This window comes from Lactuca serriola, chromosome 8 (assembly GCF_051521515.1).
Source record: "Lactuca serriola cultivar US96UC23 chromosome 8, Lser_US96UC23_V15, whole genome shotgun sequence".
Taxonomy (NCBI): Eukaryota; Viridiplantae; Streptophyta; class Magnoliopsida; order Asterales; family Asteraceae; genus Lactuca; species Lactuca serriola.
Window position 1 is genome coordinate 58,924,112 of NC_136415.1, and position 72,089 is coordinate 58,996,200.

At 35.3% G+C, this 72,089-nt stretch overlaps 3 protein-coding genes across 4 annotated transcripts; all 3 read left to right on the top strand.

Moving 5' to 3' along the window:
* The first annotated feature begins 2,704 nt into the window (after nt 1-2,704).
* On the top strand, nt 2,705-6,239 carry LOC145068737 (nicotinamide adenine dinucleotide transporter 1, chloroplastic-like). The gene is made up of 9 exons (XM_079015741.1): nt 2,705-3,207; nt 3,653-3,742; nt 3,902-4,008; nt 4,641-4,689; nt 4,798-4,910; nt 5,046-5,140; nt 5,225-5,313; nt 5,429-5,523; nt 5,620-6,239. Exons 1-9 carry the CDS (start codon nt 3,141-3,143, stop codon nt 6,001-6,003), a joined length of 1,089 nt encoding a protein of 362 aa, XP_078871867.1. The 5' UTR covers nt 2,705-3,140; the 3' UTR covers nt 6,004-6,239.
* Nucleotides 6,240-35,343: 29,104 nt separating this feature from the next.
* LOC145066931 (uncharacterized) lies at nt 35,344-36,278 on the top strand. Its single transcript, XM_079014168.1, has 2 exons — nt 35,344-35,562; nt 35,679-36,278. Exons 1-2 carry the CDS (start codon nt 35,344-35,346, stop codon nt 36,276-36,278), a joined length of 819 nt encoding a protein of 272 aa, XP_078870294.1.
* Nucleotides 36,279-39,264: 2,986 nt separating this feature from the next.
* LOC145069724 (LEAF RUST 10 DISEASE-RESISTANCE LOCUS RECEPTOR-LIKE PROTEIN KINASE-like 1.2) lies at nt 39,265-47,040 on the top strand. Of its 2 annotated transcripts, none has more exons than XM_079016672.1 (4): nt 39,265-40,191; nt 44,890-44,922; nt 45,598-45,819; nt 45,904-47,040. In XM_079016672.1, the coding sequence occupies exons 1-4, from the start codon at nt 39,444-39,446 to the stop codon at nt 46,866-46,868; spliced, it is 1,968 nt and encodes a 655-aa protein (XP_078872798.1). In that variant the 5' UTR covers nt 39,265-39,443; the 3' UTR covers nt 46,869-47,040. The 2 variants fall into 2 exon arrangements, with proteins under 2 accessions (XP_078872798.1, XP_078872799.1); XM_079016673.1 differs by lacking the exon at nt 39,265-40,191 and adding an exon at nt 43,807-44,571.
* The last annotated feature ends 25,049 nt before the right edge of the window (nt 47,041-72,089 follow it).

Consider the following 72,089-nt stretch of genomic DNA (forward strand, 5'->3'; position numbering starts at 1 on the left):
TTGAGGTGTTACAACACTAATGGTCCGATATCCATCATGGTGTATTCCTTAAGCATCACCAACTTCTAAGCATCATATAGGACTTCATAGAATACATGGCTCATCAAAGATATCATGGCTCGTCAATGAACCAAGACGGCGCAACATGAATGATGTTGGCCCATCCAAAAACAAGGATGACGCAACATCCTTCCTAATAGCGCAACATCTCCCAAGAGGTGGAGCAACTTCTCCTTGATGGCGTAACTTCTCCATGTTGGCTCAACATCTTCACTTGGTCCAACATCTTTAGAACGGTGCAAGTTCAATTCTCATGGCGCAACATCCTTCATGATGGCTCAACTTCTATCCTCATGGCGCAACATGTTGGACCGTGTTGCTCCAAACCCCTTTTTAGATAATTCGTTCCTTTGGCACTTGATCCGTTCCTTTGTCAGATGATCCATTCCATTTTCAGATGATTCGTTCCTTTGTAACATGCTCCATGAACCCCAAGTGATCCATTGAGTTTTAAGTGCTCCACCGAACTCAATTGCCCCAAATACTCAAGTCACATTTAACAGTTACCTCTAATAATAATCCAGTGCAATTGATAGTAATTCTAAAAAAAAATCGAAAATAGGTTACAACTTAAAAGGGGAAGAATTCTAGTAACTTAAGGTCGTACAGACGATAATAAGATCATAAAGGGTGTATGAAAGGATGTCACGTGACAAAGGTGTATAGAAAGGGGACATGTGACATATTTATGTTTGTTTTATTAGAATAGATAGATTAATGGCGAAGAAGTAGACTAAAACAACCAACAAATGACTTAGCCTTCTCCCACGAATTCTTTCTGTACTACATAATCACAGGTGTCAACGCTCCCAAAAACGTATAAAATATTTTGAAGGTCAACCCAACAATGGTTTAATTAAGCTTCGTAAAGCTTTGAGTTTATGTTATTGTTTTAAACTTACGATCAATTTTCACATTCAATCTAATGTTTTGTTAAGTTTTGGTTTATCCCCATCTATGGTGTCATAATTTTCCGTTCAAACCCGACCAAGATAGTAGGCAAAATAGAAGACCACCCAGGGCCCATCTCTCATGTGGGCCCAAAAAATTTAGTATATGTTACATATGGTATTATCTAATCAACTTTATTGGTTTAGAAAATAGCTTCATGGACCCTAAAATATCATATGTTGTATTGTATGACCTGGATTTTTCCACTTTGGAGAATTGGATCATCAACATAAAGATCAATAACTCAAGAAAAAAAATGTCTCGCATAGGAGTTAAAAATTGAAAAATAATATGGGAGCGATTAAAAAAGGAAATTATATAAAATGGGAAATTAGATTGTTTTCTTAACATTCTATGGAAGCAACAATCCTTAAGGTCCCAACAAAAAGAAATGAATGACTTTTGTTTCTAAGGGTTGAATCATTTGCAAAATCCTCACTTATCGGCTTCATTTTGGAACCTGACTCGTATTGTCCATCCCAAAAATATGAATGGTTTTTTGTTTCTAGGGGTTGTCCATCCCAAAAATATGAGTGATTTTTTTTTCTAAGGGTTGTTCATCCCTATGATTGTAACAGGAAGAAATTTAAATTTTGTAATCGGACTCAATTTGAGTTTTGGAATTAGAATATACCTTTATTTAGGATTACAAAATCTACACATTTAATTAACTTTATCTTTAACGTGAATGGAAACTAGACCTGACAATTTCAGACACGAAGACACGAATCTGTGAGAGACACGACACGACACGAATACATCTTAAAAATTGAGATAAAACTTATTTTTTCATTGTGTAATCGTATCGTGTCAAATTCATAGTTGACACGTTTTCATGACACGAATACACGAATTGTCAGGTCTAATGGAAACCTAATACGTGTTGGGTTATAAATTGTTTTTTTAACTGAAAATGTAATTTGGTTTTAATGTTTATTTAGAATTGGTCTTATTTTTAGTGACCGAATTGTCAAATAACTCATCACATAACTGAAAAATGACTAATTGTCAAATAACTCATCACATAAATGAAAATGTAATATTATGAATTGTGAAATGGCTTCGTTAATGTCTAAATTAGGCAAATGGACAACCAACTCTACAAAGAGTGCACTTTCTATTGTATTTGTTTGTATTATATCATAGCTTGTGAATAGGTGATACGCCAATATCATTTTATTCCTCATTTTGTTAGCTACGACAATAAATAACAATTTTGTTATGTAGTTTTCATTTGCATGTATTTTTAACTGGATTTAGCTTGTTGTAATAATGATACTAGTGATTTTGCATATAAAACTATTAGAAGTTCTTTTTTATAGAGTAATGGATTTTTATGAAAATTATATTTTTGACAGGCCTTATTTTTTCTCTCGTCCCGGCCCAAAATAGTATTGTATGAGAAAGAACAACATCAAGGTTTTCGTATTGTTAAAATTAAATTCATTTTCTTTTTCGCAACTAATCATGTTATTTATTTATTTTTACAATAATAGCCATTTAAAAAAATGACCAAAACAAACGTGATACTTTTTATGAGTATCATAAAGAAAATGTTGATACATGGTAAAGATTTTTTTTTTTTTCACAAATATCTTGTTTTTATCACTAAAAACGAAATAATTAATTTCAAGTAACATCTTTCATATCAATCTTTGTTTGAAAGGAGAGAACTCGACCATACAAATTCAGATGTGGTAGAACAAGTATTAAATAACCCCAAAAGGGCAAGCAATTTTAGGTTATAGTTTTTTCAGGAGGCTTACAAACGCAATTCGATGCGTTTGGACAAAATAAAAGTCGCCACTTTCCAATTTGAGATGTAAAGAAAGTGAGAGTAATGGCATTACGCATCAATTTTTACTAATTCTTTGCATCAAGATCCCTCCAAACACGGCCACAAGAGTCCTCGTTCGCCTCTTCTTCTTCAACAAAAAGTGTCAAATACGTCCCCGTTAATGTTCCTTTTACTCTTCCACAAGATCGAACTCATATAAATACTGGGTTTTGTTCCAGATTTGGATTCAATTCCAGTTGGGTGTTCGTGATTTTCGAAAAAACCCAAGTAAAATCAAGTTTGTTCTTGTGGGTTTTAGAAGAAACTTCATTTTGATCTTCCTTGTTGGAGTATGACGGTCGGGGAGCCACGGAACGGTAAGGATATCATCTACGATGCCGTTTCCGGTGCCTCTGCAGGTATAGATTCATTCAATTTGAGATCTAAATGTTCAATTCCCAATTTGAGTTCTTCGTGTGAAAAAAATCTAGGGTTTTTCTAATTGCTTGGTTTCACACTTCCATTTACTATTTCCAACAAGGAAACAAAATTTAGAACTTCAATTTCAGCATTGTTGAATCAAATCCATCTTTATACACCTCATCTTCAAATCCAATCGAAAAGGGTTTTAAAATTTAGAAAGTATTCATCAAACTCTACAAATGTCATTTTCCCATGTCGCAATCTTTACAAACCACTGTTCTTCCTCCATGTCATTGTATTTGATAAATTTAGTAATAGAATTCACTTTTCAGTAATATTGGAATGAAATTTACATGTGAAAAAGATTTTTCTTCCATTAATCGCTTTAAATATCATGGTGTGTTAGGTATAATGGTTACATCATATATTTTTATAATACAGGTGCTATCGCTGCCACTCTCATGAGTCCATTAGATGTGATCAAGACAAGACTGCAAGTTTATGGCCTCCCTGATGTGCCTCGAAATAAAGGTAATTTCATCTCTTTTAATAATTTTGTTAACATATTGTTTATACTTTATTAAACTCTTAATATATCGCATTCTTGTTGAGTTGTTTCCCCAATTTAAGTTACAAATTTTCTATTGAATTGCTTCTTTTAATATCTCTTCTTTTTGTAATTGATATTAGGGAGTGTTATTGTGACAAGTTTCCAAAACATTATAAGAAATGAAGGATTGAGGGGATTATATAGGGGACTTTCTCCAACATTGGCTGCATTACTTCCAAATTGGGCTGTGAGTATTACTATTACTTAACCAAAATCACCTTTTTTTATTGTGTTTTTATAATTTTATATATGAAAAAGTAGTAATCAAGTTTTAGAATTGTGTAATTACTGTGAAGTTTTGTTCCATTATTGTGAGTTTTAGTATAAAGTTCTTTCGTTTGTTTTAGAATTGTTTAATTGCTGTGAAATTTTGGTACGTTGTGTATGTATTTAAAGTTTGGTAAATGTATGTTAAATAGCATATGTTAATTAAGAAGGCTAATCTGTAACGATTATTATAATATTTTAAATTTAGAAAAGATTTCGGGTAATCTAATATATTTTATATATGAGATAATGAAATTGATCTAAATTACTAAATCCAAAAAAAAAAACTATTTTGTCCTGGAAAGTATTTTCGTTTTTCCAAAAATTTCGACATTTGTAACTACAAACTGACATAGAAAATATTTTATAGTTAGTGATCTATTTGTCAAATTTTTAAATAAATAAAATATAAATAAAACGTATTGATTATAATCAAAGCTAATTCACTTTAGTTAAGAATTAATTAATGTTAGACAATGCAAATTAGAAAAATACAATGCTTCTTTTTTCATTATATGTTGACATGAACATTTTTTTCTTTTTTTCATATAGGTCTATTTCGCCGTATATGGGCAACTCAAAGAGCTTCTCGATTCACATGGTTGGTTACTATATAAAATATCTTATACATTTCAATAAATAAATAAATCTTTTATTTTATTTTATTGTTTTCTATTTTATATTTAATTTTCAAATCATCTATTTTAAGGAGACGGCATGGGCCACCTTACTTTCGGGGCAAACATGATAGCCGCTTCTGGTGCTGGAGCCGCCACTGCAATCACCACAAACCCTTTGTGGGTCGTAAAGACACGCCTCCAAGTATTTTCCTTTTTTACTTTTATTTTTGTAAACGATATTAAATTAATAAAATCATACTTTTATTATAAATAAAAAATAAAGTACATTGCTATTATCAGTAAAAAAAATAATCGTTCTTTGTGTATTCTAATTTAGACACAAGGGATGAGAGTGGGTGTAGTTCCTTATACAAGCATATCTTCAGCCTTGAGGCGAATCGTTCATGAGGAAGGCTTTAGAGGGTTGTACAGGTATGCTTTCAAAGTTGTACTCTCATTAAAAAATATTATTTCCACCATTTTTTTTTTAAACCAATTTATGATTATTTGTGACAGTGGACTTCTACCCTCTCTTGCTGGCATAAGTCATGTCGCTATACAGTTTCCAGCCTATGAAAAGATAAAATTGTACTTGGCAGATAGGGGTAATTAAGACTTTATCTCTCTCATTATAGCTTTATGAGTTGTGTGTACATCATGCATTAAAAGTTGTACATGTTCTTTAAGTAATTCTGATCTTGTGTTTTTTCAAGTTGTCAGATCATACAACTACTAACGAACTTAGCCCTGGGAAACTCGCAATCGCCTCATCAATGTCGAAAGTACTCGCCTCTTTAATGACCTACCCACATGAGGTGACTTCACTTCACTTCCACTTATCTCATTAATCTTGAAATGACTAAATTGCCCCTATAATGTGGTTGTTAAAATTACAATTATGGGTCGTGTAGGTGATTCGATCAAGACTACAAGAGCAAGGGCAAGTTCGGAATACGGAAAATCATTACGCGGGTGTGGTGGATTGTGTGAAGAAAGTTTTCCGAAAAGATGGTGTGGCTGGGTTTTATAGGGGATGTGCTACAAATCTATTAAGAACAACTCCATCAGCTGTGATTACGTTTACAAGTTATGAAATGATTAATCGATTCTTGCAACATGTTCTTCCCCCTCATAAAACTAAAACCCCTTCAAAACCAGGCGATGGAAAGATGAAACCCCCTCAAAAAGTTGCAGGAAATGATGTGAATGATTTACAGATATCAAAAATGAGATCGAATAATCATCATAGCACGAGAACTTTTATACCTTTGGGGAATCAAGATCCTATCGAGTGACTCAATTTTTGATGGATGAAATTTGATGATGATGATGATGAATAATTGTAGGCGACACCATTTTGTTTGTTATATTTTTGTTTTTCTTTAAATAAAGGAATCGTATTATGGATTTTTGGAGTTTAGTTTAGTTTTTTGGGGTATGTTTCAGAGGAGAAGTGAAGTGGTTAAAGGGTATTTGTACAAACGTTGTAGCATGGTGTACAAGCTAATACAGCGTAATTATTCTGGATTTAGTAGTTTCTGTTTTGGAAAAATGTTTGTTGAATTTATATTTATAATTATTTTTGTAAATCTTATAGAAGGGAACGTTAATTAAAAGACCCAGACAACATTATAATTGAAAAAAAAAAAAAAAAAAAAAGAATGGGTAGGGTTAATAAACTAAAGAGTCTAAATGTGTACAAAATAATCTCATTCCTTTCATCCTCCTTCATTTACAAGGCCTAGGCCAACTCACACCTCTCTTCCATTTCGACAACCGCCTACATCTCTCTCTCGCGACTACCTCCATCGAAGGACACCACAACTAAAACTTTGTCTCCACTCATTCTTCAGCCGCCTCCGTTTCTTCTCCCACCACCACTACTAACCTCCTGCATCTCCATCTTCAAACATATATTCAACGACTGCTTTCTTTCTCTGCCACCATTACCACTGCACCCTCCAATGAAACTTTCTCCGCCTTTCCTTCTCATCTCACCATCATTAAACTCTCGCACCTTCTCATTCTCCGACATAAGAGATGAAGAGGGTGAAAAGAAGGGAGGAGATGTGAGTTTCTTGCTCTTTGTTGTGGTTCACCCCACTCCTAAATTTATTCACCACACTGCCAATTGCTCTTTCATGAACTATAGCAGAGTTGGTGGCTTGATAAAGACGAAGATAATGGTTGCGGTTGGCGGCTATGTTGGTGCAATGGTTTTCATAGGGAGAGTTAGGTGGTTGGGGTGAGATAGATAGATGGTGTATATATTTTTATTAACTAAAATCTACTCTAATAAATAAAGATCTTTTTTGTTACATGTCATACTTTTATTCATTTTATCACATGTCATTTTGTGGTTATTTTAAATTTTAAATTTTCTTTTAAAGATGACATTTTATGGTTTTTTTTTCCATTTTAATAAATTCCACACTTGAAACATGTCACCTCATCGCCACATTTTCCAAAGTGTTTATTCTTGCACTTATCGCACCATCGTGCTTCACCTCCTCCTTCTCCAAACTTCTTCGAACCAGACTTCGAGAATTTTCTCTTCTTGTTGGACCTTGAAGATCCTTCAAACTTTCTCTTCTCGCCAACTTCGACCTTGTTGGCGGATCTACTCTTGATCATCTCCTCAACAGGCTTAGCACCCCAGATAGCTGCCTCAAGAGTAGGTGTCTGGCGTACTGGCACAACATATTCCCATGGTAGTCCCTTCGTACACTTATCGACTTTCGTTAGTTCGTCAGGGACGATGCACAAAGAAAACTCCATCTTATCCATGAAAGCATCGGTATACTCGTCAATGGACATGTTTCCATTATTCAATGTCAGAAACTGGTTTTCTAGTTCTAGCATGTTTTGGGCTGAGCAGAACTTGCGTTTAAAGTGGACCAAGAACTCTGCCCATGTCACTTGTAGTGGCTCATTGGGGATTATGTTCTATCCCAAGGTGTTCCCCCAGCGGACAGTGCCACCCCTAAACTGACGTACTGTAAAGTTGGTTAGTAGCTTGCCCTTGCAACCACACGTTATAAAAGCTAGCTCCATTTCAGAGATCCCGTCCATAACTCCGATTGGATCTTCTTTCCCAGTAAAAGTTGATGGTTTTCAAGTCATCAAGTCTTTGTACTTGCATCCATTTCTTTCAATCCCTTCGTCTTGGTTATTTCTCCTAACCACTGGCGGTTCATCTTGGCCAACGGTTCTACTATAGTTTCCTTCTTCTGACTGACCTTCATCCAGTTCAGGCTATTCAACAGGCACAATAGGTTCATCCCTATTTTGTTGAAGTAGACACCATGACTTCCTTCTTACGATCCAACATCATTTGAATCATTATTTGTACTCCTGCCATAGTGATTGGCTCGGGTGCAACTGCTACTTCTGGTGCACGCTCAATTACAGGCCTTTGATTAGCGTTAGCATTTCCATTAGCATATCCAAATCCTCTTCGAGTTCCCACCATGTCGATCTATTCACCAAATCAGATGTTCAGTTTGCAGTGACGAGAATTTAGATAGGAAAGCTCTATTTACGATAGACATATAAATCTCCTTATCTTTTCGAAAAGTTACATATTAGTTCTAATACCATAATTAATCGTTTAGAAATTTGAACACATAAAATTTCCATATCCGGTTGGCAATAGACCATAGATCCGATCAAATAATAACATATAAATCATTTAGCACATAAAAAGCAATCTAGGCATCATCCGAAAATAAGCTAGTGCTTGTGTCTAAAATATAGAAGACACTCATCTCACAATCATCGCTTAACATTCTAAGTTTAAGTCTAGAATTCCCTACAATTCCTAGTTCGCTTAAACTAATGCTCTAATACCATCTGTGACATCCCCAAACTCACAGTCATTTTAAAAATTTTATTTATGCTTATTTGAAAATCAGAGTATTCATTTTAAAGAATAATATTGCGGGCATGGTAGCATATCGTTTGGGCCCCAGTACATTGGACCGTTTATGGTGACCGCGAGGGTGGGCATGATAGCATATCGTTTGGAGCTACCTGCCGAGCTGAGCCAGATCCATGATACCTTCCACGTGTCTCAGCTGAGGAAGTGTATAGCCGATGAGACGGCAGTGGTGCCCTTTGGAGGATATCCAAGTGGACGCGAGTCTAAATTATGCTGAGAGACCGATCGCGATCTTGGACCGAAAGGTCAAGGTTCTGAGAAGCAAGGAGATGCCTCTGGTGCAGGTCCAGTGGTAGCATTGGAGGGGTCCGAGCTGGCTTGGGAGCCGGAGTCGGAGATGCGGGAGCAGCATCCGGAGTTGTTTTCAGCATGAGACTTCGAGGGCGAAGTCTGGTTCTAGTGGGGGAGAATTGTAACATCCCGAGATTCAGGTAAAGCTATTAAACCCTTCCCTTTTGTCAAGTTGTCAAGATTGGTCCCTTGAGTGGGTTCTTGTAGCAAATGAGTACGCTGGGCGTACTGGGGAGTACGCTGCACGTACTCATGCACTTAATTTGGATGCAGACTCGCCTGGGTACGCTGGGCGTAGCGAGCCCAGATGCAAACCCTAATATTTGGCTTGTGCACTATATAAGGGATGCTAAGGCTCATTTCTCAGCCTCCATATCAGAGAGTGAAACCCTAAGAAAGCCTTCCATCGTCCTTAGCTTGAGTATGAGGGTTTTGGAGCTAAAAGTGCCTTGATGTGTTAGTGAAAAAGAAGGAGAGGAGCTTGTGGAGGCTAGAGCTTGAAGTGCAAGTTTGGATCTGAGATCTTCAGAGGAAGGAGCTGCATCTAGAGGTATAAAGTTCAATAATTTCCTCTTTATTTGGTTTGATGTTGCATGGACCATTTCTAGGGTTAAAAGTCCCAAAGGTGGAGACTTTATGAGTGTAATGGACTCCATGGACCTAGATCTGTCCCATTTCAGTGATATTTGAGTTATAGATCCATAAAAATCCCAACTTGGTCGTTGTTATGAGATCATGCTTGAGTTATGAGCTTTCTAAGGTTGGAAGTAGTATATTATGAGTGTTAGTGACTTTTACAGCCATGCAAAGGCTTAAAGTTACCAACTTTATGGATTAGGAGGCTTAGAAATGGTCAAATCTAGAAGTTGGACATGTGTCTTAACTGTTTAAGACCTCAAGAGCTTAGGAGTCTGAAACTGGGAGTTACGCGGGGCGTAATCCCAGTACGCGCGGCATAAGGGGTCGCGTACCGCGTTTCTGTGAAGATGTCGGGTACGCCCAACGTGCATGTTTAGTAGGCGCAGCGTAACCCGGAGAGTTGACTTTTAGGGTTTGGTAAACTTTAGGGTATTTGAGCCATGAAAGGGGTAAAATGGTCTTTTACCCTTCTGAGAGTGCTAAGAGAGGGTATAGTCTAGCCTTGAGACTTGTGTTGATTAGAGTGCTTATTCCATGTGATTAGGCGGAGGCTAGACCAGATTTTACCGAGTTCGAGATTACCGAGTTACCTGAGGTGATCTTCTCACTATACTTTACCTAGAGTGGTAATTTGAGTTATGTGACAGAGTATTTTGTATGCTATTTATCTGATGTGATACACTGCATTATTTCTATGTGATTTATGCAATGTATGTTTCAGAGTTACAGAGTTAGGACCGGAAGGTCCACGGAGTTAGGACCAGAGGGTCCACAGAGTTATGGGACTGGAGGGTCCCACTGAGACACACTGACCAGAGGGTCAAACAGAGTTATAGCCTCGAGTGGCTATTATGTGTTGTATGTGATATTTTGGGGAACTCACTAAGCTTCGTGCTTACCGTGTTATGTGTTATGTGTTTCAGGTTTCTTCTCAGGATCGCGGGACGACGCCGACTTGATTGTACACACACTAGAGAAAGAGTTAGGAGGATCCTGGATTACCATTTAATTAAACATGGAGTTATGTTTTGTGATTTTAATAAATGATGTTTTTGTGAAATATGTATTGTGAATTATACGTTTTCAAAAGAAAAATTATTTTGAAATTTACGGTGTTACAAGTTGGTATCAGAGCCTTGGTTTGAGGGATTCGGATGCACCTTCGGGTGTATCTGGACTCAAATTGAGGAATGGAGGAAAATTTTCAAAGTAAATGATTTTTCTAAAAACGAGCAAGAGTTTTTAAGAGAAAACGAGAAAGAGCAGTGTGTACAATCAGCCAGAGCCCGAACGGTGATTTTCCAAAATACCCTTACTTTATGTTTTTTGAGATATTATGCATGCTAGAGATATGCTAGGTATTTTATATATTAGGACTAGAGTGGCCTGATTTGTGATGCCTTAGCCTAGGAGTTGTTGTTATCTGTGATGCGCTTTCGAGTATGTGTTGAGTAGGAGTATCCTACGGGAATCCTTGTAGAGAGGGATTTAAGTAGGGTGGAAGTAATCTAGGAGAGATACCTAGATGAGCATTGGTGGAGCTTACCGAGAGAGTAGCCAGATACCCACGGGGGTAGAGTTACAGAGTTTGGTGATATCTTTTGAGTACGAGTAGAGCTAGGGAGTTATCATCTAGAGCGGGCTATATATGTTATTCGACGCCCGAATGTTGCTTGCTTCGTGCTTTGTGGAACTTCCAATGATGGGAGTCAGCTACCGAGTGAATGTGACGATATTCAGGAGGTAGATGACTGGCATCATGATGAGTTTCTCAGTAGCTGATGGCGGTGAACTGTAAGAACCTAGGAAGAGCCTAGGAAGTGGCCTTAGTCAGATGAGTACGCTGACAGAGTAGAGCATTTTGCTGGGGAGCGAGCACGCGTGTTGAGATTGGTGATGGGAAGGTTGAGCAGCTACTTAGGGAATCTGGGGTGGTCTGTGTAGAGAGTATGGGTAGATGTGGCAGGTAGTATGGGCCCGTACTACTGAAAGCAAAGGACCCATACTCGATGCAGGGAGTATTCCAGAGGTTCTAAGTAGCAGATCGAGAGGTGATGTCATGGTTCGAGTACCATGATTGGTAGCAGATCGAGAGGTGATGTCATGGTTCGAGTACCATGATTGGTAGCAGATCGAGAGGTGATGTCATGGTTCGAGTACCATGATTGGTAGCAGATCGAGAGATGATGTCATGTTTCGGGTACCATGATTGGTAGCAGATCGAGAGGTGATGTCATGGTTCGGGTACCATGATTGGTAGCAGATCGAGAGGTGATGTCATGGTTCGAGTACCGTGATTGGTAGCAGATTGAGAAGAGATATTGTGGTTCGAGTACCATGATTGGTGGCAGATAATAGATAATGACATTTAATAGCTCTCCAATAATACTTTGGAGAAGATAATAGATAATATCCATTGTTTTAATCCTCATGCAGTTTATTAAAAATCCACTTCATGTTTTCTATAAAATTCTTTCAAGAGAAGAGAATATGCCTACCATATACAAATTTAATATATACAAAGATATATAGAAATTCAAGAATAAAAATGCACAATTTTTTCATTTGTAGATATATGGAAAATCATGAATAAAAAGAATGTTTAGTCATGATAGAAACAATTAATATAAAATCAATGATATAGAGACCAATCATTATGTGATAATTTCACCACTAAGACCAAAAACACCCTTCAAAATCTACAAGAAATCCTTCCTACGAAGCATCGATTTCAAAGATGAATAAAAAAAGAAAAATAAACTAAAAGATTAAAACCGAAGTTGAAATATGTTAAAAGAACGTGGAATCGTGAAGTGTGGTGAATCAAGTGACAAGAATGTGAAACGATAACATATCTTAGCTTTTTTTACTTTTTGGTCCACTTCTACAATTTTGATGGTTGACTTTTTAATACAATTTTATATATATGTTAAAAAGAAACAAAATTTAATTGATGTTTCCTTCCTTAAATATTTTCGTTGATTATTCTTTACCATAATTATTTTTGTTCATAAAAAGATGAGTGATTTGTGCATAAAAAATTTGTATATTAAGTTATCAAACATGTACCTCTTAAATTTCTAGAAAAGTTCAATATGCTTTATAATATAGTTAAAATTTTAACAGGATTGGACATGTAAAGTCCGTTAAAAATTCATAACTTTGTCATCTAACATCCTTTTTCATCCGCTTTTTTTATCGTTGAGATCCTATTAACGAGATCTTCGATTCTTGTTTAGGTTGTGTCGGCTAAAAATTGGCTGATCTAAGATTTGAATTCCGGGCTGCATACTGCTATGCTAAATCTTAGAAAAATCATAACTTACTCATACGAAGTCAGATTTGGATGTTATTTTTATACACACTATCAATTACTAAGACTTTGATTTAGATCGCTAAGGATAAAACGTAATTTATCAAAAATCCACTTTTTACATTACGCGAAGCCGTGCCGGTTTTGTCGCAAAAACTTCGACGAGTCATAACTTCTTCGTTATAACTCGAATTTCAGCGTTCTTTATATGTACGGAACCCTTGTGACATATAATATAACTTGGTTGATATTATTTATTCTAAATAATCTTCTATAAAAAAAAGTCATTTTTGACGTTTATTGTCTCTAAATTTACTAGCCTGAATCTACGGGTGTTACACTGTTTCTTCCACTCAAACATACAACCTTCTTCATCATTCCCGAAAATGTAATCCATGTTTGAAAGTAACGAACCATATGATGGTAATCCTAACATCTCATAAACATAATTACTATCAACACTAACTTGACAATTCTAAAACTCAACCTTCAAAGTTTCAAAATTAAAATGAGCAAGAACATAGTAAACAATCTTTAACGGTAACTCAATCATCTTCATCCGTAACAAACTCCCAAATCCCATAGCCCTAACACACTCCTTATATTCTCTACTTAAACCTTGAATAACACCCAATAATGACCTGGGTGAGCATCTGTTCTTCAATGAGGTAAATTCTTTTATAACAACAACTTTTTTTTATCTTTCTTCACAACTTTAGCTTCTCTCTTTGGTTTCTTAGAAGATCCAGGACGAATCTGAAAATCAGAATCATCTTCACTAGATAGTTCACATTTCTTACTTACGGTTTTGACCTTCTCCAAAACTATTTTTTTCCCTTAACGGTATGATTCACTTTCGGTTGTTCAATAACTGGTTTTTTGGATTTCTTTGATCGTGTTTGCACCACTTCCTTGGCCTTTTATTTTTTGGAATATGATCGTGTCTGCCTTTAGCTTTCTATTGATACATTCTTTGTAAAATTACCTTTTTTTAACTACAATTTATTAGAAAAATAATGTTAGTAACAAAGAAAACAAAATACATATAATCAATTACAAATGAAGAAACATAATCACTTATGATTGCGAAAACATACTTTTATCATTTTTAACCTTGGACCTTTTCTCTAAAACATCCTCACTCCGCTTTTCAGAAACATAAACATTTACCACAAAAAAATTAACATAATTAGTTAGTAATACAGAACAAAAATGCATAAGACTAATAAACGATGATTTTAACTCACACAATCACTAATGACTATAAAAACATAACTTTATCATTACTACTAGGCGAATGCTCGCGCATTGCGCAGAAACACCTATATAATTGTAATCTTTATAAATATATGTTTTTTTAAATATAACAATAACGTTGTTTTTAAATTTGATATAATAATCCGTATACTAAATTGATATAATATGTTGATTATTTTGAATTATATGATAATATATATATATATATATATATATATATATATATATATATATATATATATATATATAACTATATAATCTCAACTGTTTGAATTCTTCTACCAGCGAGGTATTCATGAATAAAAGTAAATATAATATATGGCTTAATGTTATTTATAGTTTTTATTATTGTTAATTAATTTTTAAAAATATATTTCTTAACGTTTTAATTTCTACAATTATAATTATTTAAAACATCAAACATTGTTTTTTATTTTAAAGGTAACAATATAATCATTTATCTAGAGTTATTTTTAACTATTGTTATTGTAAGTTATTTTAAGCTACTTATTTGAAAACTTTTAACGATTATACAAATATCTTTAGGAAATATTTTAGTTAAATTGAGATTATAATTTAGTTTTTGCATTTAGCACTACAATTTATCACTTTTAACTATTCACAAAATATTCATTGGGTTTTTTAAGTGGAAATGAAATTTATATTTAATTTAACACTGCATTGTTATATTTAAATTAACAGTTTAAGTATTTTGTCAAAATTGTTGAAAAGTTTTAGCTTTAAATTGATAATGGTTTACATACATAAACATCTTAATCTTATAAATTAAGTATAATATGTTAAAAATTAAAGACCTAACTTTATAAGTAGAAGTAAAGATGTTATTTTAATATTGAAATTTAGTTTATTTATTATTACAATTTAGGTTTGATATTTATTTAACCTTATTAACAAATTTATAATCATTATTAGAAAGACACAACAATTTATCACTTTTAATGTAACAGCCCGGAATTCCAGATATTGCTATAATTATGATCTTGGGTGTTTTAAGAGGGGACTCAGCGAGTTGGAGCTCAGACTCGCCGAGTAGGATCGCAGATCTGGTCGCGGGTTCGCGACTGGACTCGACGAGCCCGGATATGGACTCGGCGAGTCCACGCTGTTTAGCGAAACCCTAACCGTCCAGGTTTGGGGACATATATAAGGGGCCTTATGGCCGTCATTGTTCACCCTAGTCCTGTGAGTGAAGCCCTAATCCGATTGTGAGCATCTGGAGCAAGGTAGAAGACCATTGTTGATTTTGGAAGTGTTGTTTTGCAAGGAAGAGGAGGCTTGATTAAGGGAACAACAAGAGAAGCCACATTCTGAGGATTGGGGACACAGAGAGCACGTTATTCAGGTAATATTTCGAGTTGTATTCTTCTATGTTGATGTGTAGATGGATTTAGGGTTTATTGAACCCTTTTGTGGCTAGATTGAGTGTTTCCTTGGTCCTCCCCATGCGATTGGAACCCTATATTGGGACCCTCGGAAGTCCAGAATGTCCCATGCCTGAGCATTTCGGGAATCAATGGAGGTTTTGGAGTGGAATCCTTATGCCTTAAGTCAAAATGTAAATTATGAGCCATGAAGTGTATTATGAGCGCCGAAATGAGGACCTTACGTGATGAATCAGTCTAGGAAGGCCAGACCTATGCATGGTCGGAGCAGTTCTGACCTTAGGAAGCAGTTTGAGCGGTTGCATGACATGGACTCGCCGAGTCCGATGAACAGACTCGGCGAGTAGCTTGAAGATTAACTGGGACTCGTCGAGTTGTTCTTCAGACTCGACGAGTTGAGTCGGGGTGGCCCCGCAATTCTTCCAGGAGGAACTCGTCGAGTCAAGGGGGATACTCGACGTGTAGAAAGGGAATCTTAAAGAATCGGTGAGTTGAGGGGAGTGGACTCAGAGTTGTTGAACTCGGCGAGTCTCGGGGTGACTCGGCGAGTTAGATTGCGGATTGAGTGAAGTTCTGAGTATGGGGACTCGGCGAGTCATAGGGTTGACTCGGCGAGTAGGGTCAGTCAGGGGTTGACTTTGACCTTGTCCTTGACCAAGGATTGACCAGTGATTCCAGGGGTATTTTGGTAATTGTTGTTTATTGTTTGAGTTCAGTGCATTGGTGGCTGTCCAGAGGTGGAGATCGTATCAGTGATCGGAGCAGCTTGAGCTATCTGTTCAGTCGGCAGTTTCGAGGTGAGTTATCCTCACTATATCGCTAGGGTTTATGGCACCAAGGCCGACCCTTTTATCGGATGGAAATCCGGGTAGTTGTCATTGTTATGATATGGGCCGGAAGGCATTACATGTTACGGGCCGGAAGGCATTGCTATGTGGACCGGAAGGTCATGGCCTGGAAAGGCGTATGTGTGCATTTAGTATCTTGAATAGAGTAATGCTATGTTATGTGGTCTATTGATCAATTGCTGACTGTGAATTGTTATATGATTATGTGTTATGCGTATGATTGCTAGACCTTGGGTGTGACCCGGTATGCAGGGTCGTTCTATGTTCTGTTATGTTATGTATGCTTTTATGCGGATATGTATGCTTATTATGCTGTGGGCCGGAAGACAATATGTTATGGGCCGGAAGGCGATTATGTTATGGGCCGGAAGGCGTTGTGTTGTGGACCGGAAGGTCGGCGTGGGTAGGACCGGAAGGTTTACCCAGCAGGGACGGAAGTCCCCTGAGACACATGGACCGGAAGGTCAGGGCCTGGAAAGGCGTATATGTGGTTGGTATTTTGGGGGTATCTCACTAAGCTTTCGGGCTTACAGTTGTGGTTTTTATGTTTTCAGGTTCTCAGGAGTCTGTGACAAGGCAAAGGCGTGATCGTACCGTTCCTCGCGTTGATGTTTATGATATGAACATGGGAAAATACTCTGTTAAATAATGTATTGAAAACCTTTTGTAACAACATTAATAAAATGAGTGGTTTTTGAAAAGTTTTAATTGTTTTGAAATTTTGGATGTTACAAGTTGGTATCAGAGCCTTGGTTTGAGTGAATTGGGGGAAACATTCGTGTGACTCCAGTCTCAAATCGAGGAGGATTTTAAAAAGAGAAATTAAAATGGTTTTCAAATTTAGTAAAAGGAGGACGTGGAGGTACGATCAGCCGGAGCCAGTAAGTAACCCCAAGATACCATACATGATATTTGTTTTATTGAGTTTGATAGAACAGCATGCTAGATTTAGGCTAGGGATCTTCAGGAATTCATGATAATGTTGCCTGATTTGTGATGCCTGTAGCCTAGGGTCCCTTATGGGATATTCTCAGTGTTCCTCTAGTGGTAAGGGTTGATAGATGTTATGCATGTTCTCTAGGGTATTGTGGTAGTACTTCATACAAAAAACATTGATTTTTTGAACTGTAACTTTGGAAATAACACAACTTCTACTGCCTTCGAGTTTTTTTTTTTGAACTTTTTTCAAACATATTTTGTTTTGAAATCCTTATTTGTGAAAATATAAGCAACTACTTAGATTAAAAACCACCACAAACAAACATAATAAAAAACATATGAACTGTAAACGAAAAAAAATCATCAAAATCAAGTAAAAATGACGAAAAAACTACAGTTAACTAATTAAAACAAAAATCATCATTATCAACATAAAACTACAATTAACTAGTTAAAACAAACATGCATTATCAATAAAATGAAAAATTAATCGTATTTTAACTTTTCATTTCGATTAACGAAGATGCGACTTTGTTTAGATTTTACTTCTGAAAACATTTACTGATTTTTCAAACTTATTTTGCACAACTAACAAATGAAACCAGAGCCCCATGCGATAAAGACAGAAAAAGAGGGTTTTCATGAGAGTTTCTAAGTAAGATTTTGATCGAGAAAGCAAAGAAGAGTATAGATAGTTACAATATCGTAGCCTTTGAAAATTGATATAATTGTTTGTAAAATTACAATACTAACCCTAAAATTGTTACATACGGCGTTAATTTGAATAGTTAACTATGTATTTACAATTATGCCAACGACAAATTTTACAAATAAATATCAGAAAATCAAAGGGCTATGCAACTATCTTACAATCTCTAATTTTTTATTAATCTCAAAGGAACCAATCTATCTATCTATCTGTATATATATATATATATATATATATATATATATATATATATATATATATATATATATATATATATATATATATCTTATAGTATATATAAAACATATTAGTCATATCTTGAATTTTAAGAGGTACAAGATACAAAGTTTTTTTTGTACAAATCAATTATCTATAATAAAATCGTTGATACTTACCAAAATTTTGAATACTTGAATTAAGGAAGGTTATTAAAAAAATAATTTGAAGCAAAATAACAATTTTAAAATATTAAATTCATCAATATATGTTAATTTACATTTCTTAAATTAGATACAGATAATATTTAATTTACATCAAATGTATAGACATACAATATAAATATAAGTTGTAAACATAAATATTTTAATTATAATTGATAATTTTTCTTATTACATAATAACTAATTACATAATGTAATAATTATTTTCCTGTAAGAAAACTATTCGCCGAAAAAACTATTTATCGTCGGTGCTTTACGCGGGCACACATCTAGTATATATATATATATATATATATATATATATATATATATATATATATATATATATATATATATATATATAAGTAGGTTCATGCAAAAATATAAATATCTTGTGAAAACGCGAAAACAGATTTTATCTTATGAAAATCAAACACATGTACTATAAAAAAATAAATTTATTAGCAATAAATTAAATATAGTAAGTTTATATTGGATGGTATTATGATAATATAGATTTAAAGACGGTTTTGATAATTATATTTTTTTCACGTCCTTAATCATTTTTAAATTCATGTTTTCATAATAAAAATGTTAAAAATCATACTTTGTTAATATGAAACAATTTCTCATCTATAATCGATTATCATCATGTATTTCAAAGTTTAGATAAATAAAAAATAGGAGTCGTTGAGAGGAATTACGGGTTCCCCCACCCGTGTTGCAAGCCAAATGTCCAACTATTAGATAATTATGTCATTTATTATTTAAATGTATATTTGTATATTACAGATCCTACTTTATAGGATCTCTTTATTGTAATCTTCAATATAAATACAATATCATAAGACACGATAAGAGGTGTGGTTAATTTATCAATATTTTACATGGTATCAGCCTAACAATCACGCTACCCTCCTCTCATTCTTTTCTTCTCTAAACCTTATTCTTCTCCTGCAACCTGATCATGTCTACCTCCGCCGATAATACTTTTTCAATGAATACCATACTTCATATGATCCCCATCAAATTAAGCTCTACTAATTACCTACTGTGGAGAAATCAAATGCTTCCTTTACTCTCTTATCAGAAGCTCATGCCCCATATTGACGACACCTCTCTTCAACCTCCAGCACTTTTGGCTGCCTTGTTTACACCAACCAGTGACAAAACAATTCCCCTGACAGTGTTGCCGGTACCGCCGTCCATTTTTCTTTCTTCCTGAGTTCCGACGTCCCTTATAGTAGTATGATAGTGATGGAGTTCCAAAGATTTTAGTTTTCTTGAGCTCATTGACAACCAAATGTTTGGTCGGTAGCAACATTTGGATTAAAAAAAAATTCATCTAAAACTCACAACGGGTTTGTTCCATGAAACGTTTAATCGGCTTTTTTTTTATTATTTGTTTGGATAAAATTTTTGTAGATAATTATTATTTGGTAACTAGTTTGATTTTTTTATTAAAAAAGTAAATAAAATACATCAAAATACTTAAAATGATATAATAAAAATAGTAAAGAAATTATTAAATAATAATAAGAAAATATGTAGTTTGTATAATATAATAAAAATTAATCAAATATAATATAAAAGTTTGATTTAGGTTTAGCCGTTTAGAGTAAAATAAAATATGTTTAGTTGGTTTTGTAGATGGAAAAAAGATAAATTAGTTTTTTAATTAACAGTTGGGTTGGGTTTAATGGGAAAATACCGGTAATAGTAAATAAAAAAATGGTGGTATTTTCAAAATTTAGACATGAAACTAGACATTTATGGGTATAGACATGCATTCCGCGGAGGTAGTTCCGCGGAATCTACTGTAGCTCCGCGGAATTGTAAAATCATAAATAAACTAGTGTATTAAAAAAAAAACTCAAGATCCATTCTGTAGAGCTACAGTGGATTACGCGGAGCTCCGCGGATGTAGCTCCGAGGAATGAATCTTCAGTTTTTTTTTTTTTTTTTCAAATCGATTCGTCGGAGTTTATATTCATCCCCCCAACTAATTATTTTCAATAAAAGATTATGATAGTATGAATTTTTCTTAACAATATTTAGAATGAATGTGAGGTAGAAAAAATTGGTCTTTTAATTAGAGATCATTACATAAAAAAATCATGAGTAAATTACACGAATGGTCCCTATGGTTTGGGATAATTTGCATGTTTGGTCCCTAACTTATTTTTTTAGCTCGGAAGGTCCCTACTGTTTGTTATTGCTACACGCTTGGTCTCTATTGTTTGTTTTTGTTACACGTTTGGTCTCTATCTTACGTAAAAAGACAATTATTTAAATAGGGAAAAAATGGTAGGGTAGGTAAGGTAAGGTGAAGGGATTGGGTTTAGGGTGTGTTTATTTAAATAAATTAAAAAATCAAGGGAAAATAGACTTTTTATGTAACACAGGGACCAAGCGTGTAACAAAAACAAACAGTATGGACCTTCCGAGTTAGCAAAATAAGTTAGGGACCAAAATTGCAAGTTACCCTAAACCATAGGGACCATGCGTGTAATTCACCCAAGAATCATTGGAGGAGTTTTTTTCGTTTTTTTTTCTGAAGATCTATTTCTCGGAGCTCCGTGGAATCAACTATAGCCCCGCGGAATGGATATTGAGTTTTTTTTAATACACTAATTTATTTACGATTTTGCCATTCCGCGGAAGTACAGTAGATTCCGAGGAGCTACCTCCGCGGAATGCATGTATATACCCGGAGATGTCCATTTTCATGTCTAATTTTTGAAAATACCCCCCATTTTTTGTTTACTATTGCCGGTATTTTCCAGTGTTTAATTGGCTAGTTGCTAATAGGAGTAGTCTTTAAATAAGATAAAGTTAAGAGAGATATCAAGAATAGGATCTATTTTATTTTTTTTAAACTATAAACATTTATTAATAATAAAAAATTATATATATATATATATATATATATATATATATATATATATATATATATATATATATAGGTAAGGGATAGGGTCTATTTTATTATTTTTGAAATTATAAACAATTATCGATAATAAAAAACTAAAAAAGTATATAAGTAAGGATAATATGGTCTTATCATGTCGACAAAAGACCTAAAAGATCAAACTATTAAAACAGTGTGATTACAAGAACAAAATATAGATTAAATGTATAATTCCATCCAAATCTTAGTGTCTATTTCAGTAGGGAGCTGATAAATCCACATAATATTTTGATTTTTCCACTGAAAATATTATAGAATGACAATTATATCCTATGAGAGAGAAATCCCAATCTTTGTTTCAAAAAATATACATAGGGGTTTCCAAATTTATATATCGACAATTATACCAACCTCATTTTATTTAATGAATGCATATAGGCTACCGCTATCCAACTTGTAAGGATCCAACACGGCAAGACCTATAAAAACCATTAAAGCTTAGTCTTCATGATTAAAGAAGCCTTTTCCACTGTTAAAGTATGAGTGGAGAATACTAGAAAAGAGAAAACAAGAAGACTTAACCGACTCCATGTATTATAAGAAAACTAGACTTCTTATGTTAATGCATAATTAAACTAGTATCAAATATCAACATGACTCAATATATGAGATTAATGACCTGTCAATTACAATGTAGAATCGTAATCATAACCCATAGGTACAATAGGATGTTTGTCCCATGTGTTCAAATCTAAAAACAAGGAATGCTAATTAGTGTTCATCCTGGTTATAATTAGATTGTGATCTATAAGAATTTCTTGTAGTGAAGTTTCTAGAGTTAAATGCATGGCATTCAAAGGCTAATTAAATACATAAGAGTGGTACTGAAACATTTGATATTTTATGAATGTGAAATTATAGAAATACTCTCTTAGAACTAGTAATGAGCACATAGGACCAATACCTGATCCCGATCCGGTCTCAACCTTGGATGCTAACCGGTACCAATTAAGCATATATGGCCTGGTACCGGTTCTATGATTTTGGAGAAACATACATCTGTTTTACGTGAAATCTACTAATGTAGTTGATGAATGCATGGTGCTTTAGTTTTACTCATTTAAATTGTAAGAAATTAATTTGTAGTTTACATATTTTAGTCCAAATCATTTAACATGTTTACATATACATACTTTACAAAGTTTTAGTTTTTAAATTGTTTAACTTGTAAATTTTAAAGTTCAAAAAGCGTTACATATACATCGTTTAACATGTTTACACTTTACATATACATAGTTTATGATTGCAAACACATGAGTTTAAATTTTACGATTGCATGTCTGTTATTATGGACTTTGTAATAATGTCGGTTTTTATTTAAATGAGGGGCATAACTGTCATTAGGTTAAATATTCAGTGGATGAATTAAAAAGGAGCTGTGGAAAAACCAGCTCCCATTTCAGTAATTTACTATATTAACAATTTAAAGAAAGAAAAAAAACAAAATGCAAATGTCATCGACTTCAGCCTACTACTATCCAAACTCAGAATGGGTAAGATGTTCCCCTTTTAAAGGCGCAAGGGCCACTTTTTTGTTTGTTTCGTTTGGACCAAGCATTTTCAAGTTGCCGGACCAATTCCAAATACAAAGGTCAATATGGGATTATAATGGCTAAGTACCAAAAAATAAGATTCATTATTAGTTGGTTGACAATATACAAACTAATAGCTATGGTTGATAAGCATTTTAAAATTAATTGGAAAAAAATTACATTTCATTATCAGATTTTTAGGAAAAATATCACAAAAGTCACTAAGTTTACACAAATTCTAATCCGATATTTTTTGCCTTAAATTTGATACTCTGTTTTACAATTTATTACAAATCTGATTACTTGATCTGTCAACCCGATTGACTTCTGACGTAGTATTATGACATATCAGTTTTGATGGCGTGACATGCTGACATGACATTTTGACGTGTCAAAATTGAAACATTTTTTTTCACAAAATACACTAAATTTTTATTTTTTTCAACTTTGACACCGAGTTTTATTTTATTTTTTTCAATTTTGACACTCCACTTTTTTTTATTCCAAATTAAACATCATTTTTTTTCAATTTGGTTCAATATTTGACCAGTTTTACATTTGAAACCATATATACACTTTTTTTTTAACTTAAATTTTTTTATCAATACAATGGTCTTTTTACATTCAAATCATAATTTTATGTATAAATACAAGGGCGGACCTAGCTAGGTGCCCGGTGTGGCACCGACAACACTTAGCTTCCGCGCACGTAGTAGAAAAAATTTCGTTTTTTTTTTTTTTTTTTTTTTTTAATTTTTTATTTTTACCTATTGTGTCACTACGTAAAAAAATCGTGCAACTACTAAAAAAAATTTGTGCAACTACATAAAAAAAATATTATCACTTTATCGGGAATTACCAAACGAAAAAAAAATAATAATAATAACGAGCCTAAATGTCCAGCGTTTTAATCAATTATTGTCTAATAGTCCAATTGCCCAAAGCCCAAAATAAAACTTGATTGGATAAATTAGCAATTGGGGTAATTGCTTGTAAAAAAGATAGTCCAATCCTAATTAATTTAGTGTGTAATTATCTATTATCGGTACAAGTAAAAAAACACGATTACAACAATTCGACTACTTGACTTATGTTCCTCTGCATCCAAAATTACGTCTGATACTTCATACTTCGATGTTCGATCGTTAGGCCTACTGTCGGACTCGTTCTCACAATCCTTCATAGTTGATCGATTTCATTGTTGGATCGATCACAATCCTTGATCGATTTCAACAATACTCAATCACTCAATCGATAGACTTATTTCAATTTCTACTGTTTTGGTTTATTGGTTAACAAAATCCACTTCAAACTTCAAACTTCAAAGCCCTACAATACAATGAAACAAGTAAGTTTTACAACCAATTCATTTAGATATTTGAAATTGATATGTTTTTTTGAAGTTATTGATTGACTTGGGTGTAGTTGATTTGTTTTATTGAAGTTATATTGTTTGCTTAGGTTATATTGCTATGTTTTTTATTGAATTGATTGTTTGATTAAGTGTAATTGTTATGTTTTTATTGAATTTATTGTTTGATTAGGTCAAAACAACTTGTTTTTATTGAAATCATTGTTTGATTAGGTGTAATTGTTATGTTTTTATAGGTTAAACTAAGTTGTTTTTTTCCAAAAGACAAAGACCTAATCCTAATGAAAGTGGTGAAGAATGTTCCCAAATACCAATCACCAATCAATCAATCCCTTCCGTTTCTAATCCTAATGCAACTCCACAAACACTAATCACCAATCAATCAATCCATTCGGTTTCTAATGCAGCTCCACAAACACCATGCTCTAACCAACCTAATGATAATGTTGACTTGAAAGATCTTCCAAAGGACCCGGCGGATAGGCCATTGATTACAAGTTGCAAACCAATTATAAGAGATGATGTAAGAAGAGCATATTTGCTTCAAGGACCGTGTCAAGTAAGGGCACATAAGTTTCCTAAAAAAATAGGTGATAGATTTAGAAGATTCGTTCCTACATGATTTGATGACTTTGATTGGTTGGAATATAGTGTGAAAAAGAATAGTGCATATTACTTATATTGTTATTTGTGTGGGGACCTCATAGGACAAAAAGGAGGGAGAGATGCATTTGTTTCCCAAGGTTTTGATACTTGGAATAAAAAAGATGCATTTCGGACTCATGTGGGTGGTGTTGATAGTTTTCACAACAAAGCAAAAGAAAAGTGTGAGTTTTTAATGAGGGAAAAACAAGTTATTATGTAGTCTTGAGGAGGCAAACTGAAGCAGAGGACCATAAATATAAAGCTTGATTATATGTTTCTATTATTGTTGTAGACTTTTATTGAAAACCAGTTTACCGTTTCGTGGTCATGACGAGTCGGTTAACTCGGAAAATAGAGGGCTTCACATTGAAGTGTTAAAAGCCATTCGAGAGACTTGTGAAGATATTTTCAACAATACTTTAGAAAATGTTTCTAAAAACAATCAACTAATTTCCCCTAAAATTCAAAAAGAACTCGTGCAATGTTTTGCACAAGAAGTGCTTTTGAGTACTGCTAGCAAAGTCGAGAATTCACCAATGCGAGTTGGGCTAAGGGCCCTTCGCATTCACTATAGCCTTGAACGACGTAGGGAATTACCGGGGGCTTCGCACCCTCTTTTTTCCCCTCGGTCGTGGGGCTACATGAGTCCGGGGGGGGGGGGGGGGGGGGTTGGGTTAAGTGAATAAGTGCAAGCAACGCCTAAGGGATCGTTTGTACGGTTGTCAACTGGTCGTTTTCAATAATGTACGTTACAACAATTCATAATCCACTATTAATTCAACGTCTCCGGAGCTCAACGAATACACCTGTCGTAACGAAATAACAACACATAAACTAATTAAAGTAAAGTGATAGGAAAACGTCGGGTTTTCCTAGGGTTTTCAATTAATACACCTTCGAACTACATACCGAGTTTTACAAATCGTACTCTTACATTTATAGAAACAAACAAGCATACTTATGGATCTTCACACCTTTTAGACTATACTATTTTTAGAAAATATCGGATTTTCTGGTGGTTTTCAAAACAATACAAAACATTGGATTTCAAACATTACTTATGAACTCACCAACATTTCATATGTTGACGTTTTTCAAAATACTTGTATTCTCAGGTAACAGATAAAGTGAAGGAAGAATAGTACTTTATGATGTTTTGCTGTTGTTTAATTAGTATCGAACAATCTACTTTTGGGCATGTAATATTATGGAACAATGTGATGGATGTAAACACTATCAGTTATAATATTCAAATGCTTGGTGATGAATGATGTTATGTTTCATGTATATTCATTGTGATGGTATTCAATTGAGTCACAACAGCCCCCGGACGTTTCCGCCGTCTGGTTCGGGGGTGTGACAGGTTGGTATCAGAGCTCTGTTTATAGTGAACTAGAATATCGAACCATACATTGATATGCAACTATAAACCAAAAGAGGGACTAACATAACTCTGAACAAAACAAGTAAAATACAATGATAAAACACCTTTGCTTGCATTAGGAACAAAGAACATAACGGCGAACCAAACAAAATAATGCTAGTATCTTGGTTAATTCAGGACTGTTCTTAGTGGTACCAAGGAGTGGATGTAGCCTGATCAACTACATTCTCTCCAAAGTATAACTAACACACGTTCTGATGAGATCGGGATAGCTAGGGAACCTAAAACTATACCCCTTTATCACCAAAAAGAGAGCGTCTAGTTAGCATAAATCATAGTCAGGAGAGTGACGATAGTTTATATTTTCCCCCAGTTGTCATGGAGGAAGATCAGCAAGGTATCCAGTTCCATCAAGTCCTAGTGGCTCACGGGATGCTTGAGGATGAACCAGAAGCGAATCCGGAGGAAGCACACGACGTCGAACATGACGAATACATAGACACCGACTACGAGTTTGGAGATACCGACGATAATGTCGAGAAAGGGCAAGACCGGGACAAGGATCACGTCACGTCGTGTGTGGATGAGGCGCAACCAGACCACCCCGCTCCACCAATGAACCCCCCAAGGGAGAACCGTTCTCCCGAAGCTGAGATCGCCGCACTGAGACAACAGTTGTACACCATAGAGGCCCGGGCAGTGCGAGTTGAGCATGAGAGGGATGAAGTTATTGGAGACATGACGGAGATGGCTCAGTTACTGGCGCAACATTTCGGCATATGACCCCGCCACTACGTAGGACGCAGATCGTCGTGGTTAGGGATAGACTTATCTTAGTAGGTCGTTAGGAACTATGATATGTACCTCCGACTCTATGTTTAAGTGACTACACTACTCATAGAGCCGTTATGCTGTCGAACTAGTGTCACTTATGTATGCTCTTACGAGCAAATTTTTCATATATCAAATGCGGATAATATTAGTAAACTTTTACGTGTTTTGTTATAATATTACAAATTGCTATATGTTGAGAATCTATGATTGTATGTTGAATCGTAGGAGTGTTTTAGTACGTACATTGCACCTAGTCAGTAGGGTCACAACCTTCCAGAAACCCCAAACACTCAACATCTTTCCGTTTCATGACAGAAAGATGCCTCGCCGACCTACTCGCGGAAACCCTGGACCAACCCCACCCGAAGTTGACTCAACTGCATTTCAGGCAGCCGTGTCTGCTGCGGTCACCGCAGCTATGACACAACTCCACCAAGGGAATAACGGAGGAGGCAACGGGCAAGGGGCAGGGAGTTTGAACAACGGGATGAATCAAGGACCTACTAAAACATGTACCTACAAGGACTTTACAAATGCCAAACCACGAACTTTTAACGACACTGGAGGAGTGATCACTCTGAAGCGATGGATCGAGAAGGTGGAATCGGTATTCGAGATATGCCATTGTCCTGAGCAGATGAAAGTGAAGTTCGCAGCCTGCACTTTTGTCGATCAAGCGCTCACCTGGTGGAACGGACATGTGGAAGCCATGACACTTCCTGTAGCCAACTCTATGTCGTGGGCAGAGATGAAAGAAATGTTGATGGCTGAATACTGCCCACGAGGTGAGATTCAGAAAATGGAGCAAGAGTTGTGGAACCTCACTATGCAGAATGCGAATATCGATGCCTACATATCGAGATTTAGTGAACTATCTCTGTTGTGCCCGGGTATGATCACCTCGGAAGGAAAGAAGATTGAGCGATTCATCTGGGGACTAACATCACCAATTCAAGGAAATGTGATAGCTGCAAACCCTGAAACATATGACAGTGCCAAAAGATTGGCAAAAAAGCTGTATGACCATAACAACAAGAAGGGTGAGAAGCCAACGGAGGCTGAAGGAAAGAAGGAAGGTGATGGCAAGAAGGGGAAGAACAATAAGAGGAAGGGGCGTCAGGGCCCCGAGACCTCTAAAAAGCAGCAGACAGTGGCGGTTAACGTTGTCACCGCACCGGTTCCAGCCACACCACATGCTCCAGCCTCAGCTACTTCAAATGCTTCCAGACCTTATTCCGGTAATCTTCCCAAATGCAACAAGTGCAGTTTCCATCACAATGGAGAATGCAGGGAGTTACAGTGCACCAGTTGCAACCGAAAGGGACACACGGCGAAGTACTGCAGGGCTTACCCTCCCCAAAACCAACAACAGGGAAACAGCAACCACAACAACAATCGCAACAACAACAACGTCTCCACCGGCGGCAACAATGCAGGGCCTAGCCACACCTGCTATGGGTGTGGGAGGACTGGGCATTTCCGCCGAGATTGCCCTAACAATAACAATCCAGGAAACGGAGGAACAGGAAGGATGCTGACCATGGGTCAGGGAGAGGCGATTCAGGACCCCGCTATTGTTACCGGTACATTTCCCCTAAACCACACTTATGCATGCATCCTATTTGACACCGAAGCGGAGCGAAGTTTCGTAAGCAATAAGTTTAAACATTTATTAAAACAACAGCCCCAGAAGCTAAATGAAACCTTTACGGTGGAAATGGCCAATGGGAAAACCGAATCTACCAGGGAAATCTACATCGGATGTACCCTAACCCTCAATCAACACGTCTTTCGAATAGACTTGATGTCTGTATCAATTAGGAGTTTCGATGTGATTATTGGCATGGACTGGTTAAGCCCCCACCATGCTGAAATTATGTGTCATGAGAAGGCCGTTCGCCTTCGCCTTCCCAATCACGAAACCCTAGTAATTTACGGAGACAAACCTAGCATGAACCTCCGCCTCGTCTCGTGCATCAAGGCACAAAAACACCTACGAAAGAACAATTTGGCGTTCCTGGCTCACATAGTGGATAAAACCAAGGAAGAGGTTAACGTTCAAGACATTCCCATAACATGTGAATTTCCAGACGTGTTTCCTGAAGATCTTCTAGGAGTGCCCCCAGAGAGACAAGTGGAGTTTCAAATTGACCTCGTTCCAGGAGAAACTCCTCTCGCTAAATCACCCTATCGGCTAGCTCCTGCTGAAATGCAGGAATTGTCCAGCCAACTCAGCGAACTCTTGGACAAGGGATTCATCCGCCCTAGTTACTCGCCATGGGGAGCCCCAGTTCTCTTTGTCAAAAAGAAGGACAGATCTTTTAGAATGTGCATCGATTACAGAGAGTTAAATAAACTCACTGTTAAAAATTGCTACCCACTCCCACGAATCGATGATCTATTTGACCAGCTCCAAGGAGCTAGTTATTTTTCTAAGATAGATCTACGGTCCGGATATCACCAACTCAAAGTCCGGGAAGAGGATATTCCAAAAACCGCTTTCCGAACTCGCTACGGACATTACGAATTTGTCGTAATGCCCTTCGGTCTAACAAATGCCCCTGCCGCATTTATGGATCTGATGAACCGAATCTGTCGACCATTTCTCGACAACTTTGTCATCGTCTTCATTGACGACATTCTCGTCTATTCCCGAAGCGAAGAAGAGCATGGCCAACATCTCCGACAAATCCTAGAAACTCTACGATCGGAAAAGCTATACGCAAAACTTTCCAAGTGTGAGTTCTGGCTCCGGAGTGTGAACTTCCTAGGTCATGTAGTTAGCCAAGATGGAATTCATGTGGATCCCTCTAAAGTCAAAGTTGTTGCAGGATGGGCAATCCCGACAACACCCACGGAAATCCGTCAATTCTTGGGTCTAGCAGGTTATTATAGGAGATTCATTCAAAACTTCTCTAAGATCGCCAAGCCACTTACCTCTCTTACAAAAAAGGGCGTACCATTCAAATGGACGGACAAACAAGAAGCCGCATTCCGAACCCTGAAGCAAGCTCTCTGTAGCGCCCCGGTACTATCGCTACCGGAGGGAACGGAAGATTTCGTGGTCTACTGTGACGCGTCAAATCAGGGCTTAGGTTGCGTTCTCATGCAGCGTGGAAGGGTGATAGCTTACGCATCTCGCCAACTAAAGACGCACGAAGTAAATTATACGACCTATGACCTGGAATTGGGAGTCGTGGTCTTCGCTCTGAAAATTTGGAGGCACTACCTGTATGGTACGAAGTGCACCATCTTCACGGACCACAAAAGTCTCCAACACATCTTGAACCAGAAAGAGTTGAACATGAGGCAACGAAGATGGGTTGAATTGTTAAACGATTACGAGTGTGAAATCAAGTACCACCTGGGCAAGGCCAACGTGGTAGCCGACGCATTAAGTCGGAAGGAGTACTCAAATCTTCGTACGAAAACACTCTCTATAACCGTCCAATCTCACCTAGCCACTCAAATTGCGGTAGCCCAGTCGGAGGCCATGAAAGCGGAAAACAGGGCAAGCGAAGCACTGCGCGGGATGGAGAAGAACCTAGAGGCAAAGGAGAATGGAGTATACTACTTCATGAACCGTATTTGGGTCCCTAAAATCAGAGGATATAGGGAGGTAGTTATGAAGGAAGCCCACAAGACGCGATACTCCATTCATCCTGGTTCAGACAAGAAGTATTTGGATATTAAACAACACTATTGGTGGCCTAACATGAAGGCGGAAATTGCTACCTATGTTAGTAAGTGCCTTACGTGTGCCAAGGTAAAGGTGGAATACCAGAAGCCCTCAGGGTTATTACAGCAACCGGTAATTCCTGAGTGGAAATGGGATGGGATTTCTATGGACTTCGTGACCAAGCTACCCAAAATGTCGGATGGACTAGACACCATATGGGTAATAATCGACCGACTGACGAAATCTGACCATTTCCTGCCAATCAAAGAATCCTACAAGATGGAGAGATTGACGCGTTTATACGTTCGAGAAATCGTGAGACTCCATGGAGTGCCAAAATCTATTATCTCAGATAGGGGAAGTAGGTTCACTTCACGTTTTTGGCAATCACTCCATAAGGCAATGGGAACTCATCTCGACATGAGCACCGCTTATCATCCGCAAACGGATGGTCAAAGCGAACGAACCATCCAAACGCTCGAATACATGCTCCGCGCATGCGTGATAGACTTTGGGAAGTCTTGGGATACCCACTTACCTTTAATCGAATTCTCGTATAACAATAGTTATCATTCGAGCATCAAGGTGGCTCCTTTCGAAGCACTGTACGGGCGTAAGTGTAGATCACCGTTATGTTGGGCTGAGGTGGGTGATACCCAACTAGTGAAAACACATACGTCGGACAAAGCACTAACGGGACCGAAGATCATTCGCGAAACCACAGAAAAGATCGTCCAAATCAGGGCTCGATTACAAGCATCGCGCGACCGAAAAAAGAGCTACGCCAATAAACGGCGAAAGCCCTTAGAGTTTCAGGTTGGTGATCGAGTACTGTTGAAAGTTTCACCCTGGAAAGGGGTTATACGTTTCGGAAAACGGGGAAAACTGAACCCACAATACATTGGACCTTTCGAAATCGTCGCCCGAATATGTCCAGTGGCGTATAAGCTGCAGCTACCCACAGAGCTAAACAGTGTTCACCCCGTGTTCCATGTCTCTAATCTAAAGAAGTGCCTATCGGATGAAACACTCGTCATTCCCCTTGACGAAATCGAAATCAACGAGAATCTCCTGTTCGTGGAAGAACCGGTTGAAATCATGGACAGGGAGGTGAAGCGTACTAAGCAAAGCCGCATCCCGATCGTGAAGGTATGGTGGAACGCGAAGCGTGGGCCAGAATTCACATGGGAGCGCGAAGACCAAATGAAGCAAAAGTACCCTCACCTATTCTAGCATTCTCAAATCTATCCTTCAAATAGAATTTTGGGACGAAATTCCCTCTAACGGGGGGATGATGTCACAACTAGAAATTTTGTGTCATGTAATCTATATACTCAAGTTAAATGTAGAATCAAAAACTCAAAGAGCATGTATGATTCTTACTCTATGACAACAAAATTACAATCCAATACACCATACAAATACGACTAATAGTCAATAAGCAATTGGAAACCCTAGAAGTTCTTGTTTAGGTCCATTTTGGACTAGGACTTCCTTATTGGACTCAATGGGCCAATAAGCTTCCAATTTGACTATCATGGGATTAGAACCTTTAAATGGGCTCTAATTGGACCCACATCCATTTATTTCAACATTTTGGGCCATATTGGGCCTAGAAGGACATAAATTAAAAATTTTGAACCATGATTAACCTAAACTAGCCCAACAAAGTGTAAAAATCATATTATATTTTTTTTAGGTCAAAAATCATCCAACTTAACTTCTATATGGGCTTAGGGGCAATAAAGCCCAAAAACTCTTTTTTCTTCCATATTCTCGGCCCAAGGCCCAAATCCAAGAAGAAAGGAGGAGTTTGACTTCCTCATGCCACCTCACTTTTGCATGGGGGATATCCAAGCCTTTACACCCCAAACATCCATGCAAGACTCATTTCTCCATGCAATCCATCCTCTTCTTCTCTCTCTCTCTCTCTCTTTCTCTCTCTCTCTCTCGGACGATTACACACACACACACAATTCTCTCACAACTCTCTCCCAAGAAAACTTCCTCCATTCTTCATCAAGATCTCGAAAAATTAGAAGGTTTTCAAGGGGATATTTCCACAAACTCTTCATCTAAGGTAAGGTTATGCTTGGATCTATGATCTAGATTCTTTGTTTTATCAAAAATCTCTTCCTAATCTATGCAAAAATCATGATCTTGCATCTTAGAAGCACCTCAAGGCCGAGATCTTCATCATAGTGTGCTAGGGCCAAAAATCACTTCAAACTTCTTCCAATCCTCTCCAAAACCGAAACCACACCCAAGGTGAGCTTCATACCCCCTTATTTTCGGTTTTTATAAGTTTTGTGGGGGGGGGGGGGGGGGAGAATACAAGCAAATGTGTAGATCTATCATTATGTGTATGCCTTGTATGATTTCTATGTTTATTTACATACTTTTGTGTGTTTATGGTGTTGAAACTAGTCAAAGGACCTAAAAATCGAGATTTGTGTTATGATGCATGAAACAAGTGCTAAAACATATCATTATACATAAGACATTACTAGAAAAATAACCAAGTTGGTTTAGATGAACATCTTGGGCTAAAAATCACATTTTTGGACTTAAAATGTTAAAAACATGAAGTTTAAGGGCCCAAAACGTCAAAATACAAATTCTGGAGGTTAAGATGTGTCAAAAAAGTTTCATATAGTAATTTTCCAGAAATATACACTTTAGAATGTTTAAAATGTAAATTTCTAAACTTAATGGGCTAAAAGGGAACTTTTCGGCCCAATAAGGCCCAATATGCGAAAAATCCAAAGTTGAGGGGCTGAAATTGCGTTTTTCTGTAAAACAGGGGACTACTAGTGTCCCAAGTCCATTTCAAAGGTTAAAAATGCTTTTCACATTTAAAAGGGACCAAAAATGCAAAAATTCTCTATTTTGGGCCAAAAGTGTAAAATTTGCGAAAATGAAGGTTCCAGCCGAAAAATTTTCATTTCAAGGGACTAAAACTGTTTTTCAAGAAGCTTTGAGCTGAAAAATACTTTTTCTATAAGATTTAATACTAAAGTGTCAAGAAAAATGGCTTAGGGACTAAAATATAAATTATTTTACATAAGGGTCCAAAAGAGTAAATTCATCTATAAAGAAGGGTCTGAAAAATGTAAAAGACTAATGTCTTAAGAAATGAACCCGACACGATGAAACGCTAGTATATCGACTATCGGCAGATTACAATACACCTACAATACCAAAAAAATCGTTATCGAACGAATTGATTCGGTCTCGAATCAATAACAAATCCAAAACTACTAACGCTACGACACTTCAATACACACATGGAACTCTCGGAAACTCTATACATACGCGGAAATACACTAGACGTCGACACTCCGTCCTTGGGCCCAAAAGTTTCCAATCATGCTTGTTGGGCCTAGCTAGCCCAATGACATGATCTTTAGGCCCGAAGGAAATTTGCTTACATGTAGTTGGGTCTAGTACGACTTAATTCCGTGTAAAAGGACTTTCAATGGCAAACATGCTGCTGGTCCCCAAGGGTCCTTCGGTACTGCTAGCAAAGTCGAGAATTCACCAATGCGAGTTGGGCTAAGGGCCCTTCGCATTCACTATAGCCTTGAACAACGTAGGGAATTATCGGGGGCTTCACACCCTCTTTTTTCCCCTCGGTCGTGGGGCTACATGAGTCCGGGGGGGGGGGGGGGGGGTTGGGTTAAGTGAATAAGTGCAAGCGACGCCTAAGGGATCATTTGTACGGTTGTCAACTGGTCGTTTTCAATAATGTACGTTACAACAATTCACAATCCACTATTAATCCAACGTCTCCGGAGCTCAACAAATACACCTGTCGTAACGAAATAACAACACATAAACTAATTAAAGTAAAGTGATAGGAAAACGTCGGGTTTTCCTAGGGTTTTCAATTAATACACCTTCGAACTACATACCGAGTTTTACAAATCGTACTCTTACATTTATAGAAACAAACAAGCATACTTATGGATCTTCACACCTTTTAGACTATACTATTTTCAGAAAATATCGGATTTTTTGGTGGTTTTCAAAACAATACAAAACATTGGATTTCAAACATTACTTATGAACTCACCAACATTTCATATGTTGACGTTTTTCAAAATACTTGTATTCTCAGGTAACAGATAAAGTGAAGGAAGAATTGTACTCTATGATGTTTTGTTGTTGTTTAATTAGTATCGAACAATCTACTTTTGGGCATGTAATATTATGGAACAATGTGATGGATGTAAACACTATCAGTTGTAATATTCAAATGCTTGGTGATGAATGATGTTATGTTTCATGTATATTCATTGTGATGGTATTCAATTGAGTCACAACAGCCCCCGGACGTTTCTGCCGTCTGGTTCGGGGTGTGACAAACTTGAAACACGAAGATGGTTAAATCAAGAGACTACACTTGTTCGAGCGGGAGAAACAAGATGGGGTTCACATTTCAACACACTCACAAGTTTGATGAAGTTGTTTGCGGATGTTGTTGTAGTTTTAGATTTTGTGAAAGAGGAGGGAGGGTCATTGGCAAACCGTCAACAAGCATCTGGAATCTTAGCATATTTTAAATCATATGAGTTCGTGTTTTACTTACATATGATGTATGACATTTTACACCTCACGGGTACATTGTCAAAGCAACTTCAAAGAAAAGATCTAGACATTTTAGAAGCGGCTTCGATGGTTAGAGGGACAATGAAGTCATTGCAATCTTTAGAAACATAGGGTTTGCTAGCATTTGGCCAAAAGTATTCTCTTTTTGTCAAACACATGAAATTGATACTTTAGATATGGAATAGTTGTATATTGGTGCGAGAAACCGTAGGACTACAAAGACAAATAGGTTTTATTTTGAGGTTGAAATCTTCAACACGACGGTAGATATGCAACTTACAGAATATCGAGATCAATTTAGTGAAACAAGCACCCAATTACTAGAATACATGGGTGCTTTGAGCCCTTGTGATTCATTTGTACAATTTGACAAATCAAAGTTATTGAAGTTGGGTAAGTTATACAAATATGACTTTGATGATTCAGATATGATAGATCTTGAAGGACAGTTTGAGATATTTTATCACTCTTGCATCAAAGATGAGCGTTTCACTAGCTTGAAAGGAATTTCCGACCTTTCTCGTTTGATGGTTAGTACGGGGAAGCATTGGTCTTATCCTTTGGTTTATAAGCTTTTAAAGTTGACTTTTATATTATCCGTAGCGATCGCAAGTGTAGAAAGATGTTTTTCAAAGATGAAACTCTTGAAGACCGACTTGCGTAACAAAATTGGCGATGAATTTTTGAACGACACATTGTTTTGTAATGTCGAGACCAAAGCACTTGCAAAAGTTGAGAATGAAAAAGCAATAGAGCGGTTTCAAAAGATGTATGCACGAAGATGACAAATTTAAATTTAATAGATCGTTGTTATATTACGTTTAACCAAAAAAAATTGTATTAGATGTTTTATATTATGTTTGACCCGATTTTTTTTTTAATGTTTTATATTATATTTGACCGGAAAAAAAATTGTGCAACCTCTACTACTAATTCCTGTGTCCATCTCTGTACAAATATGTATTACTTATATTATAACCGTATTTTACGTTAAATACACAACTTTTAAAATGAGTTCGGACGTGAGCAACTTCATGCTATAAATAAAAAAACGCTAGAAGAAATTAACGGAAAAGATGAGATTTATATCATTGACTTTTGCAGCTACAAAAAGTATGACAATTTTAGACTTTATTTTATGTTTTTTTTTTTTTCACTCGTGCAACAAGTATAATAAATTTAGAAACAATAGATAACTTTACATTCCAACTAAACTATATAGAAATGATTTACGATTAAAAAAAAATCATAAATACAATAATATATGCTCATTTTAAACCTCAAAATATCATAATTATCCAACTTAATTTCTCAATATCATATTTACCCTTCATAAACCTTCAAAATATTTGTCCAAATCATTTTTTATAATGTTTTTAATATTTTATAATCATTTTTTATACCTTAGGATTATTATAATAATTAAAATATTTAACTATATTATTCTTACGTCTATGATAACGGAATGTGAACTTCTAAATTGTTGGAATGTCGTCCTCTTGACAAACAAAAAAATTAATCTTCAACCCACTCTATGGAATTTATATTTTGATTGTTTAGTTTTTGTTGTTGTTGATTATTATTATGTTGTAGATAGATGATGTTTTAGATATTACTATTGACATTTTGATGTTTAAAAAGTGCATATACGATATTTTAATATTTAAGAATGACATATATGATATTTTGATGTTTAAAAAGGACATATATGATATATTTAGAAATTTTATGAAGGGTAAATATGATATTTAGAAATTAAATTGGGTAAATATGATATTTTGATGTTTAAAAATGGCATATATGAAATTCTCCTTACTATTATAAATTTATTTTAGCAAACAATCTTTCATAGTGATTACCTAGTTAACTTATCATTCAATAATTAAATGATCATTCAAGATTAAGTCGTGATAGTATTTGGAAGTCACACCATGAGATTCAAGATGTTTCTAATAATATTATGATTATGATATAAAATGTAAAAATTTTATGGGTAGCAAACCATGCATCTGAGCCTTGAACAACTACATGTTTTAAAAGTTGTATTTTAATATAAAATATGATTATAATATAAATAATACATATTTATACATAAAATTATGGTTTAAATGTAAAAGAAAAACCTTATATTTATATAAAAATGTGGGTTTTAAATGAAAAAAATTGTTTATAAAGTTTCAAATGTAAAAAAAAAAAATTATTTATACGGGTTCAAATGGAAAATGGTCAATATTGAACAAAATTAAAAAAAAAGGTGTATAAATTAAAACAAAAATTTAGTGTCAAAATTATTAAAAAAAAACAAAAAACTTAATGTCAAATTGAAAAAAGAAAATGAAAACATAATGTCTTTTAGAGTAGTGGGTATGGGTTATGTATATGGCTTTATGGCGTTATGGCTGATGTGACAATCTATAACAACATCATAACACCATGAACATCATTTCTCCATTGATGTTATGACATATCTCATTTGTGTTATGACATTTTGTAATGGGGAAGCAAACTAATCAAATTCTTTTTCTTCCTCTTTTTTCCTTTCTCACTGTACTTCTTAACATGTTTTAAGGTGTTATAACATGGGGAACACTATTTCTCACTTAATGTTATGGTGGTGTTACGGATGAAGTGACATATGAATTAAGTGTTATAACCTGACTCATACCTAATGTTCTTATGAAAAAAAGGTTTCAATTTTGACACGTCAACATATCATGTCAGCATGTCACACTATCAAAATTGACACATCATCTTTCCACGTTAGCAGACATCAGGGTTAAACGGTCTAGTGGTCAGAATTGTAACAAATTGGAAACACTATGTTAAATTTGAGACAAAAAAAAACACAGTATCAAATTAAAATTTTAGTATAAACTTAATGGTTTTTGTATTATTTTCTCAATTTTTTATCAGTCTTGTTAATTATTTTCAAGTGAATTATTATTGAGTTGCTAAATGACAAATGAGATGTTTAAGATATCATATTTTCACTTAAGGCAAAGTACATAAGAACAACTATAATTTGCTCAATTGTTATTAGAGAAAATACCGTAAATAGTCAAAAAATGGGAGTTGTTTTCAAAAAATAGACATAAAAATGGACTTTTTCTGGATATAGACATGCATTCCGCGGAATCCACTGTAGCTCCGCGGAATCCACTGTAGCTCCGCGGAATGGCAAAATCGTAAATAAATCAATGCGGAATCCACTGTAGCTCCGCGGAATCTCTAGTGTTTTTTTTTTTTCACATCGATTCTTCGGTATTTATATTAATTCCCCAACTAATTATTTTCAAGTAAAGATTATAATAGTATGATAATCTTTACTTGAAAATAATTAGTTGGGGAATTAATATAAATACCGAAGAATCGATGTGAAAAAAAAAAAAAAACCCTCAATATCCATTCCGCAGAGATGACATCATTCCGCGGAGGGTCCTCTGCGGAATGTATGTCTATAGCTGAAAAAGTCCATTTTTATGTCTATTTTTTGAAAACACCCCCAGTTTTTGACTATTTACGGTATTTTCTCTTGTTATTGGGGTAGATAAAGAATTCCCCTTCACAAATAAAGCTATAACAAGTGACGTCCAAACTCTTTTATAGAGTTAAGGTTAACACTACATGTTAAATCAAAGATGTACACAAAAAAGCAAGCATCTATTTAAAATAACATTATATTTATTATATAACGACATGTGGTTCCTTATTATTTATTTTTTATCCCAACTTTTGATTACAATATTCAACTCATCCCAAAACACCTATCAAGTATCAACATGTTATTTGTCACATTAAACTTCAAATCTCCATTATTGCTTCAAGTCAAATTTATACACGCCACCATCCTCCATCTATTCTTTTCCCCCAAAATACCTTTCATCATCGTCATCTCATCCCCATTTATCTACATTCAGACAAACAAATCTCTGCAAATCGCTTAAAAAATAATGAAAAAGCACACTCTTATCTTCACCTTTTTCCTGTTTTTCCACCAATCATTCTCTTTGGATCCTAACTATGAAGCTTGTGTTCCAAAAGACTGTGGAGATGTGCGTAACATTACTTATCCATTTTTCATCGATGGCGAACAGGATCCCTCTTGTGGTTACCCTGGATTTGAGGTCCACTGCAATGAGTCCGCGATGCTTCGGATCTCAGGGAACGAATTCGTAATTAAAGATATTCGATATAGCAACAGCTACCTCCGACTCCAAAACGCCGCGATTTTGCCCAACCAGACTGAACCATGTCCGAAGATGATCAGGAACTTAACGCTTGACCCTAACCGATTCCGGTTTGGCAACGCCTCGACTATGAACCTAGTATTCATTTCAAACTGCTCCGGTAACTTGACGACGGATCTGGAAAAGTACAGTATCAAATCATGTGAGAGAAGTAATAAGGAGGTTGTGATGCTTGATAATGATCCGAATTTGAGAAACGTAACGGATATTTGCGGCAACGGAAGTGAGATTGTGGAGACGCCGGTGGAATTAAGTGGCGGAGTAGGGAGGAATCTGGTGGTTGACGGTGGTAATTATAGGGATGTGATGGAAAGGGGATTCATGTTGCATTGGTTAGCGACGGATTGCGATGTTTGCCTGAGCAGCGGAGGGCGGTGTGGGTTCAATAGGACGAAGTTCGGATTTCGCTGCTTCTGCCCCGATAGACCTCATATGGTGAGTTGCAAACCTGGTAAGAACTTTCCTTTTTCTGTTTTGCTAATCATTTTTTCACTTTCTACTTTTAGCAATCCTACATCATTTGTTTAAATGGTAACTAATTTTTTTGGTAACTATCGTAACCTCCAAAAAATGCAAAAAGTAAATAAAGTTTCACTTTTTTTATAAACAACATATAACAATACTTTACAATTTCTAACAATGTTTCACATTTTTTTAAACAGAATATATGTAATTATATAACCAACCAATTTTATAATTTTTTTTGTTAGATGACATTGGTCAAGCGCATATTTATTTAATAAAATCGTATTTTTATTTTATTAATTTATGTTACGATATTATATTTTACCGGTTATTGGTTCATAATATTTTGTAGGGTCTTTTTCAAAATCAGTATATTTTGTCGGTTTTACTTTTGCATAAAGTTGACATTTTTAATGTGAATTATGCACATGGGTTTTCTCCATTATTCTCTTTGAATACGATATAACTTGTTAAAATGGTCAAAAAAAATTATTAAATTTGTCCGTGTTATCAAATTTTAACAATGTCTAATAACTTATAATAAATATAAAGAATTAAAGATGTGACTATAGAATGAAACATTATTTGCATTTCTGACTTTATTATGTGAACATTTTAAAAAACAAACGGCTTAAAAGATAGGATTAGGTTGTATATGTTGGGGCTTTTTTCTTTAGTCCATTTTGGAACAATAGACTTGATGCTTTTGGAGTAGTCTAGTTTGACTTTGACTTAGTCGCATATGTCCTTCATAGTCGACATGAAATCTTTGCATTTTCAAACTCCAATTTCGTTATTTGTAGGTTTTTTTTTGGGTAATTTCAACGTAGCAGCTAAAATTTTATAAATAATTAGTAAATTTGTATCCAGTTTTCAAATTGAAAAATAGATCGTTTGACTTTCGTAAATTGGTGTAAAAGTTATAATCAAAATTTATATAATGGATTGTGAATTGTCCGTTATGTTGAGTAAAAGGTTAATAATAATATATTATTAGGTAACTTTTAATAGAGGTTAAGTCGGGTTTTTGACCCATCAATATTTTTAATCTTTTAAAAAATAATATTATAATAACTAATGTATTAGGGAAAATTATATAAGATGGTAAAATAATTTTATTTTGATAACATGTTTTGGTTTGCCACAAAAAAAAAAAATCAAAACATTTTTTTAAAAAACATATGTACAAAATTTATAAAATAAGAACCTATCATAATAATTTTAAGAGGTTGAAATATTTGATACGTCTTTCATCTTTTGACTATTTGCAACTTATTTATGTTTTGGTTTATGCAAGATTCTCAGTAAACGTCAATCAGCTTTCATTAATTTTCTAATTATGTATAATAGGACAATATTTTTTTTGTATATTATCATGTATGATATTAAAATTTGGTAAATTTTCTATCAATTGTGTCTATATGGATAGCTTAAAAGTTTTAACATCATAATTATAGTTACTAATTTACTATAATTATTTATTGTTATTATAATAAGAATCAATAGAATTAGGGTTTCGTCGTAAATATGATGGGCTTTCATTTCTTTCTTGGCAACACAAATCTAATGAAAAAGATGAACCAATGTTTTTGATTTATCTATTAATTATATTAATTTTAATAATAAAAAATAATTATAATCGTAATATTGAATTGTAGAAAAATATTCACATGAACGCCATGTGGACGTAATTTATACAAAATTTGCTATATTGGGTGTTATTCAGGATTAAATACGAGTTTACGTGGTTCAAATCTCTTCATATAATTTAACATAAATAGAAAAATAGTTAGTTGTCATATTGAGTAAAATTTAAAATGGATTATTTAAAAAAGCAATGTAAAGTTATTGGATATCACTAAAGAAAATACTCAGCAAAGTTTTTATGTTTTCTTTGAACAAAAAAATAACAAAAAATTTGTAAATGGGATCTTAACAAACAAGTCATTAACCGGTCAAATAATTCTTTCTTTCTTTCTTTCTTTCTTTTTAAATATAAAACATTGATTTTTCACAAATATGTAAAAAAAACTAGGTTTTCTGAATATGACTATTTGTTAATCTAATTTTGATCTCATTTTATTATCCTAATATAATCTTTTGCAAACTAATGGCATTAAATTTTATATTATTTTTACTGATTTGGTCCAGATAATTTGGAGTGAGACATATAAATATTATCTTAATTGAATATAATCTTAATACAATTTTATTGTATTTTCCTTTGATTGAAATAATGTCTTGGCTTACGGTAACGATATTATTATTATTATTTGTTTTACCAGTAATATTATTTTACTATAATTTTATTGTATTCTTCATTGGCATATGGTAATAAGTATTATTTTACTGTAAAATCAAAGTAAAAAAATAGTAAATATAAAAATATAAAAGTTACGGTAAACATTTATTTTTTATAAAAAAAAAAAAAAAAAAAAAAACAATTGTCTTAAAAATGGTATACTCTTTCGGATAATCAACAAAATCGTTATTTTCATACCAAATAACTTTGTCATAAAGGTACATGTAACATTTAGTTTAATAAAAAGGATATCATTTGCTATATTGAAAGATTTTTTTTAACAGAATCACATTAAAACGAAACTAGCGAGTCGTTAGAAAAGTTGCAACATACAAATTAGGGAAATAGGAGAATTACACCAGTCAAACCAATTTAAAGAGCTAAACATCCCTCTATATTTCAACTAACTGAAAAAGATTAACCGAATATCATTGGTTGTCTTCATTGGGCTTCTCCTAAACTTTTGAAAACTAAAGCATTTATAGTCTTCCATATGCTCCATAAAACTGCATATAAAAGGGTGCATAGCAATATTTTTCTTTTCTTATTCAACACCAATGTTTTTGCCAACCCTAACATCTCAGAAACATCAATAGGAGTAGATTTCACTAACATCGACCAATTACAGAACCAACTCCAAACCTTTTTTTCGACATCTTCCTGTTCAGTACCACAGAGCGGGCAAAGAGACGACGGCAAAGTCACCCTTCATTTTAGCTAAGCTTTTAAATAATATCCATCTATATCATTTTATTATTTTTTATATTACAAAACAGAACATTTAATAAGTTCATGAAAATTTTCGATAAAGTGTCAATATATTTGGTCAGTTTATGGTTTAATTCCAATATTTGTTTTTTGAACAGAAAAGTCTCGATTGTCTAATTTTGTACGATAATCTATCATTTTATGCTGAAAAAAATAAGAATTGCTTCGTTAGTTTAGGCAAAATATAAAATATTCGAGATTTTTCTATTGAAAATATAAAAATTGCAATTAAACCATATACGAAACCAAAATATTGGGGACTTTATCGGAGATTTTCCTTTATTATATCAAAAACTTCTCCGCCTCATCAACTTTAATTTTTAGTATTTTATTATTTTCTATATTGCAATCATAACATTGAATATTATAAATTTTGCACTATTATATATATATATATATATATATATATATATATATATATATATATATATATATATATATATATATATATATATATATATATATATATATATATATATATATATATGCTACCAAATTACCTTTTTGTTCTTTTTTTTTTTATTAAACTAAAAAAATATATAGACAAGTAGCTTGTGCAATTACAAGGAATTAATTGTGACTTGAAAAAAAAAAGTAAATTGAAAATCTCCGGCCCACTACATATTAGGAAGGTTGATAGTAAGCAAGTTGATGAAAAGTTTTCAAACGACACTCAAGAGTCAAGTCTTCCATCCAGTCAACTGCCGTGTTTGATCATAGATCACTCTCGTGCGTTATATATATACATGAGCCCTTATTTTCACTTCTCCATTCACGCATGCATCAACCATATGTTTCTTCACGTTCTTGTTTTCTTTCTGGCTTCCTCTATGGCCTTGAGTAGTACTACACACCTTCAATCTCCTCCTTCTTTCATAAACCATTTCCAAGATTCTACATATCCCCTATGCCATGTTTTCATCTTAGGTTGCTCTAACAACACCACATCAATGGAGGAAATTAAAAGTACTTTGTTGGGTTATAACAAAACTTTTGAGCATGATCTAAAATCCCAAAACCATGAGGTTTTCAACATCACTTTCTTCAAACACGAGACTTCATATATCCGTTCTGATACAACTCCTAATAAGGCCGACGAATGTTTGAATTACAACTTGTACTATAACTTAAGCATGCGAGTCCCAGAGGATCACCCACTGAACTGTGTCGTTCTACAGCTTCCCTTCAACCAAACTGCCCTTGAATCTATCCGTTTGTTATCTCCATTCTCTCCGGAGTTTTGGAATTTGTTTAAACCGTGTTATAATCGTTGGACGTGTCACCATAGGCATAGAGGTCAAGTTCTTCAACTGCGTGCGTACATTTGTTACATGAGACGTGACTAGACTGGACTGGACTGGACTTGACTATACAAGATTTCTAGGACAATCATAGTTGATGAGACTAAAAGAGGACATTCATGTTTTTTCACTCATTCACATTAGTAGTGCCACGCTCTAGTCCCGACCTATACAATTCTTTAGTTAGCTAGTAGTCTTTGTTGTGTCTTTGCATGCATGCATGCATCCGTTTGTGTATATTAATTATCACAAGTTTAAGCAATATAATGTTGGTGCATCTTTTAGTTGACTAACGTTTTGTTTTGTTTTTCAGCAAGAAAAGACTATAAACCGATAATCATTGGAGGTAACTTTATCTTTGTAGTTAATCTCTTTCATGTCTATTTGTTGATATCACCTAACATGTTGTGCTCTTTTTTTTGTTATAGAAACATTTCTTATCTTTGCAATTACATTCGAAGTAATTGTCCTTCTACCATAGGGTATTTGTGAAAGTTGTCATGAGGTTTAAGTCTCATGTTGGAAAAAATCAAAATATATAATTTAAAGGGTATTTTGGATTGTTTTTCAAAACAACTTATTAACTTGTTAGTTTTTAAAATCCCAATAAGTCAAAATAAATAAATAAAAACAAAAACAGTTTTAAAAATAGTTTTTCTTACACTAAAAAAAAGATTTCTAAAAGCATCTCCAAGCTTAATTTTTAAAAATGTTTTTGATTTTTTTATTTCAATTTACCAAAATACCTTAACTTACTCACCTAATCCTTTTGGTCAATTTCTACATTATTGTCAAACATTTTTTAAAAAAACAACTATTGATTTAGATTTATTGACTTTTGTCTATACAAAAAAAAAACTAATTCAATTACATTTTTTAAAAACTTATTTTTTCACCATAAACATTTTTGTACAAAGAGTGCAAAAAGCAATCTAAATTTGAAGTAGTTACCCTACTCCGTCGATACTCATCCCATATTATTTTCAGGCTTTAATTTTTTAATATTTTAATGTGAATCTAGTTACCGTTGGATTTGCGCTCATCGTTACTCTTGCCGCCGCCATTTTCATAATCCGGCGAGCCCACAACCACCGCAAAGCGATTGCATATTCCCGAGACCTTGAAGGCAGCAGCGTCTACTTCGGTGTCTCGCTTTTCTCCTACGCCGAACTCCAAGACGCCACCCAAAATTTCGACTCTGCACAGGAACTCGGCGACGGCGGTTTCGGTACCGTTTATTACGGTAAAATCCACCACCATTTCACGATTCAAACGCAGTACTGCTTTTGGGGATTGGAATTGGAATTGATTGATTTTTTTCTTCTAGGTAAACTCCGTGATGGAAGAGAAGTTGCAGTGAAGCGATTATACGAGCATAATTACAAGCGAGTCCAACAATTCATGAACGAAGTCGAAATCCTCACTCGGTTACGCCACAAAAACCTTGTGTCCCTCTACGGTTGCACATCTCGCCGGAGCGTCGAACTCCTCCTGGTGTATGAATACATCGCCAACGGAACAGTCGCCGACCACCTCCACGGCGACCGGGCAAAACAGAGCCCACTGACGTGGCCGAATCGAATGAAAATAGCAGTAGAAACCGCAAGTGCCTTAGCATACCTTCACGCCTCCGAAATCATCCATCGAGATGTAAAAACGAACAACATTCTCCTCGATAACAATTTCTGCGTCAAAGTCGCCGATTTCGGACTCTCGAGGCTGTTACCAAACGACGTCACTCACGTATCCACTGCTCCTCAAGGGACTCCGGGTTACGTCGACCCGGAATACCACCAGTGTTACCAGTTAACAGATAAGAGCGATGTGTACAGCTTCGGAGTGGTTTTAATCGAATTGATATCGTCAATGCCTGCAATCGACATTAGTAGATCTAGAGATGAAATTAGTCTCGCGTACATGGCGATAAATCGGATCCAAAGATGTGCCCTAGACGAGCTGATTGATCCGGTTTTAGGATCCGATTCTGAGACAGAGAGGATGACGAGATCGGTGGCGGAATTGGCGTTCCGGTGTTTGCAATTTGATTCGGAAACGAGGCCTACGATGAATGAGGTGTTGGAGTTTTTGAAGGGGATTCAAGGGGAGGGTGATAGCAATGTCGGAGAGTTGAACGTGAACGCCGGAAAGGCTCAGATGCCACCGGCTTCGCCGGAAACGGAAGATGTGGTACTGTTGAAAGAGGTGGATGTGGTCATGGCGTCGCCGCTAACGGTGACGGCTAAATGGCATAGCACTGGTAGTGGAGTGACAACACCGACCACCAGTGGGTGAGGTTTAACATGGATGACATGGTAGTGTATAGGTGTAAGTTTTGTATCATTTCTATATATAGAAATAACTATAATTTGTACCTGGATTAGGTGACAATTTTGCAAATGGATATACTATAGTAAAAAAGATTTCGATAAATAAAACATAAACAAAAGGCTATATAGTTATTACACTTATACGTTGAGAATTTTACTAAAACTAGGTCTGTCGAAAAAACTCAAAACCCGTTCTACCCATCCGACCCGTTCCTAATTCGGGTAGAATGGGTCGGATAGAACGGGTATGAACATTCGGGTAATAGGTTAACCCGATAATAATATAGGTCGGGTTTTAGGTATGAATATATATTTTCGGGTATACCCGAATTTGTTTTTTAAATAATACCAAATATACAGTGCAGTCACGTATGCACATTTCAAATAAAACAAAACCCTTCGTTTCCTTCTTATGAACGACGATTCGACAGTTGATGCAAACTTGCAAAGGGAAATGAATATGGCAACGTGAAGATGCAAGACTTTTTTGTTATGTTGAAAGTTTTATGTTTTGAGTTGGGTTATAAATTATGAATTTTACTCTTTTTGTTATGTTTAGACTTTTATGTTTGGAGTTGGGTTATGACTTATTAATTTTAATCTTTTGTTATGTACAGACTTTTATTGTTTAGTTGGGTTGTGTTTAGACTTTTTTTGTTGTGTTTAGACTTTAATTATTTAGACTTTTTTTTGTTGTGTTTAGACCTATTATTCCATGCTAATAATATTCATGGTTTTTTTAATCAAAATTTGGAATGGATTTAAAAAGGTACATAACATATTATAATGATTTGTATTGTTATTATATATGTACTTGTTAATTATATGAAGTATTTTTCTCCCAATTCTTTATTAAACCAACCAACATGTAAAAATAAAAAAATAAAAAAAAAATTATCAATAAATGTCATTTAAGAAATTTTCGGGTATACTCGATAATTACCCGACCCGACTTTAAGCCCGAATACCCGAAACCCGGATACCCGAATTACAATATAGGTCGGGTATCGGGTATTATTTTCTTAAGGAAATACCTGTTCTACCCGACCCGTTCTACCAGAAATTAGAAAATTTTATCCGTTCAACACCCCTAACTAAAACTATCTCGGAAAAAACGTTTAAAAAAAAAGGAAAATAAGCTAAAAGGTAAGATTGTTTCGTTTTATATATGCTTTAGTACTTTTTTATTTTCTCAGAGAAAATATTTTCTATTCCTTCAAAATGACAGGATTACATTAGGCCTGTCGAAAAAACCTGAAACCCGTTCTACCCACCCGACCCGTTTCGAATTCGGATAGAATGAGTCGGATAGAACGGGTAACGGGTATGAACATTTGGGTAATAAGTTAACCCGGTAATAATATAGGTCGAGTTTTAGGTATGAATATTTATTTTCGGGTATACACGAATACCCGAATTCGTTTTTTAAATAATACCAAATATACAATGTAGTCACGTATGCACGCTTCAAATAAAACAAAATCTTCGTTTCCTTCTTATGAAGGACATATCGAGAGTCGACACAAACTTGCAAAAGGAATACGACGCTGAAGCTGAAGTCCTGAACCGCCATCACAATTCTCAGTTTCTCTCTATCGCATGTAATGGAATTTAAAAAGTACATATCATATTATAATGATTTGTATTGTTATTATAGATGTACTTGTTAATTGTATGGAGTATTTTCCTACCATTAAACCAACCAACATGTAAAAAAAATATCAATAAGTGTCATTTAAGAAACTTTCGGTTATACCCGATAATTACCCGACCCGACCTCAAACCCAAATACCCTAAACCTGAAAACCCGAATTACAATATAGGTCGGGTATCGGGTATTATTTTCTTAAGGCTATACCCGTTCTACCCGAAACCGGAAAATTTACCCGTTCGACACCCCTAGATTACATCAATAAATACATGACAAATACAATAAGATAGGCCTTTGTAGGGCTGGACTATACGAACCGTATGAATACACCAAATACATAGAATACATAAAATGGCCTTATAATTAACAATTTATGACCAAAATCGAATAACAAACCACATAGATTGTAAGAGTGAAAAAGTTATTTTGCTGTTGAAACTTCAAGATTGGATCAAAAGTACATGGACGATTTATGTAATTTTACCGAAACCTAACAGGTATGTATAACGCCTCGGGTGTCAGAACGCAGTCTCAAAACGCAAGAAGTGTCTATCAGATGACACTCCTGATATCTTTCACGATGAAGTTAACTAACACACATTGTTAGTATTGAATACTTTTTAGTTGAATACGGAAAAAGTATTTATGGAATTAGATGACCTTATAATGTTGATTCTGCTTTATACCCTACTATATATCAGTTAACTAGTTGGTTTTGTCTACATTACGTCATTATAACATGTTGTAGGTTGCCGGCTAAAATATGGATTTTCCAACACGTTTGGCATCTCCGGTGAACTTTCGGTCATCTTTTCCAACAATACATGATTTTTCCTGCAAGAACAAATAATCGAGAACACCCTCATCACCAACTCCATCGAACCTACCCCCTTTATACCATCCAACCATAGCTATATCACCCCTTTCATCGAAACTTGCATTACCGAGAACCAATTTTCACCGCCACCTTATGCACCATTTCGAACCCCACAACCCTCTATCAGCCACAACCCTACAAACCTCTTGTCATCGCCAACTCTGCCGACCACCTACACCATCGATCCTCCATTACAACTAACCATCACACCAGTAACGTTCCAGAAATTTAGACTAAAAAATTTGATTTATAAATTAATAAAACCATTATCCAAATTAATATCACAAAAAACATAGTGAATCAAAGTGTATCAATAAACATCCTAGTACATCAGAGTCATGTATTATGCGAAATAATGTGGTGTATGCAATGCAGTCATCCCGAGCTCTTCCTTTTCAAAACAGAAGTACCTGAAACATAAACTGAAAACCGTAAGTATAAAGCTTAGTGAGTTCCCCAACATACCACATACCATACATATCAAACATATAATGGACCCCGCCCGGCGTCGGGCCCCGCTCGGTAAACAGATCTGTCAGTACAAACATATAAACACACAACAGATGCAATAATCATAAAGATAAATAGCATATAGAATGGTCATCGGGCCCCGCCCGCTAAGCATACAAGTACATACACATGCAAAAGTCACACAGACATCTAGCATCCTAACATAATAAAACCATGGGCCGACATTAGTGCCTTCGACCCGCTAAACACAATGAGGAAACTCACCTCGCCGACAAAATCCATAACTAACAGCTCACACAAATAACGAACGGGTACCATACACCTCTTAATAAACCATACAAGATAAACCCTTAGACAACTTCTAAAACTAGCAATTTGACTAAAAAAGTCAACACTCAAAGTTAACGGTCAAATTCAAAGTCAACAGTCAACATTTCCATTAGTTGACACTCATGTCGTGACTAGTCCTTAGTCACGTCATGATAACGCACTCGGCCAGATTCCAACTCAGTTAACTCGATCCCGGATAACCTGTGACATCCCCATTTTCACGGCCAAAAAGACCGATTTTGTTTATGCTTTATAAAAATCATAGTATCTTTTTTAGTCAAAAGGTTGCGGAATTTGTTCCCATTAAAACATGATAAATACATTATCAAAGAATTTCCGAAGAAAAGTATTTTTATTCATTTTAAAATATTTGGGATGTCATCGTCAATACAGAAACATAAGCATAAACAGAATTTACATTCATTATCACTAGTGATTTATATCTCCTTAATCTCTCGGTGTAATGTAACTTCATATCGACACCTGTGATATAAATAAACTGAGTGGGTCAGGCTTGGGAGCCTGGTGAGCACATAGGGTTTTCAACCCACAATAAATAAGTTATTTAATTTCATCAATCAACAATAACCCGATTACTCGTTCCCGTTATCCTCACTTTACGTCCTTAAACACCTATCATAAGGGACCTATCCTAAGGATCATCATCAGGATGGACACTACTGCTAAGGGGGTTCCTCAGCAATAAATGTCCTAAAGGCAACAATGTGGGGGATGGAGTACACCGTTGAACACATCGTTCACAAACACCTACAGGTTGCGAGCATGCTAGTGTTCCACAGGACTGTCTGGAAGAGTCTGTGGTCGTCATCCATACTCCGCTAGATGACAGAATCAACAACATCAACATCGAGGCCTCTCATCAATTTGTCACACATCATGTGACATCCCCATTTTCACGGCCAGAAAAGACCGATATTGTTTATGCTTTATAAAAATCAGAGTATCTCATTTAGTAAAAACGTTGCGGAATTTGTTCCCAGTAAAACATGATAAATATGTTATCAAAGCATTTCTGAGGAAAAGTATTTTTATTCATTTTAAAACATTTGGGATGTCATCGTCAATACAGAAACATAAGCATAAACAATACTTACATTCATTATCGCTAGTGATTTACATCTTCTTAATCTCTCAATGTAATGTGACATCATAATGATATGTGCATATTTAGTGTGTATTTAGTATAGTTTTTATTCATATATTAGCTAAATTATCGCATATTATGGACAAAAGGTACTTAAAAGTGTTAAATTATGTTTTTCAGTCCAAATATGAAGCTCGGAAGCAAAAGGAAGCAAGAGAAGCGGTTAGGAGCTCGAGAGTGGAATGAAGAAGGAAAAACACTTAAAAAAGCTTCTACTCGTCGAGTCAGATAGCTACTCGACGAGTCCGGTCGAGGAATCAGAAGGATAATGACTCGGGATCCCAGATAGTTATCACAATACGGGGAATGTGAGAGGGACTCGACGAGTCACCACTTGACTCGACGAGTCGGATCGCTTATTTAAAGATAACTCCACAGATCGAGAAGGAGGAGTTCTGGGACGATTCAGAAGTATCTTGCTACGATTGAGAAGCCTGAAAAACCCTAGAAGACGACGAAGGAAGCTAGAATTCAATTCCGGAGAGTAATTAAGGCAAAATTTCAACATTCCATTTATTCTTTTGTTTATTCATCATGACTAAGCAATTTGACTTTGATTGTTTGTTGTTATTTACTTTAATTATGAGCTAAAACCTTTAGACTTCTGTTTGGGGATACAAAGTTGACAATATGGTTTGATTGATTGGTAGGATTAATTCTAAGTTGGTGAATTTTTGTTATTTTAGCTTGCTAAAGAACCTTGTGTGTGAATAATAATTAATTTTCTGTTAATAGGAAGATAATTGATTAGCATGAACATCTATTGATTATTGTCCTCATGTGATATATTGTGACCACATAGTTATATGTCTAGGATTAATGAATATGAAACTAGAATTAATAAGAAAATTGAGTAAATTCATGTGCAAGCTTGTAAGATGACTATCAAACAAGAGGTTAATTAAAAAGACTAAATTAGTTAACTATTGCAAGTCTAACTTAACCCGAATAATTAATCTAGTAAATATAATTAAATTAGACGATTGGCCACTGTTTGAGTTAGTTTATTTGCTAAGGATTAGGGTAGTGAACACAATCTAATCACTTGAATCGGTAACCAACGAAAGAATTAATCCATTGCACTATTACCTTGAAAATCAACCATAGAGTTAACCGAGTTGAACTAAACAGAAGTTCCTTTCCAATTATTGAATCTAGTTAAATCGTTATTTTCTAGCTTTAAATTAGTAATAATTAGTAAGTTTCTAGTCTTGTAAAACTAGAGAACAACCCCTGCTTTTTAATTAACTTAGATTAAATTAGTTTTTAGTTTAATTTACCGTTCCCTGTGTTCGATACCCTGCTTATTTAGCTATACCACAATTGATAGGTTCACTGCCTTTTGTGTGTTATTTGATAATTAAAAGTAGGTTTAAAACTAGTGGGTTTTACACACATCACATAACAACACCTGTGATATAAATAAACTGAGTGGGTCAGGTTGGGAAACCTGGTGAGTACATAGGGTTTTCAACCCACAATAATATAATTATTATGTTTAAACAATTAAGCAATCAACCCAATTACCCATCCCCATTATCTTCTTTATTCTTAAGGATCTACCCTAAGAATCAGCTATTTCTCGTTCACTCATTCCTAAGGATCATCCTAAGGAATCAGCACAAAGTCCATCGTTGCCACGGTTTAGACAACGAGCACTAAGTCTGCATAGTCGCCAGGGTTTAGGCATCAAGTCTGCATGATCACCAAGGTTTAGGTATCAAGTCTGCATGATCACCAGGGTTTAGGCATCAAGTCTGCATGATCACCAGGGTTTAGGCATCAAGTCTGCATGATCACCTAGGTTTAGAGTACACCTGGTGAACACATCGTTCACAACACCTACAGGTTGCGAGCCTGTTACTGTTCCACTGGACTGTCTAGAGTAGTCCGTGGTTGTCATCCATAATCTGCTGAATGACGGGGCCATCGTTTGGGAAAAGGCTTCTCACATCGTCCACCTCTCACCCTCACCACATGGTCTATTTCACCTCTCAACTCATCATCCAACTCATACTCCCTCTATTACATCTACCCATGTTTTACCCCAACATTATCGTAGATATAAAATACATATACAGTTTAAATCATTCAAAACATGTATAAAATCGTTCTTCCAACATAGACAACAAGTATTCAGATAATATGCACACATAGCACATAATTTATATAAAATACTTCATATCTATGTGTAAGATGAAACTAACTATGCACTCACAGCACGTAATTTATATTAAATACTTCATATCTATGTGTAAAATGAAAGGGACCATGCACTCACTTGATTAGGTGGTGATTCCGAACTCAGACAATACTTCGTTATCTCAAAACAATTTTCCTCGTCAAAACCTAGTATCAATACCACTAGGGTTTAGTTTTTAACGTTAACCGCGACTAATTAATAGTCTAGCTATTATTACTATTATATAAGCGTTAAATAACACTCAATATAACTCATAATAATAGCCCAAATAATTATTTTAAGGTCCTAATAATGTTACTATAATTAAATAAAAGCTATATTAAATATAGTATAGGCGTATCTCACTTACAGCCGGTTTTTATTAAAAACCGGGCTTCGCTGGAGCAGCGTTTCCGAGCCGAAAGCTTTTCTTCTCGGAACCGTCGGGCGCTCCGGGGCTTTCTTCTCATGCTAGGGAGGTTCCCTAGACTTGGGAGGGGTTTAGGGAGGCTTGAGAGAAGTTAGAGAGTGAAAGAAATGCTTATGGTGTGAAAAAATAATGAAGGGTTCACCCTTTATTTATAGGGATTTTATAGTAAAGTAGCCGCTAAGTTTCGTCCGTATCTTCCGCGTACGAGCTCCGTTTTCTACGTTTTTTATATCCACACGTTGGTATTTACCAGGACTAAAACTTTCATTTAGACATCGTCAGCTAATTCTCCTTCTATCTCAGATTTACAAAAACTGTATCGTATTTATCGCGCTCGAAGAGTAGCGACTAAGCTTCGTCCATATCTTTTGCATACGAGCTCCGTTTCCGACTTTATTTATATCCATGCGTTGGTATTTACATGTAATACAACTTTCATTTAGACCCCGTTGGCTAATTCTCATTCTATCTCGGATTTATAAAACTGTATCGAATTTATCGCGCTCGAAGAGTAGAGACTAAGCTTCGTCCATAACTTTCGCATACGAGCTCCGTTTTTTACTGTCTTTTTATCGTTTAACTCCTATTAACGATATCTTCATTTATCGTTTAGATTATCTTGGCTGAAAATTGACCGATCTAAAATTCGAATTTTCGGGCTGTGCAATGCTATGCTAAATCTTAGAAAAATCATAACTTCCTCATACGAAGTCAGATTTGGGCGTTCTTTTTATGGACACTCTCGGTTTAACATTTTCTGTGACTTTTGTTTAGATCCTTAAGGCTAAAAGTCACTCTATCGTAAATTCACTATTTACACTTCCTGATGCCGTACCGATTCCGTCGCGAAACTTCGACGGGTCATAACTTCTTCGTTATAACTCGGATTTCAGCGCTCTTTATATGTACGGAAACCTTGTAACATATAGAAAAACTTGGTTACGATTATTTATTCTAAATAATCATTTTCTGAAAAGTTTTTTTTGACCCCTATTATCTCTAAATTGACTAGCCTGGATCTACGGGCGTTACACATCACCTAGTACATCTACCCATGTTTTACCCCAACATTTTCGTAGATATAAAATACATATACAGTTTAAATCATTGAAAACATATATAAAAACGTTTATCCAACATAGATAGCAAGAATTCGGATAATATGACACATAGCACGTAATTTATATAAAATACTTCATATTTATGTGTAAGCTGAAAGTAACTATGCACTCACTTGATACGGTGGTGACTCGGTCCTCGGACAGTACTTCGTAACTCTTAAAACAATTTTTCTCGACAAACCTAGTATCAATACCACTAGGGTTTAGTCTAACGTCAACCACGACTAATTAATAGTCTAGTTATTATTATTATTATATAAGCGTTAAATAACACTCAATATAACTCATAATAATAGCCCAAATAATTATTTTAAACACCTAATAACATTACTATAATTATTTGAAAGCTATATTAAAAATTGTGTAAGCATAGCTCACTTACAGCGGATTTTAAAGATAACTGGACTTTGCTCGGAGCAACGTTTCGAAACCGAATAACCCTTTTTCTCGGGACTCCGGGAACCTCGGGGCTCCTTTGAGTGCTACGGATTTTTCCTAGGGTTTAGGGGTGGTTTGGGGAGCTAGAGAGAGAATGAGTTTTGGTGTGGAAAACTCGGAAAGGCTCGCACCCTATTTATAGGCCGGAGGACCTCGGATTACGTTGGGTGTACCGAGGGTACGCTAGGCGTACACCTTGGATAAGGCCACCAGCTCGGATCCAGCTGTCTTCGTACGTCGGATGGATAAGGGCGAGGGTATGCGGGGCATACCGACTTCAGATGCAGGGCATATGCGGGGGCGACGTGACGATCATCGGATGCGAGGCTAGATCAGCGATGGACGGACTAGATCGCGCCACGTCATCAAGTTCTTATCAGACTTCGCAATTTTGACTACAAACTTTAAAAATTCGTATCTTTCGCATACGAGCTCCGTTTTCGACATTCTTTATATCCACGCGTAGGCAGGAACATACTCTACAACTTTCGTTTAGACTCTGTCGGCTAATTTTGACTTTACTGTAAAATTTATATTATTAACAGGCCGGGACGCGATTGGTCCGTTAAAAATTCATAACTTCTTCATTCGACGTCCGTTTTCGTCTGTCTTTTTATCATCACGCTACTTTTACCGAGATCTTCGATTCTTGTTTAGGTTGTGTCAGCTAAAAATCACTCGATCTAATATTCGAACTTCGGGTTGTACACTGTTAAGCCGAAACTTCAAAAAATCATAACTTCCTCATACGAACTCAGATTTGGGTGTTCTTTTTATGGACTCTCTCGGTTTATCGTATACTACAAATTTTATTCAGATCACTAAGGCTAAAAAGTCCTCTATCGTAAATTCACTATTTACGTCTCCCAGTGTCGTGTCGGTTTTGCCGTAAAACTTCGACGGGCCATAACTTCTTCGTTATAACTCGGATTTCGGTGTTCTTTATATGTACGGAACCCTTGTAACATATTATACAACTTGGTTAAGATTATTTATTCTAAATAATATTTTGTTGAAAGGTCGTTTTCGACCCCTATTATCTCTAAATTGACTAGCCCGGATCTACGGGCATTACATAACCCACTCAGCAGACCTCACGGCATGAACCTTCCTTGGTTATGTCGTGAGATCAGTCCATCGAAACAATCATGTAAAAACCACTATCACATTGTGACACTCCTTATGTCACATCGTGAGTCACGTATGACGCTAAATCCTAATTTCTTAAGTCCTTAATCCAATAAGTCATCCATTCCAACTTTACAGAGTGGTTTTATACATCAAAAGCAACATAAAAATATTTGCTTTATGGAAATGCATGCCCAGTGCATATCTTGAACATGATGAGGTCAAAATGGTGAAAACGAGATCCAAATCTTATTCATGGGACCAAAACCCAACCAAACCATAGATCTAGCACACCAAACCTCAAAGGGACCTCATGGATCCATAAAGTTGCTAACTTTATGGAATCCAACCACTCAAACCACCTCCAACATGAAGAAAAAGGAATAAAAGTATAGATCTATAAGAATAACACATAAAGGTTGGAACTTGAGGACTTACCATGGTCCAAGTTATGATCTTTAAGGTGGCGAGGGAACTTGCTTGCTAGATCTAAGCACCAAGAACATCTTCTTCTTCTTCTTCAAAGCACCAAAATTTTCATAAATGGATGAAAGAGGAGAGGGGAAGATCAAAATGGTGAAAGGGAGGATATGGTTTCTCTCAAGATATGATGGGGGCTCATAAAATGCCCTAAAAGCACAGAACCAACCCTTATATATGTTGAAAACCCTAAAAAATCATGGGCTTGGGTTGCACTGTTCTCATGTCGTGAGCCCTAATGCTCACGTCGTGAGCAAAGTTTAAATCAGCGTTTCCACGTAATCGCTTCTCACATCGTGAGCTCCAAATGCTCATGTCGTGAGATCAGTTTTTCCCCAAATCCTTTCCAACTTCGAAAAGTCATAACTTCTTAGTTTCATTTCTGATTTCGACAATCTTTATATCAACCCTATCAACATTCCTTTGCCTTGAAACTTACCGAGCTTAAATCCAAAATTCATAAAAGGCTCGAACCATCATTTTACGATAATACCTATGGGCTCCAAAGCACCAAACAAACTCTCGGATCACCTAATATACATTACCCACATCCAAAGGGGTCTAAATCTCTCTTTCCCCTAAAGCCCGAAGCCTTATGATAACTAGTCTCCGGGTTACAGCCCCAGATTATGAAACGATTCGAAACTAAGTGTTACAACTCTCCCCTACTTAAATTAGATTTCGTCCTTGAAATCACTCCTTGCTACTCTCCAGAAAATCAGACGATCCGACCAACTTTTCCAGATACCTGATGAAAGTCGACCCCAACACACGATGACCTTCCAATGATCAAACCCGTTCTTAGCAGGACCCGTATGCTTACGACGAACGAATACTTGTTCCACTAACCTTAAAAAATGAAGGACTGCCTTCATTACTCAACTCAAATCCAGGAATCCAATACCTTATCTTAATTCCTGACATGCAAAACCATTAATTTAAACCCCAGAAGATTATTCCCTATGACTACCGATCATTCATTCATCATATCCACCCCCTGGTCCCTGAATAGGAATACCATTCTACTATTGCAGAAAGAACGCTCAAAACATACCAATAGTGAAGTAATTTGATCGGGATTAAGCTAGTAGGATCCCCTCTCCTATTTCTTGTTTATTCTTGCTATGGAGGGTCTTCATGTTGCTCTCCTCCGGGATGAAGAGAATAGAGTGTTTTCATGTGTTTCTGTTGGTTCGGATCATGTTCATATTTCTCACTTTTTTTTACTGATGATGCAATTTTTCGTACTATGAGATGCTTCTTCATGGCCTCCGGTTTGCAAATTAATCTCTCAAAAAGTAATTTGATCGGTTTTGGAGTTCCAATTCGTCAAGTTGAAGCTGTAGCTACTATGATTAGTTGTGCTTCCATTCGGATCCTTTTTTTTCAATTAGGTCAGATTATAGGTCAAAATATGTCCATAATGGAGGTTTAGTATTCGGTTGTTGAGAGGTTCAAGTCTAAGCTCTCGTCTTGGAAAGCTAAGACCTTGTCGATTGGGGGTATACTCACTTTGATTAAGGCAGTGTTGGGTAGTTTTGATACTTATTGTATGTCCATTTTCCTGGTTTCTTTAGGGGTCCTAAATTACTATAATATTTACGCACGTCATTATTTTGAGGAAACATTTGGGGATAGAAAGATGAATTGGGTGTGGTGGGATAAAGTTATGATAGTAAAGAAGAAGGTGGGTTGGGGTTGGTAGCCCTTTTTCCTTGAACCGGTCTTTGATTTTTAAATGGAGATGATGATAGTTTCAGTACTCGGAGTCTATTTAGGTGAAGGTGGTTAATTATATTCATGACATCGATTCAACTTCTTCTAGGAGTCATGGATCTTCTTCTTTATTGCCTTGGGCTAAAGTTATCAAGGTGGTTGATCAATTAAGGGCTAAAGGTTTGGATTTGATGCCTTTTTTTCCTATTCAGGTTCAAGATAGGAAGAACACTCGTTTATGTTAGATTTTTTGTAACGCCCCGTTCTTGAAATATCTATTTATGGGTTCCCGATATCAAGAGTAAGGGCGTTTCGGTCCTTAATGTGGATATAGAGTTTGACGGGAACAGACTTATGATGGAGGAGATGTTGTAAATTAAAGATATGGGCAATAATGGTCCCTAAGGGGGAAGTTTAGCAACACTTACGTGTTTGGTTGGGTACGCCCAACATAAGCTGGATGTACGCCCAGCGTAATGGAGGAAAGGAACGCAGAGGTCTCTCGACGTATGCCCAGCGTACGTCTATCATCCAGAAACCCTAAATTTAGGGCCAGCCACTATATAAGGAACATAATGGTTCTCACCCTAGCATCCATAAACACTCTCTTGTCCTCAGAAACCCTAGATAGCCGTCCCACCTCCATTGTTGGGTGTGTTTGACCTTGGAAAGCTTGTTTTGGCAAAGGAGAGTTTAGAAGAAGAAAGAGGAAGTTGTCAAAGAAGGAGTTGAGTGGCTGGAGCTTGTAGATCAAGAAAGACATCATCTTCTGAGGCCCTTTTGAGGTAAAAATTATCTAGCTTGACAATCATATTGTGTAGATCTATGTGTTATGAAGTTTTGGCATCATTCTTGTCCCAAAAACCTCATCTTGATGCATGATTCGAGTTGGTTGAGATTAGCTGTCCTTTTAGACCTTAGGAGAGGTCTTGAGTAAGAAAAATGAGGTCCCAAGGGCTTTGGTTGTATCATAGGCGATATAGATAGGTCTTAATGGATTAAGAGCTTTATGGACGTCCCAAGTGATAAAGTTTGAGACTTTATGAATCCTAGGCATATTTGGTCTATGGATCTTAAGTTTGGGCTTAAGAGCTTAAGCCATTAAGATCTTATGAGAAGTTGTAGTTCAACGGAGTTACGCCCCGCGTAAATGGGAGTATGCCCAGCGTAGTGGGTCTGTGTCCCGATCCCAATCCGCGAGCATCGTTGTACGCCCAGCGTACCAAGAAGGGTACGCCCAGCGTACTCCCTCTGTTGGGTTTTCATTTTGGGCCTTAAGAGATTGGGCTGTTATTGGGGTATTAGAGCTTGGGCCGTGACTGGACATTATGGATGGAGTATCTTGGACTCACTAATTATTATGGACCTTGGATCTAGGCCCATTTGGTGAGGTGGGCCCAATTTAGTAAATTGGGCCAATATTTAGTTTTGCTTCGAACTTTTGGTCTTTGGGCCACTAGTAGGCTTGAGAGCTTACCTAGTGTTGGGCCTTTCATATTTTGATCATGGGCCTTAGTCGTGGACCAGATTGAGTTAAAGGTAAATTGGTTAATTTACCCTTGGAAGGATATTGTGCTTGGTCTAATGATTGTATTGCTGCTTCGGATAGTTCGAGATTTTCGGTGAGGCGGTGATTCGGGAATCTGCTTCTTTAGTTCAGAGTTTCGGCAGTTGCGAGGTGAGTTATCCTCACTATATCGACAGGGTCTACGGCACCAAGGTCGGCCCTTTATCGGATGGAAATTCGGGTAGTTGTCTGTTATGTTATTGCTTTCTTATGTTTGCATCCTGGTAGTTAGGATGATATATGTTAGAGACCTGGTTAGGGTCGGTATCCTGGTGTATAGGATGATGCTATGCTAGTGACCAGTTAGGTCGGAATCCTGGTAGGGATGTGCTACGTATGTGATCTGCTATATTGGTTGATTTGTTGTGAATTGTTATATGATTATATGTTTATGTGCACATGGTTGTTTGACTGGGGTTGGGTTGAGGCGGATCCTGCTTTGTGTTGTAGGCCAACATACCCAGGGCGGACCAGTTATCCCGAAGGCCCAGCAAACGGTCCGGATAGGCTGCAGGCCCCAAGAGGGCGGACCAGACGTGCCAAGGCTCGGATAGTGGACCAGGCCGACTGAAGGCCCGGTGCGGGCGGACCAGTCATACTGTAGACTCAGAGAGTGGACCACGTGGATTGAAGGCCCGGTGCGGGCAGACCAATCACACTGTAGACTCGAGGTATATGGTTAGACTCGGAGGGTGGACCAGGTGGACTGTAGGCCCGGTGCGGCGGACCAGTCACATAGTAGACCCGAAGCGCATGGTTGTTCTGCGTTCTGTTGCGATATGGCATGTTATGTGTATGGTATATGTGGTTGGTATTTTGAGGGTATCTCACTAAGCTTTCGGGCTTACAGTTGTGGTTTAAATGTTTCAGGTACTTCAGGAGACCGTGGCAAGACAAAGGCATGATCGTACCGCTCCTCATGTTTTATGTGTCTATGATGTGGTTCTGGGAAATACTCTGATAATAAATGTATTGAAAACCTTTTTGTAATAACTTTATGAAAATGAGTTGTTTTTGAAAAGTTTAAATTGGTTGAAATTTTTAGAGCGTTACATTTTTTGTCCAGAGACAACTATGTAATCACTACTTTTCATCGTATTTTTCCCTAAACTTGGTCAAGGATGTTACGATTAATGATAGATTTGGATGTGGATGTTTTTCTTTCTTCCCTTCGCATGTTACCTAGAGGAGGAATGGAGGAGACACAATGGAATAAGTTTTTGTGGTTCTTAGCTTGGTTAATTTGTTTTCTTCTCCCGATTGGATTGGTTGGTCCCTATAACCATCTGATGAGTATATAGTTTCTTCGGTTCAGTCTTTTATTGATGCTGGTTATTTGGTGATTGGAAATATAGCTACGAGATGGAATTCTTGGGTTCCTATTAAAATTAATGTTTTGATGTGGAGAATCAGGCTAGGAAGAATCCCGACAAGAGAGATCTTATCGGCCAGAGGCATGGAGGTAGTCTATTTTATGTTCGTTTTGTCAGTCTCAATTAGAGAGTCTTTTTCATATTTTTATTAATTGCTCGTCGTTGAAAGATATTTGCGTGTGAATCACTACTTGGTGGAATGTCGATATTCCAGTTGTGCTCTTGGTTACGGGTTTTATTACTTGGGCGTATTCTATTTTTTGGTTCTTCCTCCGTTCATAAGGCCTTGATGCGGTTGTTATCACGACTTTTTGGTCGTTGTGGAGATTCCGGAATAATCTCGTTTTTGATCGGTTTTACCCAAGTTATCAATCTTATTTGATGATATTATTAGTACTTTTTATTTTGGGTTACGAACAAGTGTAAGAAAGTTAAGATGTCATGGAGAGGTTGGCTTTTTGACCCTAATGTAGCTTGTATTTCTTTGTAATGTTTTCCTAGCTTCTCGCTAGTTTTAATAAAATTATGTCGTTCCAAAAAAATGATCCAAATATTCGAATGATGAACGACATTAAGCCATGAACCCCTAGCTCCTGTTCTTCTTGACGTCGGCTTCTAAAAAACATCACAGTCCTTTTTTTAATCATCTTCATAAATAACAAACAATTCCACAAGTTCTTTGATCACCTTTAAGTTTCTTCGTCCAATTGAGATGGAAAATTGGGTTCCCTCGATGGAAGATACTCAAATAAGGCAACATTTTTATGCTTTGTAAAGTTGTTATGTTTTAACTTTTGATGTTGTAAAATGTTATCTTGAATGTCATTTGATGTTTGTAATCTTGAATCTTATTGATGTTGTAATCTTGAATATGTACTTTATTCTATCATGATGTGCCGAAAAATATTAGTTCTTTTGACATATAACAATTCATAATATGCAAACTAACACTTGCTTATTAGTGTACACAAGTGAGAAGTATAATCAAGATAGTTACAAGACTATTGGGTGATGTTTGGTTCATTAGAATTCTAAAATCTAAAGATTCGGAAAGAATTGTAATCAAATTCCATATTTTTTTTTATGTTTGGTTCAACTTTTGCGAAGGAATTCCTTAAATGCCGCCTTAGTTTTAAATTTGTTGAGAAACTTTGACTACTAACAAAAAAAAAATGACAATTGACAAATTTTCGTTGGTAACTTTAATGTGTATGTCTATGATTACTTTATTTATATCTTGATTAATTTATGTTGATTTGTAATTGTTTTTCTTATATACAAGAGGATGATACCCCATGCTAATGTTGATGAAGATTCTAACAAGGACAAAGAAAGAGAAGTTTAATTGTACAATTTTGGTTTTATGTTTGTTTTGATATCGTTTATTTTAGTTTGTGTATTTGAATATTGCATCACAATATACTCGACTTAAGTTAAAAGGTTTAAAATATGAACTATGGGGATATGATGCCTTGTTCATTAATTAATTACTTAGTTTTTATGGTGTTCCAAATATTGCATGTTGACATATTTTTTGGTTAGAGATTTATTTGTTTGTATGTTCCTGACTTGCGGTGATGTATCCGAATATGACCACCATGACCATGAGCATCAAATTGACATTTGTCTATAGCATTTATGGAAATTTTAGACAGTTGTGGAAGTTTTGCTTTTATCACAAACACAATCATAACTACATATAATTCCTTTTTTTGGAATTCATCATGTTTATACTTCATTCATTGTAATTGTACTCCACTAGGCTTATTTTGGCCAAGTAATGCGTGTGAGTTAATTTGATACTTCTATAATATTAAAATATTATGTTGGAAAAACATGGTGCATGGACATGATTACTTGGACATACGAAGGTCGTTATGAGAAAAGTGGCTTTGCGGGTATTGGAACTGAAAACCAGTAGAAGAATTGGAACCGATTTACATATACCATTTCGGTCCTTGGTTCTTGATATTGGTTAATTTTAGTTTACAATTATTCAAAATCGGTCTGATTCAAGCACGTTTTGGAACAAAGCTCATGTATACCCAAAAAATAGTAAAGAAACATAAAGTTTATTTTGATTAAATTAATATCGATGCAAATGTAGCATAGATCAAACATCAAAATGTTTAGTGGACACCTAATAGAACACAAATTCAATAATGCAAGACATATAGAGTAACATGGAACCCATACACGAATGCGACACTTCCAATACATGGGCATGAATAAGTAGACATAAATGTTATAGTGGCTCGGCATATTCTTATTTGATTTCATCGAACCTCCATATTTGAACGAGAATTTTAGTGTATTTCATATTTGTGTGATACGGTATTTTATGTTTTTATATATGTTAGACTCTCTCATCTTTCTACAACGACTATTTTGAATATATATAAACACACAAATATTCAAAAGATCATATGATAAATAAATATATAATGACTGTAATAACATAGCATAAGTATCACAAACTAGTTTTTCTTGATATAGTTAATATTAACTTTATTAATTAAGTAATTAATTTATTATTTTACGAGTATTAGATATCACTTAACTTATAACACGACTTGATGAGTAGGATGATTCTTTTGGATATGCCATGGTGCAATAATTTGGGTTGGCCATCACACTCCCACCTCCAAACCATTCTCAAATGAAAACCAACCACTCATTAAATCAGTAGGTCCATGCAACATGCATAGGCCATTGGTCAAAAATATTGCGACAATTTTCAGTCGTGAAATTAAAAAGTCACGAAATTAAAACTTAAAGTTGAATAAAAAAATTTGTTTTTTATTGGGAAAAATACTATGAAGATTTGATGGCGTCCATACAATTTAATACTCTAGACATCAACTTAAGAACATGTGCTTCAGAAAATCCTTCTCACTTTAAGCTCAACTAGTCTATTACTTTTCTTTGTATAAATGAATTCTTTTATTCTAAAGGAATATGAATAACAACATATATATTATAAAAATATATCTTTGAATAACAACATATATGTAAAAAAAATAATTAAAAAAAAAATAATAACACTTGCTTTTGGATTTGCTATCGCGGTTCTATTTGTGCGTTTGGAGGTTTTAATACTTTTGGAACTCAATAGAAAATTTCCATCTCATTAATATAATATATGAATTCAGTTTTAATGGATTTCTGTTAATACTTGTTAATACTTGTTAATACCTGTCGTTTGTCATATGAATCATTCAATACATAAAAATAGAGATAATAACAAAAGTAATTAATTTTAGGGTAAATTACACGAATGATCCCTATGGTTTAGGGTAACTTGCGCGTTTGGTCCCTAACTTATTTTTCTAACTCAGAAGGTCCTACTGTTTGTTTTTGTTACACGCTTGGTCCCTGTCTTACATAAAAAGTCTATTTTTCCCTTGATTTTTTAATTTATTTAAATAAACACACCTTCAATCTCATCGTCTCTCATTACCTTACCTACTCTATCATTTTTCTCTATTTAAATAATTGTCTTTTTACGTAAGATAAAGACCAAACGCGTAACAGAAACAAACAATAGGGACCAAATGTGTAGCAATAACAAACAGTAAGGACCTTCCGAGTTAAAAAAATAAGATAGGGACCAAACGTGCAAATTACCCCAAACCATAGGGACCATTCGTGTAATTTACTCTTAATTTTAAGTTTTATAGACATTTTGTCATTAATCTTATTTATGTGCTCGATATACCGTAAACTTGTTAAAATTGTTCAAAACACATTAATATGATCGGGTATAGTGGATTTTGCCGGTTTCCGACGTCTTTTCTGGTCAAATATAAATTTTTTGGTTACCTTCTTTAACCAAACATGATTTTTCCGAAGATTTGAGTTATTCAAGGATACATATTTCATATTTCTTTTTTTATCTCTTCTCCTTTTCTTCTTCAAATTTCTCTCTTCACTAAAACAAACCTATGGACACATTTGAGTTATTCAAGGATACATATTTCATATTTCTTTTTTTATCTCTTTTCCTTTTCTTCTTCACTTTTCTCTCTTCACTCAACTTCTCCTTTTCTTCTTCACTGAACTTCTCATTTTCTTCTTCACTTTTCTCTCTTCACTGAAACAAATCCATGGACACAAATTTTCTAATCAGAGGTCTTAAAAGTCGGAAGTTGATTTCATATCATAAGTAGAAAAGATGAACTAACATGAACACAAAATTCGAAATCTAGAACTTAAAATTTGTGATGAACACAAAAATTGAAGTTTTCTTTCTGAAATCATGTTCTAGCTAAGGACGAACAAACTAAACAAGTTGGGCGTTCCAGAGTTTTCTTTCTGAAATCGCATTGTAGGTTATTATTATTACTATTATTATTATTATTATTATTATTATTATTATTATTATTATTATTATTTTGCTTCTCGTTTTCTGCACACTAACATGGGATGCACAAGATGGTTTTAGAAAGAACATACAAAGGCTTATCGTTTCTAAACACGAAATCAAGAACAGAACAAGGTTTGAATAAGGTTTCAAAAATAACACAATAAGGTTTCAATTTTTATAGGAACACAAAATTTGGGGTTTCTATTAAGGTTTTTGTATTTTATTTTGTTCCCAAAAGGGTTTTTAAGATTTAGGGTTTTCACTAACGCATGAACACATAAACGCACTGATAGTTTATTTTATTTACTTCTTTTATTTAGTTTATTCTAGTATTTTTAATCTTATTTTGTTATTTTGCATTGCATGTTTTATCATTTCTTTATTTTGAATCGTACCAGATACTTTTTCGTTTACATGAGGTATTTTGCAAGTGTTTGGAACCTCGTTACGGTTGTGGATCATCTTGTTATTGATTTTTTGGGCCTTGTGGCCTTTGATGAGTTATTGGGATTTACGGATCCATTTTGGAGTTATTGGCCTTGATGTGTAGAATACTTGGATGGATCATGGGATCTTGGAGATGATTTGGACCATCCAGCTTGGTGTTAGAAGATGATTATACATGATTTGAGGTATGTGGGTGTGAAGGGAACCAAAGGAATCTTGTATAAAGCAATGGAGTAGTGGAGGCATCATCTAATAGCATTTCAGCATTCAGCACGTAGGTGAGGTGTTCACCCACGTAAATTTGGGCGGGTTCCCATGTAAGTACCTTCCCACGAGCATTTTGTTCATTCGACTTCCCATTTACTTTGGGGGTTAGGTGTAACGACCCAAACTTTTTAACATAATATCTAAGAAAATTATCAGAGTTTCATCTACTAAATGTGGAATTCTACTAAAATTAAAACACTTTACATCCCAAGTTTACAATAAAATATATTTATTAATTGAACAACAAGAAAATAAAATCTATCTATTAATTAAACAACAAGGAAATAAAATCTATTCTAGGTCCTTATGCTCATGTCTTCTCACGTACCATGGCTGCAACCTGAACCTACAAAACATGAAAATATCTACTATATCATACCATAGGTATGGTGAGTTGTATCTATTTTCATGTTTCATCTACTATTTCTTTCTTTTCTGTTGTTTCTTTACTCTGCAATCTAATCTCTTTCTTTTATAGCATGCACTTCTATTCTTTCTCATCTCACCACATCTACCTCTTTTACTATTTTCTCTTTACTTTTTCCCCTTTCTCAACATTCTATTCTTTCATTCTCGTACTCTATTTTCTTTTAATCTTTTCTTCTCATATCTTATTCTCTTTTACCCTCTTCTCAGGATCATATCTTACCTTCTCTTAGCCCCTTCTCATGCTCATCTCATACTCTACACATAATCTATATTCTCTTTCAGTCTTTCACATACTCTATCTTTTCTAATCTTTCTCTACTCTTCTCTATACTTTATGCATTCTCTTCTCTAACGATTACTATGTTCTTCTCATATTTATGACTCTTATCATGCCTTCTCATACTCTGCTTACTCATCATCTCTCTTTTCTAAACTTTGATGCCTCAATATTATCTTCCTATCTAGACCGAACGGTCCCATCTCATGCAACAATCTTCTAAGGGAATCAACATCCCACTACATTTTCAGGTACATTCGTCCGGACTTACTCTCCTCCCTAATGATCCCTCGTGGATCTTTAATCATTCTTCTTCTCTTGAATCCATTGCAGATTCTGTACTCTTAATCCTTCATAGATTACATCTAAGACATTAAAAAGAACTTTGTTGTCTTGTTCAACTCATGGAACCTTTTCTTTATCTTCTCTAACCATACACAATCTCAATTCTCATAAGAATTATCTATCTACATCCACAAATGGATCATCATCTCTTTCCCCACAAGGACATAATCTCATTCCTTAAGGAATCATAATCTTTATTCTCAAAGGATTATACTCTTACTCCCATAGAAATCATACTCTTTATTCCCGAAGGAATCATACTCTTCTCTAACTCTTTTATGTGACTCATCACATAACTCTAGCCCCATGGATAATCTATCTATGTATCTCATCAAGAGATCTTCTACTACTCATCTAGTACTTAAATCATTAAGTACTGAATTTATACCTTCATCTCATATCTCTTAGGTATTATACACAATACAATTGCATAGTCATATATATATATATATATATATATATATATATATATATACACACACACACACACATATATATATATATATATATGATTATAATGTATATAATCATACTCTATCTCTTTCTACCATCTCTTAGGTATTTAACAAATACCTTTCTCATCTAACCGTACCTCCTCTAAGTATACTTACATGCTCTGATACATGTTTTTAAATGTATACCTCAAACATACTCTAATTATATGTACATGCTCTGATACATGCTCTTACATGTATAACCATCATCTATCTTCATATAATCACTTGAAGGCATTCACTTAGTGCCTCAAGATTATATATATATATATATATATATATATATATATATATATATATATATATATATAAACACAACCTAGGGAGAGTATGATATAGCTCACCTAGTTAGTTAGTGAGGACTAACTACTCATGGATCCATTCTTTGATTAATGCATTTGGATCCATCTTCTTTGCTCTTTGGCCTATTCATACACATATACAAACTTTTGAATACTTATCTTGTCCTATTAAGAATGTAATGACTCTGATGGTTAAAATGAACACTGAATGGATCATATTTCTAACTTTCTCATTTTCTACTTCCAATCCATTCCAACCAATGAATTAAGTATCTCATACTACCTAATCCATTATAATCTACTCTCTAACACATCAATCATAATCACTAGTTAGGGTTTCAATCCCTAATTCTCATTGGAATGATTTCACCATGGAAATTACTTTTAAAACTTGGTTAAAGCTTCTAGAAACTATCAATATCATCATACTTAATCTATAGGCTGATCAAACCAAGCAATCTAACCAATTCAAACATTTTACCAAAATAAAGAAATCAGAAATCATACCTTGATGTGGAGAGGATGAAAATCCTAACACCCCACCATCTCTAGCTTCTCTTGGCATGGATTTTACCCCAACATCGCCACCTTTGAGCTCCCAATCGATCTCCCCATGAAATGGATCGAAATAAGCTCTAACATGTCTGAAACTCGTCCTTAATCCTCGACGTCGCGTCATGGTGGAATGTTTCACCATGTCGTGGTGACCATTTAACCTTGTCAATGGCAGCCAATTTATGACTTCGCTTCGCGGTAACTAGATATCAACAAAGTGCATTGATGAATTCATTCCAGCTTCGGGACAACTTTTCCTCCAACTTCTAACCTTCATAACTTGTTTGTTCTATACCTGTTTTAGAGTATAGAATTTCTTCGTCTTTAGAATATGTTCCCATGAATGGCCATTTTGCCATTTTGGTCAATAATTGATTAAAAGTCAACTCTCTCTAAAATTTAGGTTCTTACATTAGGTATTGCAGCCCCTAGATCAGAATTGACATGATTTGAAGAAAATTTAGGTGGTTTTAGGATAAGGAAAGCATCCACATTATTCTCGTATTTTCTTGATCTTTGATCTTTAGACATATTGTTTATTATTGTTTTGATTCCATGAGTGGCTAAGTACTTCATTTGGTTAACTTCGGCTAAATCCCCTGAATATCTGTGAGTTTTGAAGGATTCATGTTTGTTAGTTATTTAGCTTATGTTTATGATTCGTATTTCTTCATTCTTATGCTTATTTTATACTTTTGTTCATAAGCTTAGTATTTAATGAGAAAGTGTTAGGCTTTTTCTTTGATTAAGTAATGGATCATTGAATTTTTATGGAACAAGATATTTATGATGGTAGAAATCATTTGTAGCTTATGGGTCATGACTCCTTTATGGATGTGTAAACATTGAAATCCTCTTGGAATTGGGAACTCCTTCATACTTAAGGCTAATCATTTTTATTGAGTCCAATTGCTTCAATTGGATCCATGACTTTGATTAAGAAGAAATTTTGTAGGCTTCCCCTACCTTCATACTAGCTTTAAGGAGTTTTGGTATATCATGTTTCATGATTGCTAGAACCAATTTAAGTTGAATGATAAGCTTATGCATTGAATCCTAATGATAAATAAACAAGTATTCATAGTGGTGACTTGTCTTAGTTGAACATTTCTCTCTCATATTTGAGCCTCTCACCATCTTGTTTAATTGCAAGCGTTTTAGTGTCTTCAAGTCTTTTAGTTTTCAAGCAAATCACAACCCCCCCCCCCCCCTATTTAGTTTAATTTTAGTTGTTTAGTCATATTTCATTTGTTTCATTTGGATTACACTCGCAATTAAATACAACCATTTCCTCCTTCAATCCCCTCTTGGTATTATATTACAATTTATTTGCAAGCAAAAGGGTATAATTTGCTTGGTGGCTTGACATCCCACCACACACACCCTTTGTTCAAAATCCAGCTTTCCAGATTCATTTAGTGTTTGTAATAAAGCTCAGATTTGTGTTCACCGAATCTTCAAAAAATGAGAAGAATGAGAGAGAATATAGAAAAGAGAAATCTGACTGGACAATTCATGTGTGGTATGTTTGGTCAGAAAGACATCGGAAACCGGAAAAACCCATTATATCCGATCATATTGATACTTTTCTTAACCATTTCAACAAATTCACTGGTATATCGAGTATAAAAAATAAATTCAGTGACTTAATATATGTAAAACCTAAATTTTATTACCCTTACAATTTATTAAACACTTAAAAATAATATTACAGTTTTTATGAGATATAAAAATAACTTTCAACTCCAGGGACAACATAAAAAAGAAGCATGTGTTTTCTTTTTGTGAATATTGTATCACTTTTTGATGTTTAATTTAGTGAAAGACTTTATTAACAGCGCAATAAAATCATCATGAAAAAACTCTCAGGACTTGACTAATTATGTTTTTTTGAGTTGATAAGAAAAATAGTATTTAACACTAATTGTAAAAATATTTATTATTACCTAATAGGGAAAATTTCATTTATATCCTTAGAAACCTTAAATATTACACATATATCCTTATATTATATATATATATATATATATATATATATATATATATATATATATATATTGAAGGGTTTTGGTCCTAAGAACATCCTATGTGCTCATACAAACCCTAATGCTTGGATCTAGGTTTCTCTATTGTACATGCAAGTTATCCAAGACTATAAACCCTAATTCTAGCATACAAGTAATCATATTAACATAAGAATGGGTTTAAGAGGTTACCTTGATTGTTATGTAGCAATAACAATCCCAAATCTCCTTGTATTGACTTTAGAAAGCCTAGAGTCACAAATGTCACTCCTCTAATGGTTCACAAACACCATAAGCAAGAGGATGAAGAGGAGAGAGGATGGAGGCTGCCCAAAACATGTTCTAACCCTAGAAGAGTGCTTGTCCACGTTTTTGGTCCTTTAGGGATCTATATATAGTGAAGCTATTAGGGTTATCTAACAAGGAAACCCTAATTTGGATGCTTAAGCCCTAAGCAACCGATGGACTCCTTTAATTAGGGCCTAGCTTGGACGATTTCCTTATGGGTTTCCCCATAGAATTCGTCCACTCCTTAATATAAGACAATCCATGGCCCAAATTGCAATTGTCTTATAATTACAATTCCAGTCCCTTAAGTTTAATTAATCTCTTTTAGTGACAAAATTAATTACCAATTAATTATTGACTAATATTAATTAAACAATATGATTTCTCCTTTAATATATTATTCTCATAATATATTAATAAATCATATTTAATCCTTTCTCTCCATAATTCATCCTATCAAGTT

What these genes read in the sequence shown, in the direction of transcription:
- LOC145068737 (XM_079015741.1), top strand. Translation starts at nt 3,141, where the DNA reads ATGACGGTCGGGGAGCCACGGAACGGTAAGGATATCATCTACGATGCC. An exon ending in CGTTTCCGGTGCCTCTGCAG is followed by an intron (nt 3,208 to 3,652) that starts GTATAGATTCAT and finishes TTTATAATACAG; the next exon opens with GTGCTATCGCTGCCACTCTC. An exon ending in AGAGCTTCTCGATTCACATG is followed by an intron (nt 4,690 to 4,797) that starts GTTGGTTACTAT and finishes ATCTATTTTAAG; the next exon opens with GAGACGGCATGGGCCACCTT.
- LOC145066931 (XM_079014168.1), top strand. Translation starts at nt 35,344, where the DNA reads ATGAAGTTGTTTGCGGATGTTGTTGTAGTTTTAGATTTTGTGAAAGAG. An exon ending in TTTTAGAAGCGGCTTCGATG is followed by an intron (nt 35,563 to 35,678) that starts GTTAGAGGGACA and finishes GATATGGAATAG; the next exon opens with TTGTATATTGGTGCGAGAAA.
- LOC145069724 (XM_079016672.1), top strand. Translation starts at nt 39,444, where the DNA reads ATGAAAAAGCACACTCTTATCTTCACCTTTTTCCTGTTTTTCCACCAA. An exon ending in TAAACCGATAATCATTGGAG is followed by an intron (nt 44,923 to 45,597) that starts GTAACTTTATCT and finishes ATGTGAATCTAG; the next exon opens with TTACCGTTGGATTTGCGCTC. An exon ending in TTTCGGTACCGTTTATTACG is followed by an intron (nt 45,820 to 45,903) that starts GTAAAATCCACC and finishes TTTTTCTTCTAG; the next exon opens with GTAAACTCCGTGATGGAAGA.